Source organism: Anomaloglossus baeobatrachus, chromosome 9 (genome assembly GCF_048569485.1).
Source record: "Anomaloglossus baeobatrachus isolate aAnoBae1 chromosome 9, aAnoBae1.hap1, whole genome shotgun sequence".
Classification (NCBI taxonomy): domain Eukaryota; kingdom Metazoa; phylum Chordata; class Amphibia; order Anura; family Aromobatidae; genus Anomaloglossus; species Anomaloglossus baeobatrachus.
In genome coordinates this window covers 38,453,632-38,525,720 of record NC_134361.1, presented here as the reverse complement: position 1 = coordinate 38,525,720, position 72,089 = coordinate 38,453,632, and the positions used below count along the sequence as shown (strand labels likewise).

Sequence of the window (72,089 nt, the reverse complement as noted above, 5' to 3'; positions counted from 1 at the left end):
CTAACCAGAAATCCTTGTTGCCTCCCTCCAAGAGTCTGTTGATGCACACCAGGGGGTGGGCCAGGCGGTTGGCTCCGCCCACCAAGGAGCTCAGGACTCTGGAGGCAGGAAGTAAACCAGGCAGATAGCTCAGGGGAGAGCTGGAGAGAGGAGTTCTGTCAGGGAGGAGGAAGTCGAAGGAGTGAGGAGTAGCCCAGGCAGGGGCTAGAGTAAACAGAGAAGTGAAAGTGGTGAAAGTAAAGAAGCAACCAAAGTGACAGAAGGACAGAAAGCCTGAGAGCCCAGCTGTGTGTAGGGCTAGAACAGCAAGGTCAGCGACGGCGGTGACTGTCCGGAGTGGGACAGTTCGGAAGTTCCTGGAAGGACCCCGTTGGCTGTGTGCCCGGTGGTCTGGAGCAGTGTTCCGAAGGACAGTCAGCACCAGGGCAGGAGCCTCTCGGACCCCGGCAAGGCTAGGAGTCGCCCAATTTGCCGAATCCGTCAGTGACGGGGACGCAGATCCCCCAACAACAAAGTCCCGATTGACGGCAACAGCCCGACCATTAACGGGGAGACACCGCCACCGCCAAGGCACCAGTTTCCCCAGGGCCAGCGCCTGCGGGCAAAGTGTAGAGCTCCTCCGGCCCAGATTGCAGTCGGGGAGCGGGTAACCGGAGGGAATCCACCGATACCACCAGACCACACAGGTGCAAGGAAGAGAGAAGTCACCGCCACCTACCGGGAGTGCAGGTGCAGCCGTCTGTGGGACCGTCCTACCAGCCGTTGGTTTACCGTACAAACTGTGTCCGTGTCAGGCTGAGTGAGTACCATAGTGCCGCAAGGCACAGCGCTGCCCCCGCGTCCCTGCGCCCTCCAGGCCCTACACTTTACATCTCTTCACCGGGCCCCGGGATCACCAACCCCTACCCACGGAGGGGCAACACAACACCTGGCTGCTCCCATCACCATCCCCGGGACCCTCACACTGAGCAGCGGTGGTGCCATCACCACAACCGTGGGTGGCGTCACGAACTATAATCCCAACAAACAACCCCCTTTTCACTCACGGGCGAGGAGTGCCGCTCGAGACACCCCGGGATCCGGCCCGCAGCTCGAGCCACCAGGAGCAACTGCCGGACCCGAGCAGAAGGGGTGAGCGCGGTGTGCTGACACCCTCCTCCCCGCCCGCGACAACTTGGCGTCACGAACAGGATCTTACCGCTCTGCCGTCAGGTAGAGGTGCGCCTTGTTACCGCCGGAGGCATCCGGCAGAAAAATTTGAGAAGCCGCCATCTTTGGCACGAAAAGTTCCCGCTCGAGCGTCTTCTCGAGCAGTAGAGGCGCGAAGGCCAAAACTCCGCCCCGAGAGAGGAGGGGCCGAAAAGAGCTAGGGGGGACGCGATGGCGGCTGGCGGCATGTAGTCGCCGCTATAAAAGCAGGGACGCCAGGACCTTGCCAGAATACCGTTCCTGGAAGCAAACAGTGGAGATACCATGTGGATGCCGTCCCGAAACACCGTGGCCCCCGCACCGGGAACCGCAGCGTGGGTGGAAATCCGGACCGCGCAGCTCCACCTAAGGCTGCAGGTCAAGATGCAGCTCCTCATGGAGGAGTGGGAGACCGACATGGCGGACGTTGTGGCAGCCGTGCGGAGACGCGAGGAGGAAGCGGAGGAAGGGAGGGTGAGTGACCCACGCCCCTATGTCCCGGAGGGACCGGTCGCTGCGGCTGAGGGACCCGGTCCAAGCCCTCTCCCCCCGTTGCCTCCTTCGCCACCCGTCCCGGAGGCCGTGACCCCGCCACTAGGCCCGCTACCACCGCAACCGGTAGCGATACCCAGCCCGTCCGCCCCAGCGGACCGACCTGTAGCCGGAGCCCGAAGCCAGCCGGAGGCATTGCCATGGAAGGCCCCGAAGAGTGTGCCAGAGACAGTCCCCGAGCAGTTCCCCGAGCCGGAGCCGATGACCCGCTCCGAGCCGAAGGCCCAACTGCGGAAAGCCCCTGTGCCCATCCCCCACACCTCGGCTGAGGTGGCGCCGGGTTGTTGCTGCAAGGCAGCGCCCAAGGCCATGACACCGCGGGATACGCCGCCCACCTTTCTGACAGTGGGTAACGTACTGGATGTCCCGCGGGGCTCAACCCGTGCGCCGGAGCCATACTGGGACAGGGAGCCGACCAAGCTGGGCCTGGAAATCGCGGAGAGGGAGCGAAGAAAAGCCGAGCTGGTAGCCCGAGCCATCCGGGAAAAGGAGAACCTGCGGCAAGCGACCTTCAGTGTCCGGGGCCCGTTCTACGAGGGGCAGGTGCGGCGCTTCGATATCCGCCGGGGCTACGGGTTCATATACGAACCGGGCCTGGAGGCCGAGGTGTTTGTAGCCCGGCGGGATGTGCATGCCCATCTGCCCGAGGAGCATCCTGGCCGCAACCTAATACCAGGGGACATGGTGCGTTACACTCGGCACTGCGGAGAGAGGGGGTGGTTTGCCCTGGACGTAAAGCTGAAGGGCAGCCCGGAGAGCAAGGTGAGCTCTGCACCCCCTCCCTCGGAGGAAGCAGCAGCAGGACCGGAGTAGGGCAGCGGATGCCCGTCGCACCGTCCCCCGTTGGGACCACCACTGAGTTGTTTGTTGTTTGAAAGTTTTGAAAAATGAAAAATGATTTACCGAAGTTTACCTGATTGTCTGCAGTGATTTGCAACCGGCAGGAGCCGGCACCGTTGTCCCCGTGGGGACCGTTTAAAATGCATGGGAACTAGCCATGGACAAGCCCGTGAACTCTGCAGGGCAGCCACGGACGTTGGTGGCTTGTAAATATGTTGGGTACCGTTACCGTTTCCGCGGTACCGCCTCCGGAGAGGCAGGTTGGAGGGAGGGCCCTGAGCGGAGCAGGCCAGGGCCCAGCCACCAAAGGGACCGGTGGCTACCCTCTGGAGGGAAGGACAGATCCCGCTCGGGTGACTTGGGCTGGACTGTGGGTCAAGGGGTGCTGCCTGGGTTTTAGGGGCAGCATCAGGGCCAGGTTGCTTGGGTGGGAAAGAGCGGAAACCGTGACCGTACACCGTTGAAACGTTAAAAGTAAAATGTGCCTCCCGTCTTGGGAAGAGTTGATTAAAAATGTTATGCTTATGTTATGTTTAACCCTGTTATCCCCTTTTTACAGAAAAATAAAACCGGTGTAGGACGGCAGCCCGCGGACGGTCTGCATTTTGCTAAGGGGGAATGTGTCGCCCTGGGCAAGCCAGGGGACACAGATAACAACACCACTACACCCCACACTCCAGGTAGGCACACCTGCTAACCAGAAATCCTTGTTGCCTCCCTCCAAGAGTCTGTTGATGCACACCAGGGGGTGGGCCAGGCGGTTGGCTCCGCCCACCAAGGAGCTCAGGACTCTGGAGGCAGGAAGTAAACCAGGCAGATAGCTCAGGGGAGAGCTGGAGAGAGGAGTTCTGTCAGGGAGGAGGAAGTGGAAGGAGTGAGGAGTAGCCCAGGCAGGGGCTAGAGTAAACAGAGAAGTGAAAGTGGTGAAAGTAAAGAAGCAAGCAAAGTGACAGAAGGACAGAAAGCCTGAGAGCCCAGCTGTGTGTAGGGCTAGAACAGCAAGGTCAGCGACGGCGGTGACTGTCCGGAGTGGGACAGTTCGGAAGTTCCTGGAAGGACCCCGTTGGCTGTGTGCCCGGTGGTCTGGAGCAGTGTTCCGAAGGACAGTCAGCACCAGGGCAGGGGCCTCTCGGACCCCGGCAAGGCTAGGAGTCGCCCAATTTGCCGAATCCGTCAGTGACGGGGACGCAGATCCCCCAACAACAAAGTCCCGATTGACGGCAACAGCCCGACCATTAACGGGGAGACACCGCCACCGCCAAGGCACCAGTTTCCCCAGGGCCAGCGCCTGCGGGCAAAGTGTAGAGCTCCTCCGGCCCAGATTGCAGTCGGGGAGCGGGTAACCGGAGGGAATCCACCGATACCACCAGACCACACAGGTGCAAGGAAGAGAGAAGTCACCGCCACCTACCGGGAGTGCAGGTGCAGCCGTCTGTGGGACCGTCCTACCAGCCGTTGGTTTACCGTACAAACTGTGTCCGTGTCAGGCTGAGTGAGTACCATAGTGCCGCAAGGCACAGCGCTGCCCCCGCGTCCCTGCGCCCTCCAGGCCCTACACTTTACATCTCTTCACCGGGCCCCGGGATCACCAACCCCTACCCACGGAGGGGCAACACAACACCTGGCTGCTCCCATCACCATCCCCGGGACCCTCACACTGAGCAGCGGTGGTGCCATCACCACAACCGTGGGTGGCGTCACGAACTATAATCCCAACAAACAACCCCCTTTTCACTCACGGGCGAGGAGTGCCGCTCGAGACACCCCGGGATCCGGCCCGCAGCTCGAGCCACCAGGAGCAACTGCCGGACCCGAGCAGAAGGGGTGAGCGCGGTGTGCTGACACCCTCCTCCCCGCCCGCGACACCTGCGGCTTCCAGCATGTATTTCTGGCTGTCTGTGGCTTCCAGTATCACAGCTACCCACCTTCCTGCAGTTTCCAGAAACCTTGTTCACCTACTTGCCTGCGGTTTTTAATAACACACAAACTGTCTGCGGTTTCCAATACATCTTCCTAGCTGTCTGCAGCTTCCATGGTATTCAGACTTTTCTAGTTTCTCCAGAGTTCTGTGTGCTACCGATCTCTGGTCTTCTAGGACTTCTTCTTTGTGTCCGCCTGTAGTTTTCAGTACACCTTCCCGCTGAGTGCAGCTTCTATGGTATTAGGACTTTCTAGTTACTCCAGTGTCTTATTTGCTACCTGAACGAATAATAAATTGAGATTTTCCTAGGTAGAAAAAACTCACCAACCAGCGCTGAATAGTAAGATTAGTTGATAATTTATTAATAACAATAATAATGTAAAGATAACAATGAATGATGAAAAAATGAAAAATGAAATTACTACACAAGACTCATGAGCCAGATCAGACACCCCCATACTTTGCACTGACGAGGGGCAAGCACCCCGAAACACCGTGTCTGCAAATTGGGATTCTGATCTGGCTTATATATCCTGAGTCATATTGCAAAGGATTGTTGAAAATCCACTTGTGACTTTTAGGATCGCTACTTCCAATAGGTGGCGCTGTGCTAGAGTTTGTCTCCTTTACTGGAGAGACAATTTGAATATTTCCCAGAGGGGCATTGCAGCTATAAGTCCCCTTACCTGGCAGCCAGACTGGCTTGCAAAGTCTCCTTAAGGAGAATAGTGTTCCCCCGTGGTCCCCACATAGCTTTCTCATGAGCCAGATCAGACACCCCCATACTTTGCACTGACGAGGGGCAAGCACCCCGAAACACCGTGTCTGCAAATTGGGATTCTGATCTGGCTTATATATCCTGAGTCATATTGCAAAGGATTGTTGAAAATCCACTTGTGACTTTTAGGATCGCTACTTCCAATAGGTGGCGCTGTGCTAGAGTTTGTCTCCTTTACTGGAGAGACAATTTGAATATTTCCCAGAGGGGCATTGCAGCTATAAGTCCCCTTACCTGGCAGCCAGACTGGCTTGCAAAGTCTCCTTAAGGAGAATAGTGTTCCCCCGTGGTCCCCACATAGCTTTCTCATGAGCCAGATCAGACACCCCCATACTTTGCACTGACGAGGGGCAAGCACCCCGAAACACCGTGTCTGCAAATTGGGATTCTGATCTGGCTTATATATCCTGAGTCATATTGCAAAGGATTGTTGAAAATCCACTTGTGACTTTTAGGATCGCTACTTCCAATAGGTGGCGCTGTGCTAGAGTTTGTCTCCTTTACTGGAGAGACAATTTGAATATTTCCCAGAGGGGCATTGCAGCTATAAGTCCCCTTACCTGGCAGCCAGACTGGCTTGCAAAGTCTCCTTAAGGAGAATAGTGTTCCCCCCGTGGTCCCCACATAGCTTTCTCATGAGCCAGATCAGACACCCCCATACTTTGCACTGACGAGGGGCAAGCACCCCGAAACACCGTGTCTGCAAATTGGGATTCTGATCTGGCTTATATATCCTGAGTCATATTGCAAAGGATTGTTGAAAATCCACTTGTGACTTTTAGGATCGCTACTTCCAATAGGTGGCGCTGTGCTAGAGTTTGTCTCCTTTACTGGAGAGACAATTTGAATATTTCCCAGAGGGGCATTGCAGCTATAAGTCCCCTTACCTGGCAGCCAGACTGGCTTGCAAAGTCTCCTTAAGGAGAATAGTGTTCCCCCGTGGTCCCCACATAGCTTTCTCATGAGCCAGATCAGACACCCCCATACTTTGCACTGACGAGGGGCAAGCACCCCGAAACACCGTGTCTGCAAATTGGGATTCTGATCTGGCTTATAAATCCTGAGTCATATTGCAAAGGATTGTTGAAAATCCACTTGTGACTTTTAGGATCGCTACTTCCAATAGGTGGCGCTGTGCTAGAGTTTGTCTCCTTTACTGGAGAGACAATTTGAATATTTCCCAGAGGGGCATTGCAGCTATAAGTCCCCTTACCTGGCAGCCAGACTGGCTTGCAAAGTCTCCTTAAGGAGAATAGTGTTCCCCCGTGGTCCCCACATAGCTTTCTCATGAGCCAGATCAGACACCCCCATACTTTGCACTGACGAGGGGCAAGCACCCCGAAACACCGTGTCTGCAAATTGGGATTCTGATCTGGCTTATATATCCTGAGTCATATTGCAAAGGATTGTTGAAAATCCACTTGTGACTTTTAGGATCGCTACTTCCAATAGGTGGCGCTGTGCTAGAGTTTGTCTCCTTTACTGGAGAGACAATTTACACAAGACAGGACACAAAAGACATAATAATAAATACGCAAACAAGGGTAAATAAAATAGAAACTGTGTCCTCGTGGGGCCCCGGCCGGTGGCAACCACGAATATTACTGGGTACTAAAAGTCCAACTAAGGAAAATAACTTCCTCTGGAATGATCAACAAATGAATAAAAATTGTTGCAAAGATTTCTTTCAAGGGGGTACCACATCCGTGCTAGCCCATATGTGAGGGCAAAGATTCCTTCTAGCGGGTACTTGTGCCCAAATGAATACTTCAAAGTTGATTAGATTGTGCTAACATCCACGCTGCAAGTTTTCACGGTCCCAGATTGAGATTGAATATGCCGCGCTTCTACCAAGGAGTCTAACAGGCAGAGGGATCAGTGCACCGGGAACTCGTTACAAGTCCCAGTGTATATTACCTGACACCCGCGCTGGCAATGGGAGCTCCGTGAAGTATGGTCCTTGCGTGGGGCAATTCTCTCTCCTAGTTGGAGAGGAGGGTGTAATGCTGGATCGCAGTTTGCGAGAGTCTTTAGATCCAAACCATAGGAGGCTAGTTGAAAGTTGCTGTAGCAGGATTGCACCGTCCTAGGACATGGATTCCTCCGTGCATCTACTTAGGCGTACACCTGCCAGTGAGCCGGTAAAGTCCGTAACCGGTAGAGACAAGAAGACAGTTACGTCCACTTCACAATATTAGACTAAGCTAGATCCGACGCGCGTTTCGGGGGCGTCACCAGTCCCCCTTCCTCAAGGATAGCTCAGTCATTCCATTAGAACCTATTTATAGCAAGAAAAGGAGTAAAAAAACTGCGGATTTGAGTCTTTCAGTTTTTACAAATAAGGGAAATCCTAACATACAAAATAGACCTAGTAGAAGGGAATCAACAGACCTTGGTCATTTTGAGATTGTAGATGAAATTGAATGCACCCCTGAAAAAGAGTCTATAGAAGATCTGGACTTGTTCTCTGTGCATGAAACCTCCACAGAACAGCTAACCCAGAATTTACTGATTGAACCGTTAGGTACTCGTGATATATCAGGTACTCCTCAGAGTGATACCTGTGCCTCTAATCAAGTGGTTAACATAAGGAGTGAAACTGTTGTCCCCCAATTAGAGGTATTTGATGGCCCCAGTCATATTGAACCATCTACATCCTTGAGACGGAGGTCTAGTGTAACAGGGGAAGGTAGTGTTCTAACCAATAGAAGAACCAGACAAACACGACTACAACCCCAAAAAAATGGAAGGATAAGTGGGGGTAGTGTTAATCCCCCTAAAATAGCACGTACTATCACCACTCTGGATTTTTTTCAGGGTGGGAAAAAGAAACGCAAAAGGGGATGTAGGGGCGGGGCACTCACCAAAAAGAAAACAAATAATAATCAATCAACAGATAATCCACAAAAAATTTTTAATCTTAGCCACTACCAGTTAAAAACTAATGAGACCTCCCTACTTCAGAAAGGTTTAAAATTTGCGCCATCCACAAACTTTAATAAATTTCAGGCCTTTATAGGCGTTAAACAGTTCATGAGGAAACTAGCTTTAAAAAAATACTTTATGAAAAATCCTGTAGTTAGACAAGCAGAGATGAACTTAGGTGTGTCACCTGCTGCAACAGTACAAAATACTAATTTAAAGAATAAATCTAGTTTTCACTCACTAAGCGAATATTCTGATTCATTTTTCACTTTTCAGAAATGTGTGGTGAATGACATCAGAGTCCTAAAAAAACCTAATAAGTACCAGACTAAGAATAACTTAACGAAAAAAGAGAAACTTGCGATCAAACATTTGCAAGAGAATGAACAAATTGTAATACGACCTGCTGATAAGGGTGGGGGTATAGTCCTGATGAACTTGACAGATTATGAGAATGAATCAGCTCGACTTCTGGGCGAAAAAACCACATATGAAGTTTTGACCTCTGACCCCACCAATAGGTTTAAGGATGAGTTAAATTCCTTGGTAAGGAAAGGTCTTGATAAGGGAATTTTAAATAAAGATGAAGCCCTATATATAGGAAGCCAAACCCCTAGGCTAGCTGTATTTTACCATATACCCAAAATCCATAAGTCGCTTGTGAACCCTCCAGGGCGCCCCATTATTTCGGGGATTGGCTGCTTAACAGCCAATCTGTCTAAATATATAGATGTTCACCTTCAAAAATGTGTTCCACTTTTACCTGCTTACTTGAAAGATAGCACACAGGTACTACTACTACTACAGGAACTCAAATGGGAAAGTAACTTTATTCTTGGTTCTATTGATGTTACTTCTCTGTATACAGTTATTGAACACCAAAAAGGGTGTGAAGCCTCAAAATATTTCCTGACTAAGTCGGGACTGTACCCCCAACAACAAGTTGACTTTCTGGGGGATTGTATCCACTTTATATTGAACCATAACTATTTTCGTGATGGGGTTCAATACTTTCTTCAGCGGTGGGGCACCGCTATGGGGACCAGGTTCGCCCCGAGTTACGCAAACCTGTATATGGGTCGATGGGAGGAGCTTACCATTTACTCGGGTGGCGTGATTCGGGAGAACCTGGTCCTCTGGCGTCGCTTCATTGATGACATATTGTTTGTTTGGTCAGGTGACGAACCTTCCCTCGTTGAGTTCTTGGAAAGTTTAAATACAAATGAATTTCATTTAAAGTTCACTTACACATTTAGTACTAAAATGATTAATTTTTTAGATTTGAATATTTTTATTCAAAATGACAAAATTGAAACTAAAACTTTCCATAAACCTACGGATACCAATAGTTATATTTCTCCAACTAGCTGCCATTTACCTAGCTGGCTCCTTAATGTGCCAAAAAGCCAATACATTAGGGCCTATAGGAATTGCAGTAGGGTTACAGATTTTGAATTGGAGGCTGCTTTATTAACTAGTAAATTTGTGGAAAAGGGATATGAGGAGAAGTTTTTGGAGGGTGCATATCTACAAACTAAATCAATTATAAGAACAGATTTACTTCAGGATAAACCTATCGTATGTATGCCTCAGGAAAAAGATGAGCTAAATATACCAATAATACTACAATATACAGCACAAACAAAGATTATAAAAAATATTGTTAGAAAGTATTGGAACCTCCTTAAGGAGGATAAAATAATTGGTGATTTGTTGCCTCCTTGTCCAAAGTTTGTTTTTAGAAAGGCCAATAACCTGGGCAATTTGGTGGCACCAACTATACAAAAGGGAAAGAAAAAACCTGCTAGATATGGAGGTATATGTAACCTGAAAGGCTACTTCCCATGTAAAAAATGTATTGTGTGCAGGAATATAAAAAATACTACACGAAAAACTTTTCTGAAAGGACAGGAGGAGGTTTTTATTAATGATTTGATAACCTGTCATACTAAAGGTGTCATCTATTGTATTCAGTGCCCCTGCCAAAAGAGATATGTAGGTAGAACAATCAGACCCCTATGTAGAAGAGTGGGTGAACATATTAGAAATATTAGGAATAAATGCATTAAACACCCATTATCTAAGCATTATTTGTTGAAACATGGGGGTTCTTTTAAAGGTTCTCAAGTTTGGGGCATACAAAAGGTAACAAGGGATTGGAGGGGAGGCGATTATATTAGGAAAATGTCAAGGGCTGAAAGTCAATGGATTTTTGAGTTAAATACATTAAGACCGAATGGACTCAATAATGACATTGAACTTTTTGCCTTTGACTGAATAAGTTCTTTTTTATCTATGTGGACATACCTATGCCTGTGCATTTTTTTCCCTATATATATAAAAAATTCATCTCTACAAAAATTCATCTCTATCTATAATCGATATTACTCATTATTATTTATGATTTTTTATATATACAATCTTAAAATGAAAGAAAAAAGAAAAAAATTTTTAAAATTTTTATAGTTTTTATCCAATAAAAAAATTTTTTAAACATATTGTATGTATAGATGATTAAATAAAAACAAAAACGAATATAAAACTAAAAACAAAAAATAAAAAAATAAGTAAGATTTTTCCCTGTTAAATAAGGGAAATTCCTAGCCAAAAATTTTTTCTATATATATATTTTTTATACTTTTTTATATATTTTTATACTATATATTTTATATAAGATAATCAGATTTATATATTTTTGTATGTTTTTTCATAATTTTTGAATTGTTTTTAATATCTACATGTTACTATATACATTTTATAAAAATGTTTTATGAATTTTGGATGGGTACAGCTTAGTTTGGAAATCCTTACTTATATATTAATCCATCTGGAGGAATTTTCTTTAAAAAATCTCTGCACTAAATATATTATGTAGTGTGTTTAATATATGGTTGTTGTATGTGCTTTATTCATTTTATTTTCATCTTTATTTCTATTTCTCTGTGGTAATTTGCAGTCTTCTTATTTTTGCTATAAATAGGTTTTAACAGAATGACTGCATTAAAATATGTTTTGTAATATGATTCACACATGAATTTTTCTGTGGGATTCCGCAGTTTTTTTACTCCTTTTCTTGCTATAAATAGGTTCTAATGGAATGACTGAGCTATCCTTGAGGAAGGGGGACTGGTGACGCCCCTGAAACGCGCGTCGGATCTAGCTTAGTCTAATATTGTGAAGTGGACGTAACTGTCTTCTTGTCTCTACCGGTTACGGACTTTACCGGCTCACTGGCAGGTGTACGCCTAAGTAGATGCACGGAGGAATCCATGTCCTAGGACGGTGCAATCCTGCTACAGCAACTTTCAACTAGCCTCCTATGGTTTGGATCTAAAGACTCTCGCAAACTGCGATCCAGCATTACACCCTCCTCTCCAACTAGGAGAGAGAATTGCCCCACGCAAGGACCATACTTCACGGAGCTCCCATTGCCAGCGCGGGTGTCAGGTAATATACACTGGGACTTGTAACGAGTTCCCGGTGCACTGATCCCTCTGCCTGTTAGACTCCTTGGTAGAAGCGCGGCATATTCAATCTCAATCTGGGACCGTGAAAACTTGCAGCGTGGATGTTAGCACAATCTAATCAACTTTGAAGTATTCATTTGGGCACAAGTACCCGCTAGAAGGAATCTTTGCCCTCACATATGGGCTAGCACGGATGTGGTACCCCCTTGAAAGAAATCTTTGCAACAATTTTTATTCATTTGTTGATCATTCCAGAGGAAGTTATTTTCCTTAGTTGGACTTTTAGTACCCAGTAATATTCGTGGTTGCCACCGGCCGGGGCCCCACGAGGACACAGTTTCTATTTTATTTACCCTTGTTTGCGTATTTATTATTATGTCTTTTGTGTCCTGTCTTGTGTAGTAATTTCATTTTTCATTTTTTCATCATTCATTGTTATCTTTACATTATTATTGTTATTAATAAATTATCAACTAATCTTACTATTCAGCGCTGGTTGGTGAGTTTTTTCTACCTAGGAAAATCTCAATTTATTATTCGTTTTGTACCCAGGCAATTTTTGGGGTGTTTTTGCCTTAAACCAGCTGCAGAATTTTAAGTGAATTTTTAGGATCAAGCGCTTACCCTTGTCCTTGGACAATTTATTACCTTCTTATTTGCTACCTGTCTGTTATTTCCACAGATACCTACTTGCCTGTGCGTTCCAGTATCGCTCTACCTGCCAGCAGTAGTTGCCAGTATCATCTGTCTGCCTGTAATCTCCAGTCCCTCTGCTGTCTGTGCACTGTGTGCTTCACCCGTCTGCTGCACCGATGGCTGTGGCCCGGGTGCCCACCCGGACCTTGAGCTTAGAGGATTCACCTCACCTTGTGTTACGTCACCACCGGAGTCTGCTCCAGCGACTTCTGCTCTGATCACCAGGCGACGCCATGTTCGTGCTGTGGATGGTGCTGGTGATGGGAGAGGAGTCGATGCCAGCGGCACCGGTGGGCGCAGGCTCCGATCATCCACTGGGCTGGGTTATCTTGGGATCTGCAGCACCGCTGGCTGACTGTAGGTAGCGTGTGTCTTCCAGCTGAAGTTGCCAGCGTTCAGCTACAGCCAATGGGAAGACACCACACCCTTCTTAGTTCCCCTCCTGTCTGCTGACCTCTGCCAGAGATAGTTCTGATTTCCTGGCTCCTGGTCTGCCCTATTCTGTTTTGTGATTCCTGTGTGCTGACTTCTGCGTGTTTCCTGACTACCCTTCTGCCTGCTGTTTTTGTACCTCGCTACCCGATCCGGATTTGACCTCTGCTACGTTTTCTGATTACGTCCTTGCCTGCCGATTCTGTCCCTGTTCTGCTATTCCTGGTTTGACCCTGCCTGACGACTACTCTCATCGGACTGCAGCCCTCCACAGGTAGTGATCTCCAGGGCCCTGTGTAATTCCAAATCCCTGTATAGGGGTTAAAGGGTTTCAGGGTTCTGGGGGTCCTGCTTGGTGAGTGGCTTCCCTCTAGTCTGTCCATTACATCCCACCTGAGTCTGTGGATCCAGGCAGGCGTTACACCTTCTGAGCACCCTAACACTAACGTAACTAACTCCAGAAAGATTTGTCATCAGGGGAATCTAATATATAAAGCTGAGTGCATGTGTGTGTTTGTGTGTGTGTGTGTTTGTGTGTGTGTGTGTGTGTGTGTGTGTTTGTATGTGTGTGTATGAGTGTGTGTGTGTGTGTGTGTGTTTGTGTGTGTGTGAGTGTGTGTGTGTGAGTGTGTGTGTGTGTGTGTGTGTTTGTATGTGTGTGTATGAGTGTGTGTGTGTGTGTGTGTGTGTGTGATCCGCACCGTCACATTTACAATCACGAAATTTTACACAGACGCCTCATTTAACTCAGGGAACGTCATAGACTTTGTTTTGAGGGGAAAATCTAACCCCTCGTTTTACAGTTATTCACTAAAAAACCTGCTTACATTAAAGTCAATGAAGCTGTGAGCTACAGGTCATTAATAGGAGCTGTGATTGGTTGCTATAGGCAACGAAGGACATTCCTAGTATAAGAAGCTTATGTGTGAGGTAATATGATATCGGTGGAGAGACAGAGACAGACAGAGACACATAGAGACAGACAGACAGACAGAGACAGACAGACAGAGACAGACAGACAGAGACAGACAGACACAGACAGACAGACACAGACAGACAGACAGAGAGAGAAACAGAGACAGACAGAGAGACAGGCAGATAGATACAGACAGAGAGGAGAGTGGGAGAGAGACAGAGACACTTAGTTACTATCCCGGGCAAGACCGGTACTACAGCTAGTAAATAATAAATCCATATAGTTTCTACTTTATAGGACGTTTTTATTTATAGTAAACAATATAGAACATAAAGAAACATCACTGGGATCAATATTATCTGGACCCTGAGTATCTCTGGGGCAGATGCCATCAGATTTCTGAGAATATCGAGTTATTAAATAACCAGAATTTTTTGTCCACGATGCCAGTCAGCCACTTTTGTTGATTATTCGATCTATCTCTGCAATGTGAATGATACTGTAATAATAATAATAAAAAAAAACATAAGATTGAGTTTTGTGAAATCTCGTGTGTTGGTGGGATTGTAGAGTGATTATCAGGACGCAGGATCATAATTACACGCTTCTTATTAAGCAGTAGTTGGCATGTATGAACTTTTTGTATTGGACTGAATTGTTTTGTGAGATATCTGTATACCAGAGATGTTACTATTTTTGAAACCTAGTAGCTGCTTTTATAGGTCATTTTTGAGCATTTTTTGAAAATAGTTGTCATTTAAAAGGGAATTTGTCAGCAGATTTTTGCTATGCAACCTGACAACAGATGTAAGGACAGAGACCCTGATTTCAGGAATGTGTCACTTAGTTTACTCAGGGCAGCAGTTGTGATAGAATCACAGTTTTATTTGCTGCAGATATAGCAGAGCTCTGAATGTTGTAATCCCACCAACAAACTACTGTTTGGCAGCTTACTGTGTACAATGTATATTGACAGAAAGGTGCTAATCAGTGGTGGGGGAATTGTTGGATCGTGAAGCATCGGACACCTAGTCCTTAAGTGATATTCTCCTGCTGACAAAACAGTGATTTTATTGAAACAGCAAAATACAGTGTAGTAAGTGACATATCACTGGAATCAGAGTCTCTGCCCCTACATCATGATGCTCTCAGATTATAGCAAAAACCTGCTGACAGAATAACTTTAAAAAATCGAACTACAATTCAATCTGCAAATCTTCATTCCTTCATTCTTTTTCAGGCCTCCCAATATGCAGTTTCCAAGCTTCACATGTATTTCTTGTTGGAGTGTCTCTTTATGTAAGATAGGCTGGATGTGATATCGTTGTATATGCAGAGGGTTGAGTTTCTCAGTTGCTAAATTATCATCACTAATGATGGGCGGACCTGGACTATAAAAGTCCGGATCCGCTCAGTTTCAAAATTATCCGAGTGCAGGACCCAGGCCCGGAGTTCTCAGGGAATTCCAGCTAACGATCCGGGTCTGGCCCTCGGGTAATACAAACAAATAAAGGAAAAGCGGTGCTATACTTACCGAGTCTACCGCACCCATCATCATCCCCGCACACACAAGCACTACCGCACTCATCATCATCCCCGTACACACAAGCACTACCGCACTCATCATCATCCCCGCACACACAAGCACTACCGCACTCATCATCATCCTCGCACACACAAGCACTACCGCACTCATCATCATCCCCGCACACACAAGCACTACCGCACTCATCATCATCACCGCACACACAAGCACTACCGCACTCATCATCATCCCCGCACACACAAGCACTACCGCACTCATCATCATCCCCGCACACACAAGCACTACCGCACTCATCATCATCCCCGCACACACAAGCACTACCGCACTCATCATCATCCCCGCACACACAAGCACTACCGCACTCATCATCATCACCGCACACACAAGCACTACCGCACTCATCATCATCCCCGCACACACAAGCACTACCGCACTCATCATCATCCCCGCACACACAAGCACTACCGCACTCATCATCATCCCCGCACACACAAGCACTACCGCACTCATCATCATCCCCGCACACACAAGCACTACCGCACTCATCATCATCCCCGCACACACAAGCACTACCGCACTCATCATCATCCCCGCACACACAAGCACTACCGCACTCATCATCATCACCGCACACACAAGCACTACCGCACTCATCATCATCCCCGCACACACAAGCACTACCGCACTCATCATCATCCCCGCACACACAAGCACTACCGCACTCATCATCATCCCCGCACACACAAGCACTACCGCACTCATCATCATCCCCGCACACACAAGCACTACCGCACTCATCATCATCCCCGCACACACAAGCACTACCGCACCCATCATCATCACCGCACACACAAGCACTACCGCACTCATCATCATCACCGCACACACAAGCACTACCGCACTCATCATCATCACCCCACACACAAGCACTACCGCACTCATCATCATCCCCGCACACACAAGCACTACCGCACTCATCATCATCACCGCACACACAAGCACTACCGCACTCATCATCATCCCCGCACACACAAGCACTACCGCACCCATCATCATCACCGCACACACAAGCACTACCGCACTCATCATCATCACCGCACACACAAGCACTACCGCACTCATCATCATCCCCGCACACACAAGCACTACCGCACTCATCATCATCCCCGCACACACAAGCACTACCGCACTCATCATCATCACCGCACACACAAGCACTACCGCACTCATCATCATCCCCGCACACACAAGCACTACCGCACTCATCATCATCCCCGCACACACAAGCACTACCGCACTCATCATCATCCCCGCACACACAAGCACTACCGCACTCATCATCATCCCCGCACACACAAGCACTACCGCACCCATCATCATCACCGCACACACAAGCACTACCGCACTCATCATCATCCCCGCACACACAAGCACTACCGCACTCATCATCATACCCGCACACACAAGCACTACCGCACTCATCATCATCCCCGCACACACAAGCACTACTGCACTCATCATCATCCCCGCACACACAAGCACTACTGCACTCATCATCATCCCCGCACACACAAGCACTACCGCACTCATCATCATCCAAGCACACACAAGCACTACCGCACTCATCATCATCCCCACACACACAAGCACTACCGCACTCATCATCATCCCCGCACACACAAGCACTACCGCACTCATCATCATCCCCACACACACAAGCACTACCGCACTCATCATCATCACCCCACACACAAGCACTACCGCACTCATCATCATCCCCGCACACACAAGCACTACCGCACTCATCATCATCCCCGCACACACAAGCACTACCGCACTCATCATGATCCCCGCACACACAAGCACTACCGCACTCATCATCATCCCCGCACACACAAGCACTACCGCACTCATCATCATCCCCGCACACACAAGCACTACCACACTCATCATCATCCCCGCACACACAAGCACTACCGCACTCATCATGATCCCCGCACACACAAGCACTACCGCACTCATCATCATCCCCGCACACACAAGCACTACTGCACTCATCATCATGCCCGCACACACAAGCACTACCGCACTCATCATGATCCCCGCACACACAAGCACTACTGCACTCATCATCATCACCGCACACACAAGCACTACCGCACTCATCATCATCCCCGCACACACAAGCACTACCGCACTCATCATCATCCCCACACACACAAGCACTACCGCACTCATCATGATCCCCGCACACACAAGCACTACCGCACTCATCATCATCACCCCACACACAAGCACTACCGCACTCATCATCATCCCCGCACACACAAGCACTACCGCACTCATCATCATCCCCGCACACACAAGCACTACTGCACTCATCATCATCCCCGCACACACAAGCACTACCGCACTCATCATGATCCCCGCACACACAAGCACTACCGCACTCATCATCATCACCCCACACACAAGCACTACCGCACCCATCATCATCCCCGCACACACAAGCACTACCGCACTCATCATCATCACCGCACACACAAGCACTACCGCACTCATCATCATCCCCGCACACACAAGCACTACCGCACTCATCATCATCCCCGCACACACAAGCACTACCGCACTCATCATCATCCCCGCACACACAAGCACTACCGCACTCATCATCATCCCCGCACACACAAGCACTACCGCACTCATCATCATCACCGCACACACAAGCACTACTGCACTCATCATCATCCCCGCACACACAAGCACTACCGCACTCATCATCATCCAAGCACACACAAGCACTACCGCACTCATCATCATCCCCGCACACACAAGCACTACCGCACTCATCATCATCCCCGCACACACAAGCACTACCGCACTCATCATCATCCCCGCACACACAAGCACTACCGCACCCATCATCATCACCGCACACACAAGCACTACCGCACTCATCATCATCACCGCACACACAAGCACTACTGCACTCATCATCATCCCCGCACACACAAGCACTACCGCACTCATCATCATCCAAGCACACACAAGCACTACCGCACTCATCATCATCCCCGCACACACAAGCACTACCGCACTCATCATCATCCCCGCACACACAAGCACTACCGCACTCATCATCATCCCCGCACACACAAGCACTACCGCACCCATCATCATCACCGCACACACAAGCACTACCGCACTCATCATCATCACCGCACACACAAGCACTACCGCACTCATCATCATCCCCGCACACACAAGCACTACCGCACTCATCATCATCCCCGCACACACAAGCACTACCGCACTCATCATCATCCCCGCACACACAAGCACTACCGCACTCATCATCATCACCGCACACACAAGCACTACCGCACTCATCATCATCACCGCACACACAAGCACTACCGCACTTATCATCATCCCCGCACACACAAGCACTACCGCACTCATCATCATCCCCGCACACACAAGCACTACCGCACCCATCATCATCACCGCACACACAAGCACTACCGCACTCATCATCATCCCCGCACACACAAGCACTACCGCACTCATCATCATCACCGCACACACAAGCACTACCGCACTCATCATCATCCCCGCACACACAAGCACTACCGCACTCATCATCATCCCCGCACACACAAGCACTACCGCACTCATCATCATCCCCGCACACACAAGCACTACTGCACTCATCATCATCCCCGCACACACAAGCACTACCGCACTTATCATCATCCCCGCACACACAAGCACTACCGCACTCATCATCATCCCCGCACACACAAGCACTACCGCACTCATCATCATCCCCGCACACACAAGCACTACCGCACTCATCATCATCCCCGCACACACAAGCACTACCGCACTCATCATCATCCCCGCACACACAAACACTACTGCACTCATCATCATCCTCGCATACACAAGTGTGCCGCCCCCGTGCCAGCAGCCGACGCTGCTCGGATCCGCACCTTCTGTGGGTGGTGGCTCGAGGGACTCCGGACCCAGAGGTCTGGCAGACACGGCCATGCTCGCGGCCGGGTGAGATGTCATCGGATGGAAGCCGAGACCGGTGCCATGGTGGTGACAAAGGTAAGGCCCGGGGGGCCCAGGTCTGGGCCCCCTCCCACAGACGCTGCGGACTCCGCTATCGGTGACAGGGGTAATGGGTCGGTTGGGGCATTGATCGCGGGCATGGGCAGTGAGGGAGGTGGCGTGGTGGATGGCAGCAGGCTGCGACCCTCAGCCTGCAGGCCGGTTCCTGGGGAACATAGGGGCGTGGGTCACTGCTTACTTGCTCCTCTGAGACCACCTCCACTTCGCATGCCTGAACAGTTGCGACCAGGCCCTTCATCTCCGACGTCCACTCCGCCAGCATGGAGTGGACCTTGGCCTGGGACTTCTGGCACATCTTGCCGCTGGATCCAGGAACGTGTGTCTGCAGAGTCCTGGCGTCCCTGCACTTATCAGCCGCGGTTACATCAGCTCTTCCTGCTTCTCCTCCTTGGTCTTTTGCTGGCAGTCCTCTTTCGGGCCCGCTAGTTTCATTTTTGCGACTTCCGGCCTCCCTTTCCAGCCACGATTCCCAGGGAGCGAGGCTTTGTCTTTCGCGCCCTTTTTACGGGGAAGAAGACGCTGAGCTGTAGTTTTTTGCGCCAAAATGGCGACCAAAATGGCGACTTCTGGAAAATTGGCAACGCATCACCGCTGACTGTCCAATACAAGGCGCACTTACACAAGGTAAGTTGATGGGTAAGTATCCTGTTCGTGACACCAGGTTTCGGGGTGTGCCGCCCCCGTGCCAGCAGACGACGCTGCTCGGATCCGGATCTTATGTGGGTGGTGGCTCGAGGGACTCCGGACCCGGGGGTCTGGTGGACACGCCGAATCATGGGCGCCGGTGGGCGGGGAAAGCAGAGAATACCAGATTGAATAATGAGCAGCAGCCATTTTCAAAAGAGGAAAAGCCGCCGGAGCTTTGTGACAGCCGTGCAGCGAGGCGCCCGTGATCGGTGAATAGGAAAGAGAGAGGGATTGTGCTGGGGACGTAGGACGCATGCAGATACGCAACGTGCACACATAGCCTTACTGTGAAAAGCCACGCTTTTGGTGATCGAACCGTTATTGAACGGTAACTCGAACGGTCGAACATGAAGCAAATCGTTCGAGTTCGCCGAACGACTCGAACACCGCCCAAAATCACTCGAATTTGAAATTGGCGAACGGTTCGATTCGAACATTGCTCATCTCTAGTGATAAGTAAGAAAGTGGTGGGAAGCAGTGGCGCTGTCGTTGTTTCTAGAAAAAAGCATTACTGGTGAATAATTTAAGATTTTTCCCTTCACCACGACAGCGCCACCAGAGAGATTCTGAAGACAACAACCTTAGGGAGGTACCACAGCTTCTAGTACCCTTCTACCAAAGGTCATGTCCACCGTGGCCCACAAGTCAAAACAGTAGTGCTGAAAAAAGGTCATAGGAGAAGACCAGGTAGCCACCTTATATATGAGATCCAAGGGGACATCCGCTCTCTCGGCCCAAGAAGTCGCCACTGCTCTGGTAGAATGAGCCATAATACTTTGTGGGATGGGTCTATTCTGGGCTACATAAGCTGCCTTAATCGCCTCCCTCACACATCTAGCTATCGAACCCTTGGAAGAGGAACACCCCTGTCTAGGACCCTGAAAACACAGGAACAGAGCCTGACTTTTTCGCCAGGGCCTAGTGACCTCAATGTACTGTCTTAAGGCCCTAGACACATCCAAGGTATGTGTCGCGGGCGGGGAGGAGGGTGTCAGCACACCGCGCTCACCCCTTCTGCTCGGGTCCGGCAGCTGCTCCTGGTGGCTCGAGCTGTGGGCCGGATCCCGGGGTTTCTCGAGCGACACTCCTCGCCCGTGAGTGAAAGGGGGTGTTTGTTGGGTGTGGGAATTGTTATAGTTCGTGACGCCACCCACGGTTGTGGTGATTGCACCACCGCTGCTCAGTGTGGGGGTCCCGGGGATGGTGATGCGGAGCAGCCAGGTGTTGTGTTGCCCCTCCGTGGGTAGGGGTTGGTGATCCCGGGGCCCGGTGATGAGATGTGAAGTGTAGGGCCTGGAGGGCGCAGGGACGCGGGGGCAGCGCTGTGCCTTGCGGCACTATGGTACTCACTCAGCCTGACACACGGACACAGTTTGTACGGTAAACCAACGGCTGGCAGGACGGTCCCACAGACGGCTGCACCTGCACTCCCAGTAGGTGACGGTGATGTCTCTCTTCCTTGCACCTATGTTGACTGATGGTAGCGGTGGATTCCCTCCGGTTACCCGCTCCCCGGCTACAATCTGGGCCGGAGGAGCTCTACACTTTGCCCGCAGGCGCTGGCCCTGGGGAAACTGGTGCCCTGGCGGTGGCGGTGTCTCCCCGGTTCAGGTTGAGCTGTTGCCTTCACTCGGGACTTGGTTGTTGGGGGAGCTGCGTCCCCGTCACTGACGGATTTGGCAAATCTGGCGACTCCTAGCCTTGCCGGGGTCCGAGAGGCCCCTGCCCTGGTGCTGACTGTCCTTCGGAACACTGCTCCAGACCACCGGGCACACAGCCAACGGGGTCCTTCCAGGAACTTCCAAACGGTCCCCCTCCAGACAGTCACCGCCGTTGCTGACCTTGCTGTTCTGGCCCTGCACAAAGCTGGACCCTTCAGGCTGTCTTTCTCTTCTGTCACTTTACTTGCTTTTCCTCCTTTTCTACTTTCCTTCCTTTCCCTGCTTGTTTACTCCTTCACTTAGCTCCTCACACTTGCCCTGCCTGGGCTTTCTGCCTGGTTTCTTCCTGCCTCCAGAGTTGTGAGCTCCTCGATGGGCGGAGCCAACTGCCTGGCCCACCCCCTGGTGTGCATCATCAAGCTCTGGAGGAAGGCAACAAGGATTTGTGGTTAGCTGTGATGTGCCTACCTGGAGTGTGGGGTGTAGTGGTGTGTGACCTGCGTCCCCTGGCTTGCCCAGGGCGACACATTCCCCCTTAGCAAAATGCAGACCGTCCGCGGGCTGCCGTCCTACACCGGTTTTATTTTTCTGTAAAAAGGGGATAACAGGGTTAAGCAAAACATAAATACATTTTTAATCAAAAACTCTTCCCAAGACGGGAGGCACATTTACTTAAACGTTGCAACGGTATACGGTCACGGTTTCCGCTCTCTCCCACCCAAGCAACCTGGCCCTGATGCTGCCCCTAAAACCCAGGCAGCACCCCTTGACCCACAGTCCAGCACAAGTTACCCGAGCGGGATCTGTCCTTCCCCTCCAGAGGGTGGCCACCGGTTCCTTTGGTGGCTGGGCCCTGGCCTGCTCTGCTCAGGGCCCTCCCTCCAACCTGCCTCTCCGGAGACGGTATTGCGGAAACGGTAACGGTACCCAACATATTTACAAGCCACTTAACGTTTGTGGTGCCCTGCTAGTTCACGGGCTTGTCCATGGATAGTTCCCATGCAAATAAAACTTTAAACGGTCCCCACGGGGACAACGGTGCCGGCTCCTGCCGGTTGCTAATCACACGGTGAATCAGGTGAACTTCGGATCATTTTCACTTATCATTTGCAGAACTTTCAACTTTTTCAAACAAACAGCAAACTTCTGGTGGTCCCCACGGGGACGGTGCAACGGGCATCCGCTGCCCTACTCCGGTCCTTCAAGCGCTGGGGCTGCTGGCAAGGGGTAGAGGTCTGTACTTGCTCGGGCCTCCGGGCCCCTCCTGAGGTTAACGTCCAGCGCAAACCACCCTCGCTCCCCAAAGTGCCGGGTATAGTGCACAATATCTCCCGGCATCAGGTTACGGCCGGGATGTTCTTCGGGCAGGTGAGCGTGCACATCCCGCCGGGCTACAAACACCTCGGCCTCCAGGCCTGGCTCGTAGATGAACCCGTAGCCCCGGCGGACATCAAACCGCCTCACCTGTCCCTCGTGCAGCGGTCCCCGGTCACGGAATGTCGCTTGCCGGAGATTCTCCTTCTCCCGGATCGCTCTGGCCACCAGCTCGGCCTTCCTCCTCTCCCTCTCCGCGATCTCCAGGCCCAGCTTGGTCGGCTCCCTGTACCAGTATGGCTCCGGCGCACGGGTTGAGCCCCGCGGGACATCCAGCACGTTACCCACTGTCAGGAAGGTGGGTAGCGTATCCCGCGGTGTCATGGCCTTGGGCGCTGTCTTGCAGCGGCAACCCGGCGCTACCTCAGCCGAGGTGTGGGGGATGGGCATAGGGGCTTTCCGCTGCCGGGCCTTCGGCTCGGAACGGGTCTTCGGTTCCGGCTCGGGGAGTTTCTCAGGGGATGCCTCCGGTTCGGTCTTCGGAGTCTTCCACGGCAACACCGCTGACTGGCTGCGGGCTCCGGCTACAGGTTGGCCCGCTTGGGCGGGGACGCTGGGTACTGCTACCGGTTGCGGTGGTAGCAGGCCTAGTGGCGGGGTCACGGCCTCCGGGACGGGTGGCGAGGGAGGCAGCGAAGGGAGAGGGCTTGGACCGGGCCCCACAGCCGCGATGACCGGCCCCTCAAGGGCATCGGGACGTGGGTCACTCACCCTCCCTTTCTCCGCTTCCTCCTCGCGTCTCCGCACGGTGGCTACAACGTCCGCCATGTCGGCCTCCCACTCCTCCATGAGGAGCTGCATCTTCACCTGCAGCCGTTGGTAGAGCTGCGCGGTCCGGATCTCCACCCACGCCGCGGTTCCAGGCGCGGGGGGTACGGTGTCGCGGGACGGCATCCACATGACGGCTGGTTCGTTTGCTTCCAGGAACGGGATGTTTGCAGAGTCCTGGCGTCCCTGCTTTTATAGCCGCAGCTACATGCGGCCGGCCGCCATCGCGTCCCCCTTAGCTCTTTCCGGCCCCTCCTCTCTCGGGGCGGGGTTTTGGCCTTCGCGCCTCTACTGCTCGAGAAGACGCTCGAGCGGGAACTTTTCGCGCCAAAGATGGCGGCTTCTGAAATTTTTCTGCCGGATGCCTCCGGCGGTAACAAGGCGCACCTCTACCTGACGGCAGAGCGGTAAGATCCTGTTCGTGACGCCAAGTTGTCGCGGGCGGGGAGGAGGGTGTCAGCACACCGCGCTCACCCCTTCTGCTCGGGTCCGGCAGCTGCTCCTGGTGGCTCGAGCTGTGGGCCGGATCCCGGAGTTTCTCGAGCAACACTCCTCGCCCGTGAGTGAAAGGGGGGTGTTTGTTGGGTGTGGGGATTGTTATAGTTCGTGACGCCACCCACGGTTGTGGTGATTGCACCACCGCTGCTCAGTGTGGGGGTCCCAGGGATGGTGATGCGGAGCAGCCAGGTGTTGTGTTGCCCCTCCGTGGGTAGGGGTTGGTGATCCCGGGGCCCGGTGATGAGATGTGAAGTGTAGGGCCTGGAGGGCGCAGGGACGCGGGGGCAGCGCTGTGCCTTGCGGCACTATGGTACTCACTCAGCCTGACACACGGACACAGTTTGTACGGTAAACCAACGGCTGGCAGGACGGTCCCACAGACGGCTGCACCTGCACTCCCGGTAGGTGACGGTGATGTCTCTCTTCCTTGCACCTATGTTGACTGATGGTAGCGGTGGATTCCCTCCGGTTACCCGCTCCCCGGCTACAATCTGGGCCGGAGGAGCTCTACACTTTGCCCGCAGGCGCTGGCCCTGGGGAAACTGGTGCCCTGGCGGTGGCGGTGTCTCCCCGGTTCAGGTTGGGCTGTTGCCTTCACTCGGGACTTGGTTGTTGGGGGAGCTGCGTCCCCGTCACTGACGGATTTGGCAAATCTGGCGACTCCTAGCCTTGCCGGGGTCCGAGAGGCCCCTGCCCTGGTGCTGACTGTCCTTCGGAACACTGCTCCAGACCACCGGGCACACAGCCAACGGGGTCCTTCCAGAAACTTCCAAACGGTCCCCCTCCAGACAGTCACCGCCGTTGCTGACCTTGCTGTTCTGGCCCTGCACAAAGCTGGACCCTTCAGGCTGTCTTTCTCTTCTGTCACTTTACTTGCTTTTCCTCCTTTTCTACTTTCCTTCCTTTCCCTGCTTGTTTACTCCTTCACTTAGCTCCTCACACTTGCCCTGCCTGGGCTTTCTGCCTGGTTTCTTCCTGCCTCCAGAGTTGTGAGCTCCTCGATGGGCGGAGCCAACCGCCTGGCCCACCCCCTGGTGTGCATCATCAAGCTCTGGAGGAAGGCAACAAGGATTTGTGGTTAGCTGTGATGTGCCTACCTGGAGTGTGGGGTGTAGTGGTGTGTGACCTGCGTCCCCTGGCTTGCCCAGGGCGACACATTTGTAATCGTTCCTCCTTAGGATTCCTAGGGGCTGGACAGAAAGAAGGAAGGACAATTTGACCAGGCTGCAATGCCTCCATGCACGGCCAGATCAGATCCGGCAGCATCACCTTCTCCGGAGGAGAAGGCCCCAGCTACCCCCTTCCAGGCAGCTCGAACAGACCAGGTCATGCTGCAGGATACAGCCCTGGAAGACCCGACGACTGCCAGGAGAATCGCCGGTGACCAGGCTGAGCAGATACCCGCCGATGGAGATCCGGATGCGGACTGTTCGGGTTCGAGGAGCCTGGTGTTCGAGCCAGAGTGCGGCATGGCTATTGCTGCACAACGGGCTGTCATGGATGAAGAGGTCTATGAAGCCTGCCAGGCCACCATTCAGCAGCTGGCCCGGGAGCAGCAGGAGCGGGCAACCAGGAGAAAGCAGGTGAAGGCCCGCGATATGCAAGAGAAGCAGAGCCTGCGCTGAGCCAGCTGGGGGACCCGTGGGGTCCGGTACCAGGGCACCAAGGACAGATTTGACTAGCAGAAAGGCTGGGGCTTTATCAAGGAGCCTGGCATGGAAGCAGGAATATTTGTTTCCCACTGGGATGTATTGGACTACCTGCAGAAGGGACATCCAGACCATGACCTGCACCTGGGTAATGTGGTCACGTACACATCACACCATGAAGAGTGGGGCTGGTACGCCTTAAATGTTCAAACGATCAGAGAACTGGCAGCCCCCACTCCTCCTACATTTCCAAGCTCATTTACACTGTGGTAGCTGAACCATGCTACCCCAGTATTTGTTACTGTTTTATAAATAATGTTGGAAATGTTGAAAAATTGCATGACCCTGCATAATACCTCAAACCTTAACATAATTATGGACTACTGGTCATTGGACTGGGAATGATCCGAACTCTCACAGTGTACATATGTTGCACCAGATGAGCATCCCAGAGTATACCTTTACCTTCAGGACACTGACACCGCCACCAAGGATAGGCAGATTGGAGGAAAGGTCTGTGGTGGAGTAGGCCAAGACCTGGTCACCAAGGAAACCGGTGACCTCCCTCCTAATGGGTTCTGGGCCCAGGATCTTTGGGTGGTGGGTTGATGGGGGGAAATCCTCACTGCAACGTTCAAGAAATGCCTCACCTGCGAGGGAAGAATGTTATGTTTTTCTGCTTTCATTAAACCTTTATTTTCTTTTACAGCCCGAGGACATGCTGTGTTTCACCAAGGGGGAATGTAGCGCCTCTGAACCAGTCAGGGCACTACTAGGTACTGCATCCTCACCAGGATACAGGGCCTACCCCCAGGGACCTGGAACACTAGTGCCAGTGACATCTGCACACACCAAAATCCCAGTTTCCACTCCACACCAGGGGTAATTGGCTAGTCAGACATAAAGAGGATGGCCACCTAGAGGACGGAGCCAGTCCAGGGGACTAGACAGCCTGGTGGGAGGGGACTGTGAGAAGTCAGGAGTGGAGAGTGAAGTGTAGAGACGTGCCTAGAGCTGGATCGTGTAACGGTGACCCGGGGGAACAGGAGAGTGGTCGCCAGGGTAGGTACACCTGAGTAGCACTGGGACCACAGCACCGATGGGGCACAGGGCCCTAGGTCAGGCGAGAGCTTCACGCGGTCTGGCAAATACCTGCACAGTGAGGGGACCTTCACGGACCTCACAGACCAACAGATCCAGGGGCATCAGCAGTAGCGAGAGGATCAGAGTTCAGGACCACGGACCAGCCCAACAGGGTTCACACTGGCCTCCGTACGGATGAGGAGAATGCCAAAAGAACAGTCGGGCCCCAAATCAGCTCCAAGCTACGTGGCCCCAACCACACTGAGGGTGTCGGGGACAGAGCAACTGAGTCATCAAACTGGCAATGGAACTACAGGGACCTGAACTAGCCATCCAAGGGTCCAACTGTGAGTAAAGACTGTTAAACTGCAAACCACAGTGTGGCCTCCGTTACTCGGCAAAAGTCTCCATCATACATCTCCCGGGCTCAGCCTTACCTGCGGAGGGCCTACCACCACAGCTGCCATCACCACCAGCCCTGGGGGATAACCAACTCAGCAGCGGCGGTTCCACCATCTTAACCGCAACCCGCAGGTGGCGTCACACCAATGACTTTAACCTCCCCTGTAAATACTCCCTATTAAAAAAGCACCCAGGGCACGGGACCGAGCAACGGCCACCAAAGTGACATTCCCGAGTTATACACCGCCCCGGACCGAGTACCCCATAACCCTGGCCAACACAGAATGCAGCTGATCACTCAGCAAGGAACTGCTCTGGAAAAGCTGCAATAGCAAAACTGGCACTTAACCACTTCAGTGCCAAGAGAAATGAAACCCATTTAAATGAAGAAAGCCAGATGAGAGGCTCCAGTCCAAAGGCACAACATGCAGGAAGACGATCGTGACAGTAGTCGTTTATAATGTCTCCATGACAATGAACAAAATAGAGGTAGGAGATGAGGAATCTCTTAGGTCTCTGTGTGCTGTGCATGAGAGCCATTAGAGCTGCTCGTCTCCACCTACTAGCTCAAGACATCTGAAAACTGAAGATAAAGCCTGAAGAAGGGAAAACTTGTGTAAAATGTCAACTATAGAATGGCCAGAAATATATTGTCTTGTTCTTGTTTTTGAGCCAAAAAATGGTTCTAACAATCACCTTTTTTTTTAACCTTATTCATTTATTTATCTTGTTGTTGATTGACACAGGTTTTTCCTTATCAAGATGTTGTTGCCTAAGGCTATGTGCCCACGCTGCGGATTTCCCGAAAATCTGCAGCAGCGGCACTTCCAAGCCATTTCAATGGCATTTTGGAAATGCTGTGTCCATGCTGCGGATTTTTCCGCTGCGGATTTGCCGCGGATTTTGATGCGGAAAAATCTGCAGCATGTCAATTATTTGTTGCTGATTTTCGTGCGGATTTTGGGTATAGAATGGGGGAAAAAAAAAAAAAGGAATCCGCATAAAATCCGCGGCAAATCCGTGGTAAATCCGCGGGTGCGGATTTGCCGCGAAAGTCGCGGATTTTCATGCAGAAAAATCCGCAGGTACATTCTACCGTGGACACATAGCCTTATAGTATCTGGCATTACTATCTTTTGTGGTCGGCATTCCACAGTCTGACTGCAGTCGTTAGTATTGTCTTTGGAAGGAATAAGTCATGTGCCAGTCCTTTATATTGACCACGCATGTAGTTATACATAGAAATGAGACGTCTTTTTTCCTAAGCTAAACAAATCCAACTTTTTCAACCTGTCATCATACGGGCGGCCTCCGTTCCTTGTAATAATCTAGTTGTCGCCTTTGAACTGACTCTACCTTCGTAATATTCTTTTTATAATGTGGAGGCCAAAACTAGATCCCATATTCTAGATGTGGCCTTACGAGTGATTTATAGAGGGGTAACAATACGTTGGGGTCACGGGATCTAATCTCTCTTTTTATACACCCTAAAATCTTGTTTGCTTTTGCAGCTGCTGCTTGACATTGAGTGCTGCTGCTCAGCTTATTTGTAATGAGAATACCCAAGTCCTTCTCCTGGTCTGTAGTCCCGAGTTTACTTCCATTTAATGTATACGCAGCTATAGGATTACTCCGTCCTAGGTGCATTACTTTACATTTATCAACATTAAATCTCATTTGCCAAGTATCTGCCCATTCTGACATCTTATCCAGATCATTTTCTAATATTGTACTATCAAGGTACATTTTTAATATCCTACATAGTTTGGTGTCATCAGCAAAGACTGACACTTTACTCTCAATCCCATCTACAAGGTCATTAATAAAGAGATTAAAAAGAATTGATCCCTGTGGTCCCCACTGCTTCCAGTACAGATCCCTGCGGTCCCCATTGTTGACTATAGCCCAATTACAGAATGTACCATTTATGACTGTTTGTTTCCCATCTTTTACCCAATTCCTTACCCTCTTCTTATAGTTTCCCTGACTTTTAAATATGTCTCAAAATGTTTACCTAATGTACACCGCTGCCTTACTGGAGTCCAAACTCCATTTATTTTTCTGCAGATGAAGACTTAAGGGTACTGTACACCTTGCTACATCGCTAGTGATTTCTAGTGATGTCAAGCGCGATAGCACCCGCCCCCGTCGTACGTGCGACATTTGGTGATCGCTGCCATAGCGAACATTATCGCTACGGCAGCGTCACATGCACATACCTGCTCTGCGACGTCACTGTGACCGCCGAACAATCCCTCCTTCAAGGGGCAGGTGCGTTCGGCGTCACAGCGACGTCAACAAGTGGCCGGCCAATAGAAGCAGAGGGGCGGAGATAAGCGGGACGTAACATCTCGCCCACCTGCTTCCTTCCGCATTGCCGGTGGATGCAGGTAAGGAAATGTTTATCGTTCCTGCGGCGTCACACATAGCGATGTGTGCTGCCGCAGGAACGACAAACAACATCGTACCTGCAGCAGCAACGATAATAAGGAAATGAACAACGTGTCAACAGGCAATGATTTTTCACGTTTTTGCGCTCGTTGATCGTCGCTCATTGGTGTTACACGCTGCGATGTCGCTACCGGCGCCGGATGTGCGTCACTAACGACGTGACCTCAACGATATGTCGGTAGCGATGTCGCAACGTGTAAAGTACCCTTAATTGTCAACATTTCAAAACATGATGCAACATTTTGCTCTAAAACAGTGCAATAAAACCAAATGATTAAATAAGAGAATCTTTGGTTTTGCACAAAATTCCTCATCCCACGTGCACCATTATCAAGAATTTGGTCAAAAAAACACCACAAATACCAGAAAAAAATACAAAAGAAAAATCATTTTAAAAAATGCAAATGATAAATTGGCACCGATGAGTGCAGTAACAGAAAATATGAAGCTTTTAAAAATATTTTTCTATCTTGTTAACGAGGAATAAAAGCTATTTTATATGGTTTAGGGAAATTCCCCAGTCCGGAAACAATAGGAGTAATGTCAAGTTCTTCTAGCGGTACCGGAGACTTCAAGTCAAAGTTTTGGAGGATGACAACAAGGAAGAGGAATAACTCCATCTTGACCAAGGCTTCCCCAAGGCAAATCCTCTTTCCTACAAGAGAACAAAAACATGAAGATAGAAGACATCTGGTAACTAACTTAATTCTTGATAAAGAAAGTTTTGCTAATATATCTAATATACCCTGAGACCCCCCCAAAAGTCTATATTATAGTATTATGTGTGTGATACAAAATGGCAACCATTGCCTAGAACGAGCAGACTGTTTTCATGAACTTTGGTCTTGATAAATGGCAAGATCTTATTTGCGTACCTACCACAGAGGCTGACCACGCCACTTCTATGGCTACCATAGGTAGACTTAAGTTAAGTTCAACCTATAGCCTAGCATGTTGATCCATAGGAAAGCAAAAAACCCCATGGGGCAGACAGTAAGCTCCATATTAGGGTAAAAATTCAGTCTGGATTCCACATACAGTGTCATGGCAGTCTCTCTGCATTTAGAAAGTATACTCCGGCACTCAAATAGAAAAAAGAAAGGAGAAGTCCAATATGATGCTCAATATTGTCTTTATTTTATTGTGAAAAATAGTCCGACGTTTCAACCCATCCAGGGTTTTCCTCAGGGACTATGATAGATAAGATTACGTTTCCTTGAACGAGCACCGAAATTGTGATGAACAATTAGACACTTTGATGTCAACGGAAGGTACTCAATGGATCAATGCTGAGATCAGAACATCCAATCAGGACAGTAAGAGAAAACATAAACAACCTCCACTGATATATTGAAAGGGTTCAGTATGTGAATTCCTAGTGGGTCATGTGCCACAAGTTTCTCATGGGCGGGACCAAGTATGAGCTGGAATATCCCGGTTGCGTTTAAGTCAAATTGACCAGTACGAATGAGTAAGTGGTGCTACAATCTATGGGTATGGAAAAAAAAAAAGTTTCCATGAGTGCTCCAGCCGTTTAAAGAATCCAAACACACATAAGGTTATTAACAACGACAGGTAGACCACATGAGAGTAAGTTGTATTAGCCCATGGACCCAAGGAGGTGAGTTTATGACCTGTTCTTATGAGTATAATGATACACAAAATGTGACTAAGGCTGCCTCTGTGTTGTCGCAAGGCGGCAGTGCAGATGTGTGTGCACCGTAAATGGGAAGGAGACTGACCTAATGATGAGTGAACAAAGGGTCTAATAATGAGCAGGCCAAAGGCTCTGTGAAATACACCACCACGTGCGGGGCGCCGGACCTGCATTTAGAGACTGGTGATTGGGTCAGGTCCGGAGTCTCACAGCACTCTAAGCGTGTTTTCCTTTCCTTTGGTGTATTAAGGGTCAATGTCAGTTTTGTTGCCAGCAGTTTTCTAGCAGTCCATGTCAGGTACACTCCTCACCTTCAAACAGTGGCAATACCCATCAACCTTTTCTGTCCTGACCACCTAGGTGGAAGTTGCTGCTGGGGTTCTGACCTGGGGCAATCTGTATGCTGCCTCGAATTCTGGCTGCAGCTGTGGATTTGGTGCTTGTATCCTTGTTCCCCCTGTTTGTCATCCTTCCCTTCATGTTGTATTAGTACAACCATGAGACTAGTGTTCCTCACCGGCCATCTCAGTAGTGAGGGTGAGTACAGGGCTCTGTGAGTGCATTAGGTATTCTGCTTGTTGACATCAGGTTGAAACAACCCATATAGGGCTTGCTAGGGCATGCAGGGTACAACTGCAGGTGAGAGTAGGAGGTGTCCCATCTTCCCTTTCCCTAGCGCCAGGACCCACTATTGTTAAAGTGTCCCTGGTGTTCCCCATTTGTATTTGCTGCTTTTGTAGTGCGCCAGACATCCTTAGGTCTGATCACAACTGTCACGCTGTAGAATCAGACTTCTCCCACTCCGAGCGTGAAATGCGTCAATCAGACTATCTCCCTGGATCAGTGTTCCATCACAGAATCTAGTGCACATAACTGGTAATGTTACTTTTTTCAAGAAAGGCATCTAGGCCTCTCTTAAATTTTAGTAATACAAATTATGTGGCAGAGCGTTCCATAGTCTCACTGCTCTTACAGTAAAGAATCTGCATCTGTGATTATGAATCAGTTGTCTGACACTGGTCAGTAAAGTTAAATTTGCTGTCCACCCAAACACTCAAGACTATTTCTGTGACAATTTTTACCTGGCCTTTTTCAATTAAGTACACAATTATACATTTTATTTTCTATGCCCAAGTGCATGACCTTACATTTAGCCACATTAAACTTCAATTGCCTTTTCTTAACCCATGCCTTCAACTTAAATTATTCTGTAATCTTAAATTATCCTCCTTTGTATTGATTACCCTGCAGAGTTTAGTATCATCTGCAACTATTGAAATTTTAGTCTGAATGCCCCCTACAAGGTCATTAATAAATATGTTAAAAAGAAGAGGGTACAATACTGACCCGTGTGGTATTCCACTGAAGAGGGCCCAATTCTGATCCCTGTGGTATTCCACTGAAGAGGGTCCAATGCTGACCCTTGTGGTATTCCAGTGAAGAGGGCCCAATACTGACCCCTGTGGTATTCCACTGAAGAGGGTCCAATACTGACCCTTGTGGTATTCCAGTGAAGAGGGCCCAATACTGACCCCTGTGGTATTCCACTATTAATTGTGACCCAGTCCAAGTATGTTCCATTAATAATTATCCTTTGTTTCCTATCAAAGGGTTAAGATGACAGTGTGGAAGGCAAATGAAAGAACACTAAGGCTCAAAAGCGCAAAATAGGGTTTTATCTTGTAAATGGAATAAAAGAGAAAGAGGTACGCTCACCTTTTCAAGTTGTGTGACACAAGAAGACATGCTCTTAATAATGGAGCAGCTGCTGCAGATACACGAATGCACAGGACAGTGCAGGCAATGCAGAAAAGGGACAGAAGACATGTTTACTCCGTGCTGCTGCTGAAGACTTTCCTAAGAAAGATTCAGGACACACCAGAGGAGATAAGTGGTTTTTATTCATGCATTTCAAAGCCATTACAAGCTTCTTATTCAGGAAAGGAGCCACAGTTCTAAGGGGTACTTTGCACGCTGTAACATTGCTAACCAATGCTAGTGATGCCGAGTGCAATAGTACCCACCACCGTCGCACATGCGATATCTTGTAATAGCTGCCGTAGCGAACATTATCGCTATGGAAGCTTCACGCGCACTTACCTGCCCTGCGACGTCGCTCTGGCCAGCGACCCACCTCCTTCCTAAGGGGGCGGGTCGTGCTGCGTCACAGTGACGTCACACGGCAGGCGGCCAATAGAAGCAGAGGGGCGGAGATGAGCGGGACGTAAACATCCCGCCCACCTCCTTCTTTCCACATTGCCGGTGGAGGCAGGTAAGGAGATGTTCCTTGCTCCTGCGGCTTCACACACAGCGATGTGAGGAACTACATCGTATCTCCTATTGGTGCGACATTATGAAAATGTCCGACGCTACACAGATCACCGATTTACGATGCTTTTGCGATCGTTTATCGGCGCATCTAGGCTTTACACGTTGTGACATCGTTACCGGCGCCGGATGTGCGTCACTTTTGATTTGACCCTGACGATATCGCAGTAGCGATGTCGCAACGTGCGAAGTACCCCTAAGAGTTCTCCTGAAGAAGAAGCTTGTAATGGCTTTGAAATGTATTAACTAAAAACCACTTATCTCCTCTGATGTGTCCTGTATCTTTCCTCGGAAGGTCTTCAGCAGCAGCACGGAGTGAACACGTCTTCTGTCCTTTTTCACTAATGTGCGAGAATGTATGTATTCTCGTATATGTGGCGCTTCGTTATCCTCTAACACAATCAAAATCGTATGGAAAAAGCAGTCATGTGAATTGCAGAGTAAATAACCAAACTTTCCATCATTATTTCCTTAAAGGCTAATATAGAATTGATGGAAACACTCAGTGCATAAAAATAAAGCCATCTTGGAACAGTACTAGTATCTGTAGGACACAGAGGCACAGCACACATACACATAGAGTTTACCTGCGGCGAGAGGCATGAACGCGTCATTCTTCTTAAATTCTCCTTTCTCATTGAGGAAATTCTCGGGGTTAAATTCTGTTGGGTACTTAAAACAGGTGGGATCTTTTAGAACTGATGTCAGCATTGGGTAGATTTGGGTACCCTAAAATTTTCCAGAAATTTCACAGTGAGAATACAGGACTAAGATAAACAGAATACTTAACACTGCTGAATATAATATTACAAATATTAGATTACATGCCGGTGAGAAAAAAAATATCGCACTGTCTCTGGAATTTATTGTAATCGACTCTCAGAAAAGATAAAGACATTGTTGGATGAGTTGGAGGCAGATGTGACAGCAGCGTCATCCACGTTCTGAACACAAATGAGCAAAAACTCTCCCAATCTCCCATGGTGATTAATGGAAAGAGCTGGAGCATGCACCGCCACCTCTCAACTCACTGGTGGTCAGATACTGACCAGGACGGGGATCAGAATGGAAGATCTAGTGATCAATGCAGGTCACATCGGATTAATCGTCATTTACTGACATCCCAGAAGGAGTCTCAATGTGACAGTTTTTCCAATTTTAGATCAGGGCTCCCACCAGGAATTTCAGGGCTCCATACTGGCAAAATTTTAGGAGGGCTCCTTTGAGACTCCAAAGTAGCTCTACCTTCACCCTTCAAACCTATATATATATATACAGTATATATACTGAAAACAAGAAAGCCTGCGGAGACACCATCACATGTTTCTCAACGCTGGCAGGAAACTAGCCAGGTCTTTCACCAGGAAGGAACAACCACGGGAAGGGCAGTCTCCAGTCAAGGAGACCACCTATGCCAATATAGATACACGCCCCCTGGGCTGTCCAGATCATAGCAGAAGGAGGATATCATCGCCATCTTTGTGGAGCTCACAGCTTATGCTGTGTGCTGCACTTTCCCCCTGTCACCCATTTGGGATGTGTGAGTACTGGTGCCAGGCCTCCACCGCTCCCCCCATCACCACCCCTCCGCTCTTGTGTGCTCACCTCGGGCCTCCACTCCTGAGCTCAGCAGAGCACAGTATACTGAGGAATACAGCGGAGTATGGTATACAGATGAACAAGGAATACAGCAGGGGCGGTATAGAGCAGGGGGGCAGTATATATGGGCAGAGCATTGTGGGAATGCATTCGGCAGAGCATTGCGGGCAGGCGTGCGTGCGTCTGAGCATTGCGAGCGTGCGTACGGCAGAACATTGCAAGCGGGCATTCTTGTGGCAGAGCATTGCAGGAGGGGTGTGCGCAGCGGAGCATTGCGGGTGTACGTGCAGCAGAGCATTGCGGTCTGGGGTGCGGCAGAGCACTGCAAGTGGATATGTGTGCGGCAGAGCATTGCTGGTACAGGGTGTACAGAGCGCTATGTGGGGAGCACTATGCAGTTGTCCTTGGTGACATTTTAGACATTGGGATCACTTTGCGGTCACCAAATCACTGTGATCCTAAACTTCATTCTCTCTTATCCTTTTGGAAGACCCCAGATTGGGAGGGGGAGGTGACAACACACAGGAGGGCAGATTCTGCCCACTTTTACTGCAGCTGTAATGTGAGCTAGTTCTACAGTAGCTCTACAGCAGGTTTTCAGCAGCTGCTCCCCCCAGTGTTTAACACTAGAACTACTGAGGTAGTCATTTTGACTACTTTGCACTATGTATTTCTATATAGGTGTCACGAGTCCAGTAGTTCTAGTGTTAAGAGTGAAAAATATCAAACTTTTTAATTTTTTTTTTAGATTTTGCTCAATTAAAAACAAATAATAATATTTAAACAAAACATTAATACTTTACATTTTTTCAGTTATTGAAATTTATTTTTTTGGTGCGACACCTTCCCTTTAAGCTGTTATCTTTTATGAATGTGTAGTGAATGCGTCGAGGCCATCTAGTGGCCGGAATAGAGTATGGCATTGTATTATATTGACTAATGTACAGCTGTATGTCTTATGTGTAAAGTGCAATGTTAGATGTAGGGTTGGTAGAGAGGTTCACAGATGTAGCAGAGCTAGGAAAGTTGCTAGATAAATAGGGCTGGTGAATTTCAGTAGGGCCGAGTAGCTAAGCTGCATTGTGACAGCAAGGTGCACCAGGGGTTAATTGTAGGTTTTGGCCCTTTGGAGGAGCTTGGGAACTAGATCCTTGGTGGAAAGGAAAGGTTCAGGGAGTTGGAGTAGTGATGGGCAGTCCGGCTCTTTTTGGTGATTCGGCTCCCATGGCTCCGTTCACCAAAAAGAGCCGGCTCTTTCAGCTTGTTCTCGGCTCCTTATTAAATATGTGTTCACCCCAGGTGAACACATATTTAAAATTATAGTAACGCCGTCAAAGCCCCGCCCACCTGTGGCTAAACCCCGCCCACTTACAAGCGGCCAATTAGATTGCTGAGTAGGCAGAGTTTAGCCACGGGTGGGCGGGGTTTTGACTGCGAAAAGATCCGTTTAGTGATTTCCAGTGGCTCACACTAGTGATCCGGCTCCTCTCGTTCACAGCAGGGAGCCGGATCTTTGTGTCGGATAGTTCGCGACCGACACATCACTAAGTTGGAGGAGAGCTACGTTAGGGGCAGGGTGCAAGGTGCTGTCGGTGGCCTGGGTCCCCTACAAGCAGGTTTGTTGTCGGGGGCCTGCTGGGTAACATAGGGGATTTGCGGGACTCATTAGGCACAAAGGAAAGTTGGCTAGTAACAGAGGGCAGCCGCACGATTAGAGGCAGCAAGAGGTACTGAGAGAGGATGAAATCAGGACCACAGGTGAGATACGCGGTGAACCTTGCTGGCCGGAAATATAGCGCCGCTGAGGGAAATGTGGTAGTCAGAGAAAGTGCAGCGTAGTGCTAGAGGGCACTGGAAGAGAGCAGAGAGAAACGAAACTGAAAGTAACCATTTAAGAGAAAGTTTAAAGTGCCTTTATTTCTTGTATGTGAACTCTGCCATCTTTGAAAGTTACAGTAAAAGTGTAGCGCCCCTGAGCCACTCAGGGCACTACAGGGAACTGCATCCTCCCGGGTATGCAGGACCTACCCCCTCGATTCTGTAACACCAGTGCCAGCAACAGCAACACACACCTAAAAATCCCAGTTGCCACTCACACCAGGGCTCAAAGGGTTAGTCAGATAAGGACATGGCCACCCAGTAGGCAGAGCCATCCCATGAACTAGATCACCTGGTGGGACGGGGCAAGCCAGTCTGAGTTGGGAGAGCACAATGTGAAGTGCAGGAGGAAAGTGTGCCTGGAGCTGGGTCCGTGTAACGGTGACCCGGGGGCACGGGAGTCAGGTTGCCAGCATAGGGCAAACAAGTACCTCTGGGCCAGAGTCAAGTTCCCAGGGACGGTACGAGGGAGCATCACTGGAACCTTGGCACGCACGGGGCACAGGGCCCTAGGTCAGGCAACAGTTTCATACGGCCTGGCAATTACCTGCACGGTGAGGGCACCTCCACGGGCCTCGCTGACCTACAGATCCGGGCTCATCAGCAGTAAAGCAAGGATCAGGGTTCGGACACATACCTCCCCACAGGGTCCACACTGCCAGCTGAACGGACAAACCGCTGTATCACAGCTGGGGGACCCCCAAAGTTTCAAGCTTCGGGGTCTCAACTAAACTGAGAGTGCTGGGGACAGAGCAACCGAGTCATCAACTGGCACTGGCAATACAGGGACCGGAACCAGCCGTCCAAGTGTCCACAGTGAGTAAGGACTGTTTGATACAATCTACGGACTGGCCTCCCTTACTATTATACCATACATCTCCCAGGCCCAGCCCTACCTGCGGAGGGCCTACCACCACAGCTGCCACTACCACTAGCCCTGGGAGTACCCACATCAGCAGCGGCGGTTCCACAATCATAACCGCAACCCACAGGTGGTGTCACATGAACATTAACTCTTATCTCCCCTGTAAATAATCCCCTTTATAAAAAGCAAGCAGGGCACGGGACCGGGCGACGGCGACCAAAGTGACATTCCCAATTGTATATGTCGCGGGCGGGGAGGACGCCGTCGCTGCTGCGCTCTCGCTAGCGCTCGGGTCCGGCTCTGCTGCGGCTGCTGCTGCCGCTGCTCGGTGGCTCGAGCGATGGGCCGGATCCAGGGACTCGAGTGGCGCTCCTCGCCCGTGAGTGAAAGGGGTGGTTGGTTTGGGGGATTTAGTCCGTGACGCCACCCTCGTGTCGTGGTGAAGATGGGCACCACCGCTGCTGGTGACGGGGATCCCGGGAGCGATGGTAAGGAGCAGCTAGGATGTTGTTTTCCCCCTCCGTGGGTAGGGGTCGGTGGTCCAGGGGCCCAATGTTGAGACGGGGAGGCAGGGTCGGTGAGGTGCAGGGACAGCGCGGCGCGGTGCCGGATGGCACGGGTGTACTCAGCAAGAAAGGTACAAAGTCCTCGGTAAACCAAATGGCTGGATAGACGGGTCCCGCAGCCGGCTGCTGTGTCTCTCTCCGGACAGGTGATGGCGGCTGTCTTTCCCTGCACCTTGATGTTCTCAGTTGACTACTATGGATTCCCAACGGTAGTCCGCTCCCCGGTGTATGGGTACCGGAGGAGCCCGTTTGCCCGCAGGCGCTGGCCCTTGGGTCTCTAGCCTTAGGCGGTAGCTGTATACCCTCACGGTGTGGGCGGTTGCCTTCAATCGGGACTTTTGCTGTTATGAAACCCCTGGGGTTCCAGTCACATTCGGATCTGACTATTATCGGCGGCTCCAAGCCTGGTCGGGGTCCGATGGCCCTGCCTGTGTGTGCTGCCTTCACTCCACTCCCCGGTCGGTACCGGCGGGCCAACGCCCGACCCCGGTCCTACGGTTCCGCGTTGCTTCACCACTCCTGCAGACGGCCACCACCGTCTGCCAACCTTGCTGTCAGTGCCTGGGCCACAAACCCAGACACCCAAGTGCTTGCTCCTCACTCCTCAAACTCCAACACTAAACTCTATCTGACACTTTTCCCGCCTCCAGGCCTGTGAACTCCTCCGTGGGCGGGGCCAACCGCTTGGCTCCGCCCCACCTGGTGTGGACATCAGACACTGGAGGGAGGCAACAAGGGTTTTGTGTTTGGCTAAATTTCTCTTTATTCATATGTTCATGGCAGTAATGCAGATTCCATTTTTCACATTTTCACTCTTACATGTAGCTACTGGATTTTTCAAGTCAGTATTCACACAGCAGTTTCTGCTATTTCATGTATTCCCCTTACATAGTCACTGGTGTGCATACCTTATCTCCCCATAGTGATGTTTTTTTAGGTTTTTGCACCCAGTTCAGACTTAGAATGGTGTTCCAAACGTTATTCCTTATTGTTAGTAGTTTTTCGTTTGTGAACCCTCCCCACACACCTATTGCCAATCCATATCATACGCATATATAGCCTGGGTCTCAGCTTCCCATACACGGTAAGTTTTTTAACTGCATGAGAGGACACACACAAGCTAGGGACCCCAACGTAGAGAAATACTTTGGCGTAGTGTTGGGGCTCTATTGCATTGATCAATTCAGTAGCTAAATTTCTCTTTATTCATATGTTCATGGCAGTAATGCAGGTTCCATTTTCATATTTTCACTCTTACATGTAGCTACTGGATTTTTCAAGTCAGTATTCACACAGCAGTTTCTGCTATTTCATGTATTCCCCTTACATAGTCACTGGTGTGCATACCTTATCTCCCCATAGTGATGTTTTTTTAGGTTTTTGCACCCAGTTCAGACTTAGAATGGTGTTCCAAACGTTATTCCTTATTGTTAGTAGTTTTTCGTTTGTGAACCCTCCCCACACACCTATTGCCAATCCATATCATACGCATATATAGCCTGGGTCTCAGCTTCCCATACACGGTAAGTTTTTTAACTGCATGAGAGGACACACACAAGCTAGGGACCCCAACGTAGAGAAATACTTTGGCGTAGTGTTGGGGCTCTATTGCATTGATCAATTCAGTAGCTAAATTTCTCTTTATTCATATGTTCATGGCAGTAATGCAGGTTCCATTTTCATATTTTCACTCTTACATGTAGCTACTGGATTTTTCAAGTCAGTATTCACACAGCAGTTTCTGCTATTTCATGTATTCCCCTTACATAGTCACTGGTGTGCATACCTTATCTCCCCATAGTGATGTTTTTTTAGGTTTTTGCACCCAGTTCAGACTTAGAATGGTGTTCCAAACGTTATTCCTTATTGTTAGTAGTTTTTCGTTTGTGAACCCTCCCCACACACCTATTGCCAATCCATATCATACGCATATATAGCCTGGGTCTCAGCTTCCCATACACGGTAAGTTTTTTAACTGCATGAGAGGACACACACAAGCTAGGGACCCCAACGTAGAGAAATACTTTGGCGTAGTGTTGGGGCTCTATTGCATTGATCAATTCAGTAGCTAAATTTCTCTTTATTCATATGTTCATGGCAGTAATGCAGATTCCATTTTTCACATTTTCACTCTTACATGTAGCTACTGGATTTTTCAAGTCAGTATTCACACAGCAGTTTCTGCTATTTCATGTATTCCCCTTACATAGTCACTGGTGTTGCATACCTTATCTCCCCATATGGCTGGTATCCCTGTCTAGTGGGGGTGGGGTGTTTGGATGTTACCTGTAACGACCTGGCTAGTCCAGGGCGCTACATATATACCGCCCGGGACCGAGTACCCCATTCCCTGGGCGACAAAAGTTGTGTTTGAAAGAAAAGAAATCTACTTGTTTGATTGCAGCCGAATAAAGAAACAACAGAGTGTCCCCAGAGCGGCAAGTAAGTGAACGAAGCCCATACGTTCACGGGCCCGGTCATCTGCCTGTATTAGGGACCAAGGGTCGCACTACACACACAACCACGACTACAGCGCCCCCTGTCTGCCACCTGTTTACATTTGGCATAGTCGGCAGGATCGAGGCCATGCAGAGCGCAAGATTGCCAGAAGCGGGGAAGATGGTGTCCTTACGTGAGAAGATGACAACCGTGCCAAAGAGAAAATGGTGGTGACAAAGATAAAGATGGTGGAGCATGGCACAGAGGAAGGAGAAAGTCCCACCTTTTGTTGGTGTGACAGCTTGAAAAGAGCACCAAAATGTGCCTGGCTGAGACTTAGGGCGGCTTTGCACGTTGCGACATTGCACGTGCGATGTCGATGGGGTCAAATCGAAAGTGACGCACATCCGGCGTCGCAGTCGATATCGCAACGTGTAAAACCTTTTTGATACGATGAACGAGCGCAAAAGCGTCGTTATCGTATCATCGCTGCAGCCTCCGATATTTCCATAATGCCGATGGTGCGACAGGTACGATGTTGTTCCTCGGTCCTGCGGCAGCACACATCGCACATCGGTGTGAAGCCGCAGGAGCGAGGAACATCACCTTACCTGCGTCCCGGCTGCAATGAGAAGGACGGAGGTGGGCGGGATGTTTACATCCTGCTCATCTCCGCCTCTCCGCTTCAATTGGCCGCCTGCCGTGTGACGTCGCTGTGACGCCGCATGACCCACCCCCCTAAGGAAGGAGGCGGGTCGCCGGCCAGAGGGACGTCGCACGGCAGGTATGTGCGTGTGAAGCTGCCATAGCGATAATAATCACTACGGCAGCTTTCACTATATATCGCACGTGCGACGGGGGCGGGACTATCGCTGCAGCATCGGTAGCACATTGTTACGATGTCGCAACGTGCAAAGCCCGCCTTAGGCTGCTTTCACACTACGGTTTTTTAACATGCCTCATGAATGTTTTTTGCTGCAAAAGCGGATCCTGTTTTTGCAAAGAAAAACGCATGTGTTATTTTACAGGATCCTGTCACTTGAATTTTATGGGCGGGGGTATTGGAGTCATCTAATCGGGAGTGAGGGGAACTGAATGTGACAGACTGGAAATTCACACGCAGCTGGGGACAAAAGAGAGAGGAGAGAGGAAAAGAGAGGAGAAAGAGAGAGAGAGAGGAAAAGAGAGGAGAGAGAAAAAGAGAGGAGAGAGGAAAAGAGAGGAGAGAGGAAAAGAGAGGAGAGAGGGAAAGAGAGGAGAAGAGAGGAGAAGAGAAGAGAGGAGAAGAGAGGAGAGCAGAGAGGAGAAGAGAGGGAGAGAGGAGAGAGAACAGAGAGGAGAAAAGAGGAGAGAGAGAGTGGAAGAAGAGAATGAGAGGAGAGAGGAGAGATCAGAGGAGGGGAGAGGAGAGAGGCAAAGGGGAGATGAGAGAGGCGGAGAGTGGCAAAGAGGAGAGAGAGGAGAGGAGAGAGAAGAGGAGAGAGAGGAGAGAGAGGAGAGAGGAGAATAGAGGAGAGAGGAAGAAAGAGAAAAGAGGAGAGAGCAGAGAGGAGAAGAGAGTAGAGAGGGAGAGAGGAGAGGGAGAGAGAGAGCAGCGAGTAGAAGAGAGGAGAGAGAGAGGAGAGAGTGAGAGAGAGAGTGCAAGAAAAGAGTGAGAGACGAGAGGGGAGATGAGAGAGGAGGAGAGAGGCAAAGAGAGGAGAGAGAGAAGAGAGAAGAGGGGAGAGAGAAAAGAGGAGAGAGAAAAGAGGAGGGCGGGAGAGGAGGGAGAGAGAGAGAGAGGAGAGGAGAGAGATGAGAGAGAAAGAGACTGATCATGCCAGGCTGGTTTCTGGCCAAACAGGATCCAGTCTATCAGCATACCACCATTCACATGCGTTGGCGTGCTGTGTAGTCAGGATCCAGAGACTTGCAGTATTTGGACGCAGCTCAAAAACGCTACAAGTAGCGTTTTTGAAAAAAGTTAAAAAACTGCAAGTCGCTGGATCCTGACTAAACCGCACGCAAACGCAGGTGAACGCATGTTGACGCGAGTCCATTGCAAATGCATTGAAATGAAAACGCATTTGCACTGGACCCGTTTTTGCGTTAAAAAAACGTTCAGGACGCATGTTAAAAAAAAGTAGTGTGAGGGATCCAGAATACGGCATGTGCTGAGTAGAGCCCGCCCCCGGTAAGCGCGACTCAGCGAGCAATCCCTCCCAACCTTGTGTGCGGCTGAAGAATGGGAGGGGACCAAAAGGAAATTGGCGGTGAAATCAGAAGTGGCCACACCTCAGAGGGTGCGGCCAGAAAGAAAGCCCCACAGAACATAATGCTGTCTGGCGCCATCTTGAAAATTGATGTTGGCGGAGCGACAGCAAGTGAGTGCGGCTGCACTGAAAAGTATCGAGACCGAGAGGTGACCACGTGTTGAGACCAGCCACCATGAATGAAGAGCGGTCGCGCAGTGGGAGGAGGTGCGGCCTGGAGGCCTGCGGACCTGGAAGCCGCCTCTACCTGGGACCCCTGCGGTGTTACCGGAACAGTCAGCTGTGGAGACTGCTGCTCCCAAGCCCTGTAGCTGTGATGAGAGACAGCAATACGTTCATGGGCCCGGTCATCTGCCTGTATTAAGGACCAGGTGGTCGCACGACCACAACTACAGCACCCCCTGTCTGCCACCTGTTTACACTTCTGTAACCTTCATGGACTACAAGGGAGAGAAAGGCACGTATCTCAGTCAGTAACTAGTATATACCGTACATTTATGAGAGATATGTCCCGTACCGGTGGTAAGGTGTAACCCTTCAGCGTGACCTCTTTTGTAGTTCTCCTGGGGGCTCCCATTGGGATCAGGTCCGTGAATCTTTGCATTTCGTGGATCATTGCTTCTGTGTAGGGCATGCGGTTCCGGTCTTGTAGCGCCGGTTCGCGATTTCGGCCAATGACTTGGTCAATCTCTTTCTGGACTTTAGCTGGGGTGCAGCAAATATTAATAATAATTTGGGATTAGAAATACGGTTACCATGGACCAAGATTGCAGTGCTATATTATAGCGGCTCTGACTTAAAGGGATATGCACAAGTTTATCTCTTCTCTTACCTAAGACGTCCGGATACTTCATGAGAATGAGCAGAGAGTAGGTTGTGGTTGTGCTCATGGTCTCCACTGCGGCGAAAAAAATCTGGAGGGTGCAAGCTATTAAATTCTTCATGTTAAACTCACTGTCCGGCTTAATGTTCTCCTGGTGGTGTGAAAAAAAAATAATCAAAAACACGTAAAGGTGTCCGATTAGATCAAGTCATCACCGAACCATAGTAACTGCACTTCGTAGTCCAGCCAAGACTAAGGCCATGTTCACATGTGATGTTTTTGCAGCATTTCTTTTCTACAAATCTGCAGATTAATATTATTTTTTCACATGAAAGGTTCCCTTTAAGGATGTGTTGCAATGTAGAAAGAGAAGAATATATTGACTTTACCCATTAGGCATGTGCTTAATTTTATGAGCTGCAAAGATATCAGTCATACTTGGGTCCTGATCACCACCCAAGGAGGACCAAAAGGGGCTGTGCTACGTAAGAGGGCACTAATATTGTAAATTACACATGGTATGTGGGAGCCCTGGTACAGACTTTGCATTGAGGCCAAGTTTAGTGATGAGCAAGCACTACCATGCTCGGGTGCTCAGTAGTTCGAACTATTGATGAGTGAGCACTACCATGCTCAGGTGCTCAGTACTGGTAACTAGTGATGAGCGAGCACTACCATGCTCGGATACTCAGTACTGGTAACTAGTGATGAGCGGGCACTACCATGCTCAGGTGCTCAGTACTGGTAACTAGTGATGAGCGGGCACTACCATGCTCGGATACTCAGTACTGGTAACTAGTGATGAGCGGGCACTACCATGCTCAGGTGCTCAGTACTGGTAACTAGTGATCAGCGGGCACTACCATGCTCGGATACTCAGTACTGGTAACTAGTGATGAGCGGGCACTACCATGCTCGGGTGCTCAGTACTGGTAACTAGTGATGAGCGGGCACTACCATGCTCGGATACTCAGTACTGGTAACTAGTGATGAGCGGGGCACTACCATGCTCGGATACTCAGTACTCGTAACTAGTGATGAGCAGGCACTACCATGCTCAGGTGCTCAGTACTCGTAACTAGTGATGAGCAGGCACTACCATGCTCGGGTGCTCTGTACTCGTAACTAGTGATGAGCGGGCACTACCATGCTCAGGTGCTCTGTACTCGTAACTAGTGATGAGCAGGCACTACCATGCTCGGGTGCGCCATAATGACGAGCAGTTGGATGCTCAGATGGTTGCAACTCGAGTACCCTATTATGATGAAATAGATTATGATGGATGTCAATGGGGGACTCTAGCATTTTTTTGGGAAATCTTTCGGAAAAATGCTCAAGTCGCCCCTATCCACGCATCCAGCTGCTCGTTACGAGTACCGAGCACACAAGCATGATAGTTCTTGCTCATCACTAGTTATGAGTACAGAGCACCCGAGCATGGTAGTGCCCGCTCATCACTAGTTACGTGTACAGAGCACCCGAGCATGGTAGTGTGGCGCCCCTGACCTGGTCAGGCACCACTGAGTACTGCACCCATGCTGGGGACAGTACAAAACAGGTAATCCAGAAGGCTGACCGAGGTGTGACTACACAGGCGCATAGTGACCAGGTCTCACACATTTACCTTTGAGAGGACCCCTGGGGATCCCAGGAGGGGGCGAAGCCTCCATCTCCACTCGAGGGGTGTGGTAGAGAGCTTGGTTGCTAGGTGACGTAGGCAAGAACAGGAGAGGAGGAGCAGTGAGCCGAAGACAGTTGAGTGGTGAAGTTCAGGGAGGGCAGAAGCAGACCCTGTAGCTCTACACAATTCTGACAACGTACGCGCAGTGACTACCGACGGGGGAGAACGGTCACCTGGTAGTGCTGCCCGAAATCCACACACGGCTAAAGAGAGAGCAACGGAGTGGAAAGTAAGGAGACTGTCAGGGAGATACCAGGCCCAAACGGGTAGCAGGTCCCAGTGCAGGGATAGATTCACCTTTCCTTTGCCAAACCTGCATGAGGGGGCACTTTACACCCCCAAGACAACACCACAGAGTCCGCAGCCACGTAGCCAAAGTTAGGGCCCATAGCTCACAGGAGGCAAGCAGCCGGAGTGACCTGGTCCAGGCTACAAGCAAACGGGCCAAAAAGAAGGGGAGAGAGGCACCAGCAACTTCCCTGGGCGACCCCAGCAGGGCTTCAAGCAGGGGTTACCCCAAAACACAACGGGCTAAGGAAGGCGAGTTGGTAGCCACCCTCATAAGTCAGCATGAAGGACACCTGGTTCCAGCCAGGTTCATCCCAGCTACGCCCGGGTTACTCACCCTGCCACCATCAGTGAGTAAAATCCCTGAAAGACATCCTGCTTGTGCGTGTGAGTCATTCTGCGACTTGTAGTTCCACACACCTACACGGGACCCTGGGGCATGCCTCACTCTCAGGAGGCTATTACAACTGACTGCACCTACTATCAGCCCCAGGCACCCCTAACCTGCAGTGGCGGTCCCCACTGACCGCAATTCTGAGAGTGGCGTCACGACAATCAAAATAGAGGATTTCCTACCTGTGACGAGATCCAGCCGCGTGGAGTCCCTGAGGGTAGTGCACCGCTGCACCGACACCGAGCCTCGGGGCCCCACAGTAGTGCCCGCTCATCACTAGTTACGACTACTGAGCACCCGAGCATGGTAGTGTCCGCTCATCACTAGTTACGAGTACCGAGCACCCGAGCATGGTAGTGCCCGCTCATCACTAGTTACAAGTACTGAGCACTCGAGCATGGTAGTGCCCGCTCATCACTAGTTACGAGTACTGAGCACCCAAGTATGATAGTGCCCGCTCATCACTAGTTACCAGTACTGAGCACCCGAGCATGGTAGTGCCTGCTAATCACTAGTTATGAGTACTGAGCACCCAAGTATGATAGTTCTTGCTCATCACTAGTTACGAATACTGAGCACCCGAGCCTGGTAGTGCCCGCTCATCACTAGTTACGAGTACCGAGCACCTGAGCATGGTAGTGCCCGCTCATCACTAGTTACGAGTACAGAGCACCCGAGCCTGGTAGTGCCCGCTCATCACTAGTTACAAGTACTGAGCACCTGAGCATGGTAGTGCCCGCTCATCACTAGTTACGAGTACTGAGCACCTGAGCATGGTAGTGCTCGCTCATCACTAGTTACGAGTACAGAGCACCCGAGCATGGTAGTGCCCGCTCATCACTAGTTACGAGTACTGAGCACCCGAGCATGATAGTGCCCGCTCATCACTAGTTATGAGTACCGAGCACCTGAGCATGGTAGTGCCTGCTCATCACTAGTTACGAGTACTGAGCACCTGAGCATGGTAGTGCTCGCTCATCACTAGCCAAGTTACATCTCTTCAGGTAGACCGTTGGTGAATATTTCTCTAGGAACATGTCCAGCCTATTAGCTTGCGGCAATTAATAGTCTTAAATTAAATCTAAAAAATGGGATTTTGCAGAAAAAACCCTGAAAACAGCGCTACAACAAGTTTGTAGATTTTAATTAATTATTTTATTTCTAATAGCTGCTATCCTTGTTCTTGGTACAAAAAGTAAAATAGTATAATAATACCACATTCATAAACCACACATCGCAAAAAATACAAGAATTATAAGCATAAAAATTAATGCACATTAAAACATGAAATTGCGTTTGCGTAAACCAATAGGAGTGCCAATATAAGAATGGTAACAATGGCACGTCGCAAATAACAAGAGACCAGTGAGGTTATTATAACCGATTGTCCCGGCTAATGGTAGAACTTTCTAGGTTGCCGTTAAAATATGTTAGTTACATGCCAAGGTTGCTGTGATTAGAAATACTGCACCTCTCCTCTTTAACCTCCACGAAGATGTAATAATGCAGGATTCCACAATAGTTGCAGCCGAGATGAGCAGAACAAAGCCGGCACTTAATAAGGTTAAGCTCCAATCAGAGCATGGGGCGCCTACCAGCGCTTGCAGTGGAGATGAGGCAGAGCCGAACGACCATACAACACGGCTGATTTCGTTAGGGGTTAGTTCACATAGAGGTTACGGTTTCTCCACCTCATCAGAAGACCAACCTGTAGTGGATGGTTTCCTCCACGGGGGTGTATAGTGGATGCAAGAGCCCCTCAATAGTTACAGCCGAGATGAGCAGAGCAGAGCCGGCACTTGGCAAAGTTGTGCTCCAGTCAATCCACGTGGCGCCTGGCAGCGCTAACAACGCAGATGATGTAGAGCCGACAGATCACCAAATTCGGATGGTTCCAATAGGAGGTACTTCTTGTAAGAGTTGCGGTTACTCCACCTCGTCAAAGGATAGCCTCGGCAATTGGACTGCTAGGCTGAGTAAATCCGTACAAGGGAGAAGTCGTTTGCTGAGGTATCGCTACACAAGTAGACTAAGCTGAGTGAATATCCGACGCGCGTTTCGGGGGCGTCAACGGTCCCCTTCCTCAAGGATAACCCAGCTGTTGCCTAAGGCACCATTTATACAAGAATTTAATTGGAATGCAAATTACATAGAAAACGCCTTCACATTATCTCAGTCATTACTTATGGGATCCATTGCTGATACTACAATGTCCCTGCATTGTAGCACACATAAACATGAATAAAAAGATTAATACACTAAAAACTAATACATTATATTATAAAATATATTACAAAACCGGTGCAAAGGTTTGGCCAGACGGTATTCTAATTAGCCCAACGGCAACTACTGCAATAATACCATTGCATAAGGGGACCAATATAGATTATGTCAACTTATTATGATAGCTGAGGGCATGAATATGTGCCCAGCACAAAATTGATAAAAACGTGCTATATTGTATACACATATATATGACTTAAAATACAACACAACGTAATAGAGGCCCTACATTCTTAAGAGGTTGATTAGATTATGCTTATATAATGTTCACTTTTTTTTTTTTTTTTTTTTTTTTTTTTTTTTTTCCCTCTTCCTCCCCTTTGCATTTCAAATGCTTTTAAATTTAAATAAGCTATAATTTAATTAAAGGCGAACAATTCAATGTCATTATTAAGTCCGTAGGGCTTCAGTGTATTCAGTTCAAAGATCCATTTGCTTTCTATGCGTGACATTTTTCTAATAAAATCACCACCTCTCCAATCTTTTGTCACTTTTTGTACGCCCCATACTTGGGACCCTTTAAAGGACCCTCCATGTTTTAGCACATAATGTTTTGACAGGGGGTGTTTCATACATTTATTGTTGATACTTCTAATATGTTCACCCACTCTCTTCCAAAGGGGTCTAATAGTTCTCCCAATGTATCTTTTCTGGCAGGGGCATTGTATACAGTATATGACTCCTTTTGATCGACAAGTGATTAAGTCTTTTATACTTATTAGTTCTTGCCCTTGCAAAAAAGATTTCCGTGTAACATTTTTTATATTTTTACAAATAGTACAATTCTTACATGGGAAATAGCCTTTCAGGCCAAAAAGTCCTCCACTATCAACAGGCACTTTAGTATTCCGTATGGTTGGTGCTACTAGATTGCCAATATTGTTGGCCTTCCTGTAAATAAAACTGGGATTCATAGGTAAAAGGTCCCCTATTGTTTTATCTTCTTTTAAGAGATTCCAATACTTTTTGATAATATTTTTTAAAGACTTCACTTGTGTGGTATATTGAAGAATTATAGGAATATTAAATTCATTAATTTCATTAAGTAAGGAGGATATGGGTTTATGTTGTTTATTCTGGAGTAGAGTCTTTCTTTCGATTTGTTTTACCTGTACACAAACATTCTCCAGAAACCCCTCTCCATAGCCTTTTTGCACAAATTTTTTCGTTAATAAGCCCACTTCCAAATCGAAATCTTCTTGCTTACTGCAATTCCTATAAGCTCTAATATACTGGCTTTTTGGAACATTGAAAAGCCAGCTAGGTAAGTGGCAGCTTTTCAAGGAGATATAACTATTGGTGTCAGTGGGCTTATGATAAGTCTTCGTGAAAACATTGCCATTTTCAATGAAAATATTTAAGTCAAGAAAATTTATCATAGTAGTGCTAGTAGTGTGGGTAAACTTCAGATGGTACTCGTTATTATTTAAACTTTCTAAAAATTCGTGCATAAGGCTTTCCTCACCTGCCCATATGAAAAGAACATCATCAATGAAGCGACGCCAGAGGACCAGGTTTTCCCGAAGCACGCCCCCAGGGTATATGGCTAGCTCCTCCCACCTGCCCATATATAGGTTGGCGTAACTTGGGGCGAACCTGGTCCCCATGGCTGTTCCCCATTTTTGTAAGAAGTATTGGACCCCATACCGAAAAAAATTATGATTTAAAATAAACTGAATACACTCCCCTAGGTAGTCAACCTGTAGTTGGGGAATAAAACCCGATTTCGATAGAAAATATTTAGATGCTTCACAACCCTTTTGATGCTCAATGATAGTGTACAGTGAAGTGACATCAATTGATCCTAAAATATAGTTGCTCTGCCATTTTACTTCTTGTAGAAGCTGTAACACTTGAGTGCTATCTTTTAAATACGCAGGTAATAAAGGGACACACTTTTGGAGATGAGTATCTATATACTTAGATAGGTTGGCTGTCAAACAGCCTATTCCCGAGATAATGGGACGTCCTGGGGGATTTACTATAGTTTTATGGATTTTTGGTACATGGTAGAAGACTGCCAATCTGGGATTATGATTCTTAATAAATGTTGCTTCATTCTTATTCAATATTCCTTTATTAAGACCTCTCTCAACCAGGGAATTTAATTCCTTCATATAAACATTTGTAGGGTCACAGGCTAATATTTCATAAGTAGTCTTATCTCCTAATAGACGGGCTGATTCTTTTTCATAATCTGCCACATCCATAATGACTATGCCCCCACCCTTGTCTGCTGGGCGTATTATTATATTGGCATTATCTTGCAGCTTCCTTACTGCCAATATTTCCTTCGTTGTTAAATTATTGAACCCATGTTGTTTTGGGGCTTTCAAACGCCTAATGTCATTCACTACACACTTTTGGAATGTTAAAAGAGATTCTGAATATTCATTTAGTGGATGAAAGTTGGATTGACATTTTAGACCAGTAGTTTGAATAATTGGATTAACTGGGTTCAGGGGGTTCATAGTATGTTGTTTAGCCACAGGATTTTTCAAAAAATGTTTTTTTAAAACTAATTTCCTCATGAATTGTTTCACCCCAACAAAAGCTTGGAATCTATTAAAACCCACTGAAGGAGCAAATTTTAACCCTTTTTGTAGTAGGGAAGTTTCATTAGTAGTTAATCGATAATGGCTAAGGTAAAAAATTTTTTGGGATTGGAGGTCCTCTAACCCTTGATGGTTTATTTTCTTTTTGGTGCGTTTCCCTCCCCTACACCCCCTTTGGTGTTTCTTTTTCCTACCCTGAAAAAATCCAAAGTAGTAGTATTCCGTGATGTATTAGGTCGAGCAGTAGTAGGTCCAGTATTTTTCCTAGTATGCCTTTGGGGTTGGGGTTGCGTAGGTCTAGTTCTAGCATTATTAGGTGTATTATTAGTACCTCCTATAAGAGTGGACCTCCCACTTCGAGAGGTAGAAGGTACATTATTGCTGATTACAGGGTCCATATTTATTTCAGATTGAGGGGTATCAATTGAGCTTCTATTACTCGTTGGTTGATCATGCAGGCCATTAATGGCTTGAGGGGTATTATTAGCATTCGGTATGTTAGTAGATTCCAATAGCAAATTCTGGGTCAAATGATCTATGGAAGTTTCATGGACTGAAAATACTTCCTCCTCCTCTGTGAAATCTTCATTAACAGTACAATCAATTTGATCCAGAATCTCGAACTGGCTGAGTTCTAATGGATCCCTTTCATGATAATTATTGGGTTGGGTGGGAGTTACAGCAAAGTTTCTCCCACCTGAATGCACTGTCAAACCCAAATCCCTCCCATATTTCCTCTCTTTCTTCTCAATAATTTCTTTTTCTTTACTTTGTATACGTTTTAATATATTTTTGGACAAATTGGCAATTTCAGTATTACTTTTAAAGGGTTTTATTTCATCAAATAAATGATGAATTCGGTTTTTATTCAATATCAATTGTTTTTTCCTTTTATCAATAATAAATTGAACTGCCTGTCTGGAAAAATCTTTAAAAAGTTCATCCCATTCTATTAGAGTTTGCCTGTCCCCTATATCCCCTGATAGGGCTTTGGTTACTGTTAGGCCTTTAGGTATAATATCAGCTTCCAAATATCTCTCAAGGGTTGCTACTTCCCATAAGTCTCGCATTTCTTTTAGGAGTAGTTGTTCTAATTCCCTAAGCTTCTTTTTGATAGCTGAAAAATTTGGGCCATTTGCATTAGTTGGATTGGATTTCTCCGCATAACCAAAAAACCTTTGCACCTTAATTATTCTATCCTTACGGTTCTCCCACAGGTCCCCCATCTGGAGTTGTGGGAGAAGGTAATTAGTTAGCACCTGAACAAGGGTAGCACGTATATGAGGGTTTAGCAGCTGAACACAAGGGGTTAAAATAATTAAAATAAAAATGCCTACAAGCAGAGGTCAGCGCTTTAACCCGACAAACTTAATCCAGCAGCTATGTTTATTGGCAAAGAATCCCCTTTACTTTGCCTAGTGAGGTAAAGGTTAAAAAATGGGATTTTGCAGAAAAAACCCTGAAAACAGCGCTACAACAAGTTTGTAGATTTTAATTAATTATTTTATTTCTAATAGCTGCTATCCTTGTTCTTGGTACAAAAAGTAAAATAGTATAACAATACCACATTCATAAACCACACATCGCAAAAAATACAAGAATTATAAGCATAAAAATTAATGCACATTAAAACATGAAATTGCGTTTGCGTAAACCAATAGGAGTGCCAATATAAGAATGGTAACAATGGCACGTCGCAAATAACAAGAGACCAGTGAGGTTATTATAACCGATTGTCCCGGCTAATGGTAGAACTTTCTAGGTTGCCGTTAAAATATGTTAGTTACATGCCAAGGTTGCTGTGATTAGAAATACTGCACCTCTCCTCTTTAACCTCCACGAAGATGTAATAATGCAGGATTCCACAATAGTTGCAGCCGAGATGAGCAGAACAAAGTCGGCACTTAATAAGGTTAAGCTCCAATCAGAGCATGGGGCGCCTACCAGCGCTTGCAGTGGAGATGAGGCAGAGCCGAACGACCATACAACACGGCTGATTTCGTTAGGGGTTAGTTCACATAGAGGTTACGGTTTCTCCACCTCATCAGAAGACCAACCTGTAGTGGATGGTTTCCTCCACGGGGGTGTATAGTGGATGCAAGAGCCCCTCAATAGTTACAGCCGAGATGAGCAGAGCAGAGCCGGCACTTGGCAAAGTTGTGCTCCAGTCAATCCACGTGGCGCCTGGCAGCGCTAACAACGCAGATGATGTAGAGCCGACAGATCACCAAATTCGGATGGTTCCAATAGGAGGTACTTCTTGTAAGAGTTGCGGTTACTCCACCTCGTCAAAGGATAGCCTCGGCAATTGGACTGCTAGGCTGAGTAAATCCGTACAAGGGAGAAGTCGTTTGCTGAGGTATCGCTACACAAGTAGACTAAGCTGAGTGAATATCCACTACGGACTTAATAATGACATTGAATTGTTCGCCTTTAATTAAATTATAGCTTATTTAAATTTAAAAGCATTTGAAATGCAAAGGGGAGGAAGAGGGAAAAAAAAAAAAAAAAAAAAAAAAAAAAAAAAGTGAACATTATATAAGCATAATCTAATCAACCTCTTAAGAATGTAGGGCCTCTATTACGTTGTGTTGTATTTTAAGTCATATATATGTGTATACAATATAGCACGTTTTTATCAATTTTGTGCTGGGCACATATTCATGCCCTCAGCTATCATAATAAGTTGACATAATCTATATTGGTCCCCTTATGCAATGGTATTATTGCAGTAGTTGCCGTTGGGCTAATTAGAATACCGTCTGGCCAAACCTTTGCACCGGTTTTGTAATATATTTTATAATATAATGTATTAGTTTTTAGTGTATTAATCTTTTTATTCATGTTTATGTGTGCTACAATGCAGGGACATTGTAATATCAGCAATGGATCCCATAAGTAATGACTGAGATAATGTGAAGGCGTTTTCTATGTAATTTGCATTCCAATTAAATTCTTGTATAAATGGTGCCTTAGGCAACAGCTGGGTTATCCTTGAGGAAGGGGACCGTTGACGCCCCCGAAACGCGCGTCGGATATTCACTCAGCTTAGTCTACTTGTGTAGCGATACCTCAGCAAACGACTTCTCCCTTGTACGGATTTACTCAGCCTAGCAGTCCAATTGCCGAGGCTATCCTTTGACGAGGTGGAGTAACCGCAACTCTTACAAGAAGTACCTCCTATTGGAACCATCCGAATTTGGTGATCTGTCGGCTCTACATCATCTGCGTTGTTAGCGCTGCCAGGCGCCACGTGGATTGACTGGAGCACAACTTTGCCAAGTGCCGGCTCTGCTCTGCTCATCTCGGCTGTAACTATTGAGGGGCTCTTGCATCCACTATACACCCCCGTGGAGGAAACCATCCACTACAGGTTGGTCTTCTGATGAGGTGGAGAAACCGTAACCTCTATGTGAACTAACCCCTAACGAAATCAGCCGTGTTGTATGGTCGTTCGGCTCTGCCTCATCTCCACTGCAAGCGCTGGTAGGCGCCCCATGCTCTGATTGGAGCTTAACCTTATTAAGTGCCGGCTTTGTTCTGCTCATCTCGGCTGCAACTATTGTGGAATCCTGCATTATTACATCTTCGTGGAGGTTAAAGAGGAGAGGTGCAGTATTTCTAATCACAGCAACCTTGGCATGTAACTAACATATTTTAACGGCAACCTAGAAAGTTCTACCATTAGCCGGGACAATCGGTTATAATAACCTCACTGGTCTCTTGTTATTTGCGACGTGCCATTGTTACCATTCTTATATTGGCACTCCTATTGGTTTACGCAAACGCAATTTCATGTTTTAATGTGCATTAATTTTTATGCTTATAATTCTTGTATTTTTTGCGATGTGTGGTTTATGAATGTGGTATTATTATACTATTTTACTTTTTGTACCAAGAACAAGGATAGCAGCTATTAGAAATAAAATAATTAATTAAAATCTACAAACTTGTTGTAGCGCTGTTTTCAGGGTTTTTTCTGCAAAATCCCATTTTTTAACCTTTACCTCACTAGGCAAAGTAAAGGGGATTCTTTGCCAATAAACATAGCTGCTGGATTAAGTTTGTCGGGTTAAAGCGCTGACCTCTGCTTGTAGGCATTTTTATTTTAAATTAAATCTATTTTATTCTCTTACTGATGAGAAGCTTTAGATAATAGACGGCCAAGCTCAGAGAAGTAAGATGTGTTTGGTGACTTGGCTTTCCAACTTGTCTTTCAGTTAATGTAAGGTCTCCTGGTTCAAAGTTTGCTTCACAAAATAAAAGAACCCAATAATAATAATAAGGCTGGTTTCACACTACGTCTTTTTAACATCCGTTGAAAACGTTTTTTTAGCGGAAGTACGGATCCTGCTTTTACAGCAAATAACGTATGCAAACGCATATGTTATTTTGCAGGATCCTGCACTGGATATTTAGGGGCGGGCATTGGAGTCATGTGATCGGGAGTGAGGGGAACTAGACTGGGAGGAGGCTTCTGACAGCTGCAGACGCTGGTAACCAAGGTAAACATCGGCCTTGGATACCCGATATTTATCTTGGTTACGAGTGTCTGCAGCTGCTAGGAGCAGGGCTGCCTGCACGCGTAACCAACGTAAACATCGGGTAACTAAGATAAGTGGTTACGCGATATTTACCTTGGTTACGAGTGTCCGCAGCTCTCAGGTGGGAGAGAGAGGAAGGGGAGGAAGGGGGAAAGACAGAGATAGAGAGAGAGAGGGTGAGGGAGGGAGGAGGAGAGAGAGACAGATCACGCGAGACTGGTTCTGGGCATGCTCAGTACTTTCTGGGCATGCTCAGTACAAAAGCAGGATCCTGTCTATCAGCACGCCAGCGTTCACCTGCGTTTGCGTGCGTTATAGTCAGGATCCAGCAATTTGCAGTATTTGGACGGAGCTCAAAAACGCTACAAGTAGCGTTTTTGAAACATGTTAAAAAACTGCAAGTCACCGGATCCGCACTATAACGCAGGCAAACGCAGGTGAACGGATGTTAACGCAAGTCCATTGCAAATGCATTGAAATGAAAACGCATTTGCACTGGATCCGCTTGTCCGCTAAAATAACGTTAAGGACGGATGTTAAATAAACGTAGTGTGAAACCAGCCTAATACTGATATAAGATATGGTATGTACTTTTACCAACTTACCTTTTCCATTTTGATGAGAAAAGCATCAACATAGTCTCGTGGATTATTAGGGTCTAACGTCTTCTGATTTATTTTCACCCTACTATCGACATACTTGGAAAGTTTTCCTAGAAGTTTCTTTATGTTCTGATGAGGCCCCGGCAAATAATTCATTATGGATGGAAACAACTCAAATAGCTGAGATTAAAAGAAATAATAAGTAGTAGTAGTGAGTAGATATAATAAGAATACACTGGTACAGCTGAGAAAAATGTCTATTTGTAAGAGGGTTGAAACGTAGTCCACCTCTAGAAATGTAAGGACTCAAAACAGTTGTAGAGATGCCACCATGTTACTTAAAGGGAATCTGTTAGAAGGTTTTCACTAACACATCTGAGAGCAGCATAATGTAGGGGCTAGGACCCTGTGATTCCAGTGTTCAGTCACTTATGCCTATCCATTAGTCAATTCTTAGTTGAAATCATCCCACAAGTATTACCCCTTTTGCCATCTCACCAGGTCACTCATGAAGAGCTTGCCAACGTGCTAGAATTGGCGCATCTAATGGATGTGCTACTTCTGGGGTGGATGCCGATCTGATATTTTTAAAATGGGAAGTGACAAATAACCATAGGCCCTTCTATCTTTATAATACCAGCCGCCAGCTGTCTGCTTTACCCTGTCTGGCAATCAAAAATAGGGCAGAGCCCACGCCTTTTTTCAAATGAATTGTTTAAAAAATCCAGGATGGGATTGCCTTTATTTTTGATAACCAGTCAAGGTAAAGCTGAAAGCTGAGGGTTGCAGTTTGCAGCTGTCTGATTTACCTTTACTGGTTATCTAAATAGGTGGAAGCCTACATCACTTATTTTTCTTTATTGTTCACAGCAGAGTACAGGCATCATCTGCATGCAATAAATCTTATAGATGTGTTTCTAGTAATGAGACATATATAGAAGTATAAAAGAGTAATAAAGTAATCCCAATAGTGGGGAAAAAATAAATACCATATATGTGACAGAATAGTAATACCAGTTAAGACTAATCAGTAAAAACAGACAAGAACGGGGGGCTTCAAAGGCAGAACCAAGAAAGAAGGTGACACTGTCACTGAAACGTGCGTCAGTGCTTAGGCACCACATACTCCTTACCACAGGCTCCTTACAGGTATCTCATATTATTATCTTTTCATTGCATATGTGTGCCTGATAGTGTCAAGGGAGAAATTTAGTTGAAGATAGCTAATGGTATCTTCGTTTAGGATATTCAGAGACCTGTGCTGTATTAGCTGTATATCAGTGCCGATATTAATGAATCAGACAATGATCACGCAAGACGTGTTCTCTTTGAGCCAGCGTAACCAACTGAAACTCGTGTATTGGATGGATTCAATTATACAGAATGCATCATTGACCTTGGGACTAGAACAGGAAGTTTAGGGAGTATTCCACTCCCCAATCTTTCCCAGTATGCTGTAAAATACATCTCTGTTCGTTATACATTCTTTCTGTGTGAAACTACTGATAAGCCCTTTGCTCATCATTAAGAAGACTTTCATTGTTTATACATCTGTTCACTCATCCTTGGTAACCCCTTCATGACTATACAGCTTAAAATCATATTATAAGTCAGTGCAATTGCTATACAGACACACAGATAATTATGCTACTACATCCATATTTTGATTTTTTACATACACATATAATCTTATTATGTTGGAACAAACAAGCTATAGCTCAGGCCACCTCCACAATAGAACCCCACATGGGGTCAGGAGCATGATGGCCATATGATTAGCACATACACTATGAATTGATTTAATTTATATATTCCCCTCTTTTGAATGCTTTTCCTTACATTATGTCTTGCGTTAGGTTTCTGCTTATGTGATAAGCAGAATATTGGTTAATTGACCAGCATATATTATTAGATATTGTTACTGTACTTATATATATCATAGCCTTCTGGACATTTCTTACATCCTCTCTTGTGCAGTGGTCTATTGTTATTGCTTAATTTGCACAAAAAAAATTTCACTTTTTGGTTTTGCACTCAACACTTTTTATCAAATATATATGAAGTCATAAAGTTCTCCATATTGGTTTTCTATATAACTTTGATTTATACTGTATATGTAGACATTTTTTGTCGAGTCCAAGATCTGAACACTCGTTGTTAGTTACGGCACTCAAATGTTACAGCTCGGATTCGCCCATCCCTGGTAAAGTGCATTAAGTAGCTAGAGACATGGTTGATTCAGAAAGAAGCTTGGGGTTTTAATTAGCATGTCCCTGGTAGCATCGTAGAAACTTTAAGCCAGCAAGCACATCACAGAAATCATGTTCTCTCGCTCTGCATCATCCTGCAGTCAAAACCTGTTGATGGATTACATTTAAATGCCAGGACTTTCTCAGCAGGAGAGGTCATATGCATGTAGTTTGCACAGTTACACAGGTAGCTAGCAAGTAGGAGTGAGTAGCACTTGCTTTTAAGGTACACTACCTCAAATCATGAATTGGACACAGAGTGGTTTGTCCAACCAAAAAGAGCACCCTAATTAAAAGAACAAAGTACTTCAAAGCTGAAGGACCTATGGAATTTATTCATGACTTTGAAGATTTTATTGACCAGAAAGCCAGGGATTAGGCGCCACTGAGAGGTTACGAGAAAGTTTGTAAGTAGCGATGAGCGAATATATTCAGCACTGTTCATGACGTTGGCATAGTGGAGTCCTGGTGACCCCTTAACTGCTACCATACCCCCACCCCCAATACTTAGCCCCTTATTGAAATGACCACAGACACATAATTGGATAAAATGGCCACAGCAGCCTTTTATTTAACATAACTTATAATAACATTTATAAAACAGGGGGTTGTGGTCCTCGAAGCTCAAACAATCTGGTGATCACCCAATACTCCAATCCTACCTTCCCCCTCAACCCCATTACTCCCAGCCGCAACCACAAACTCGGGAGCACCAAACAAATATGAGGGGGAAGGGTTAAACCACCAAGCACGGGAACCGACCCCACCAAGCCGATGTTCCCCCATGATCACCAGACCACTCCCCAAACCAGTAATTAACGGGGGGGGGATTCCACCTCCATTGGGACCCCCCAATCCAATTTTCACCAACTTCGAGGACCCCACCGGTTCCAGCCGGGCACTTTACTCGCACAAATATTAATTTATTTGGGGTTTTCGTTATTCGTATTTTGGTATTTGCTTTGTGAGTTTTGAGTCCCTTCCGCCATGTTTGGTGCCTCATTTTCTGCCTTGAAATATTGCCTGCCAATCACAGTAATGCCATAGCCATTTTTGCTACTGACATTACTGTGGTGATTGGCAGGCACAGTGAAAAATAATAAAATGACGTGCAGTCCCCTGCCTATTTGTGATAACCAGTGCAGGTAAAGGAGGCAGCTGGGGACTGGTATTCTCAGGCTGGGAAGGTCCATGGTTATTAGGCACTTCCCAGCCTAAAAATAGCAGACCGCAGCTGCCCCACAATTGGCACATTTTTTAGATGCGCCAATTGTGACGCTTTACCTGGCTCACGCTGATTGCCCTGATATGGTGGCAATAAGGGTAATATATGGGGTTGATGTCAGCCGTGATTAGTCAAAAATCACAGCTGCCATCAAGCCCTATTTTGGTAATGCAGAAGTCTCTATGAGACCCCCCATTACCAACCCTATAAGTAAACAGAAAAAAAACAGAAACACACAAAAATCCTTTTCTTTTAATAGTAATAATAAAAAAAACACACCCTCTTTCACCTCTTTTTATGAATCTGATCCGACGTAATCCACATGATATGCCACGACGATCCCGACTCTGCTAAATCCAGAAGCTGTAGTGATGGAAAGCACGACCAATCACTGCAGCTCCTGGGACACAATGAGAGCAGCAGGGGACCCGGCTGTGAGAAACGGTGACATCAGTCAGGTGACTGGAGTTCACAGCCAGGTTCCCATGGTACCAAGTGTGACCACTGGTGAGCCTGCTGCCGGATTGCCGGACTGCTGGATTGCTGGACATGAGGCACAGCAGTCAGGTCACCGGAGTTCACACTCAGTGGCTCCCCCTCTGCCATTACTGAACTCAGTTGAACACGCCATCAGATTGCTGGACTGATGTGCCTTGTCCCACAATCCAACAGTCCAGTAGTGGGGGAATCCTCGACCAGACAGTTGGACTGTTGGATTTTGGGACATGGCCACACAGTAATCCGGCAGTCAGGTCACCGGAGCTCACACTCTGGGGCTCCTCTGATGCCTTCAGTGAACTCAGTTAACCCTGCTGTCGACAGTCCGGCACCGGGTTCAACTAAGTTCACTGAGAGCAGAGGGGGCACTAGAGGACTAGTTGTCTTGTGCCATGTAGTTCTTCTACTCTGTATGACCTCACCCGCACCACTAATTGGCAGCTTTCTGCCAATGCACAGTCTACATAGAAAGCTGCCAATCAGTGGTGTGGGCAGGGTTATACAAAGAACTGGTAGAGCTGCAGCAGATAAAACAGTAATTGAACCAAAATGACAACATATAGACCGGTCAGTGATACAATGGTGGGATCTGGGTCTCGGTCCTTATATCATGCATTCTTTAAAAACAATTTTGTTGTAGTTATTGATTACTAAATTTGTGAAAGTTCAAAATCTATCTTTGAACTAAAATGATAGTCAAGTCTTTTGTCCATTTAAATTGCCATTAAAGGGATGGTTATAGAGATGACTAGATCTATTCACAGGATTCCGGTCCAGTGTCCAATGTGGTAGCATCTGTCGGCTAGTTGGAAAGCCTGCAAATCCCTTGCTTTCTGTGGGTTTTGAAGATAATAGGTAAGACATTTACAACTTCCCACTTAGTCACCTGGTACTACTGACCTGGACTCTGGTCCTCAGTCCCACCATGAATCAATCTGCTAATCTCTGGTTCTTAGCATTCCAAAAACTATGACTCCAATACAAGATCGAACACCACCCGACAGTCATCAAACGCCAATCATCACTGTCGCTTTCTTACCTGTCCCCAGGATGAGCTGATAGTCGTAAATACTTGATAAATATAAGTCATATTAGTAACCATTTCCTTATCCTCATAGTCATGCCGGTGTCCAAACATCATGGAGAAGATAACGTTGTAAAAGGCTTTGCTGAGATTCAGTCGTGGATCAATAAATGACTCTAGGAAGGATATTAAACAATAGAAAAGTACATTATTTCTAATTATTTATATGCTTCTAGAAAATGTCAAGGGGTTGGTCTCATACATCTGCTGCTCCAGATTTTGTTAATGCTGCAGCAATGACATCGCATCGACAGCTCTGTAGCCAATGACTGAGTTTAGTGAAGGGATGTCAAGATCAAATATACAGAGGGACAAAGTTACAAACTTGGACAGAGTTGTGAGCAACCTAGATGGGGGCCGCAAATAGTCCTCCATACAGAATAATGGACACCACATAGTCCTCCATACAGAATAACGGACACCACATAGTCCTCCATACAGAATAATGGACACCACATAGTCCTCCATACAGAATAATGGGCCCCACATAGCCCTCCATACATAATAATGGACCCCACATAGCCCTCCATACAGAATAATGGACACCACATAGTCCTCCATACTGTATAATGGGCCCCACATAGTCCTCCATACAGAATAGTGTGCCCCACATAGCCCTCTATATAAAATAACAGGCCCAACATAGTCCTTGATAAAGAATAATGGGCCCCACATATTCCTCCATACAGAATAATGGGACTCACATAGCCCTCCATACAGAATAATGAGCCCACATAGCCGTCCATACAGAATAATGGGTCCCACATAGCCCTCCATACAGAATAATGAGCCCACATAGCCCTCCATACAGAATAATGAGCCCACATAGCCCTCCATACAGAATAATGAGCCCACATAGCCCTCCATACAGAATAATGAGCCCACAAAGTCCTCCATACAGAATAATGGGCCCCATATAGTCCTCCATACAGAATAATGGGCCCCACATAGCCCTCCATACAGAATAATGGGCCCCACATAGTCCTCCATACAGAATAATGGGCTCCACATAGTCCTCCATACAGAATAATGGGCCCCACATAGCCCTCCATACAGAATAATGGGCCCCACATAGTCCTCCATACAGAATAATGGGCCCCACATAGTCCTCCATACTGAATAATGGGCCCCACATAGTCCTCCATACTGAATAATGGGTACCACATAGTCTTCCATACTGAATAATGGGCCCCATATTGTCCTCCATACAGAATAATGGCCTCACATAGCCCTCCATACAGAATAACAGGCCATACATATTCCTCCATACAAAATAATGTGTCCCACATAGTCCTCCATACAGAGTAATTGGCCCCACATAGTCCTCAATACAGAAATACAGAATAATGGGCCCCACATAGGCCTCCATACAGAATAATGCAGAATAATGGGCACCACATAGTCCTTGATACAGAATAATGTGCCCCACATAGTCCGCCATACAGAATAATGGGCCCCACGTAGCCCTCCATACAGAATAATGGATACCACATAGCCCTCCATACAGAATAATGGACACCACATAGCCCTCCATACAGAATAATGGGACCCATATAGCCCTCCATACAGAATAATGGCCCCACATAGTCCTTCTTACAGAATAATGGCCCCACATAGTCCTCCATACAGAATAATGGGCCCCACATAGCCCTCCATACAGAATAATGGGCCCCACATAGTCCTTCTTACAGAATAATGCCCCCACATAGCCCTCCATACAGAATAATGGGCCCCACATAGCTCTCCATACAGAATAATGGGCCCCACATAGTCCTCCATACAGAATAATGGCCCCACATAGCCCTCCATACAGAATAATGGGCCCCACATAGTAATCAATACAGAAATACAGAATAATGGACCCCACATAGGCCTCCATACAGATAATGGGCCCCACATAGTCCTCCATACAGAATAATGCAGAATAATGGGCACCACATAGCCCTCCATACAGAATAATGGACACCACATAGCCCTCCATACAGAATAATGGGCCCCATATAGCCCTCCATACAGAATAATGGACCCCACATAGCCCTCCATACAGAATTATGGCCCCACATAGCCCTCCATACAGAATAATGAGCCCCACCTTGTCCTCCATAAAAAATGGGCACCTGACATTGTGGGCCAGAGTCTGACATATGAGGCTTAGTGGCCAGTGACGTCTACATGGCGTGCCTATGTCTACAAAGTACGAGACCTATATGGACCGCGTACTTTGGCCACTCTCTGCTGTGTACAAGATGATGTATTATCACACTCCTATTACAGATTCTCTCGTCTCTGGATATTACAGACTTGGCCCTATCTTGGATCTGTTCATTCCTAGCATACTGAACTTACAGCGTTTCCCACTCTCACACCACTTCCTCATGTCGCCCCCTATCTGTTGGTGTTCCCCAAGGTTCTGTTCTTGAATACATCAACAAGAGAAAAGAATGTGCGAAATAAGTGGGATCACCACAATAGATAAATATACAAAAATATCTTTATTATAGAAAAGGCACAAGTACCAACAACCAATTAAAATCAATTAAAAAAGCAAAACAGCTTATAGGAAACACACATACTAAGAGTGCCAATGGTATGACACCCAAAGAATACCTCACACCCTCGAAGAGCCCCAACCCCACAAACATATAATAATGCAATGATTTCCCCTGAGGAAGCTACACCTTGTTTGTAGCGATACGCGTGGGACCTATACCTCACCCCTCTACTCCTTGCCTGCACCCCTTAGTGTGTCCATCCGTAGGTGGTATTGTATGTGCTATTTTTGCTTCAAATCATGCTTATTGGTGGCGATATTGCTGCACTGCCAACCCACCATGGTATTTACTGGGACTCTGATCTGTTTGATTCATTTTGCATTTTCCATCTGCTCCCTTGGTGGTCCCAGTCTATGGACACTGTGTTTAAAATCATTGCATTATTATATGTTTGTGGGGTTGGGGCTCTTCGAGGGTGTGAGGTATTCTTTGGGTGTCATACCATTGGCACTCTTAGTATGTGTGTTTCCTATAAGCTGTTTTGCTTTTATAATTGATTTTAATTGGTTGTTGGTACTTGTGCCTAATCTATAATAAAGATATTTTTGTATATTTATCTATTGTGGTGATCCCACTTATTTCGCACATTCTTTTCTCTTGTTGATGTATTCCAGTTCCCTAATGTGCTAAGTGGCTTTGATCCCTTTATATTGTTCATTAATCTTTTTTGGTGCCCTCCCCTCCCACTATTTTACAAGGTTCTGTTCTTGGACCCCTCCTCTTTTGCATCTACACCTTCGGCCTGGGACAGCTCATAGAGTCCCACGGCTTCCAGTATCATCTCTATGCTGATGATACGCAGATCTACCTCTCTGAACCTCACTTCTCCTCTCAACTAACCAAAATCCCACAATGTCTGTCTGCTATTTCATCCTTCTTCTATGCCCAATTTCTAAAGCTTAACATGGACAAAACTGAATTCATTATCTTTCCTCCTCCCTCCTCAACAAGCCTACTCATCAAAGTTGATGGCTGCTCACTTTCCCCAGTCTCGCAAGCTCGTTGCCTCGAAATAACCCTTGACTCTGCTCTAACCTTCAAGCCACACATCCAAGCCCTCTTCACCTCATGCCGATTACAACTCAAAAATATCTCCCGGATTTGTACATTCCTTAACAAAGAAATAGCAAAAACACTAGTGAATGCCCTCATTATCTCCCGTCTCGACTACGGCAACTTCCTGCTCTGTAGCCCCCTTTCTAACACTCTTGCATCCCTACAATCTAAGCTACAGCCCGATTAATCCACCTCTCCCCTTGCTATTCCCCAGCCTCTCCACTCTGCCAATCCCTTCATTGGTTTCCCATTGCCCAAAGACTCCAATTCAAAACACTAACCATGACCTACAAACCCATGCACAACCTGTCTCCTCCTTACATCTGTGACCTAGTCTCCCGGTACCTACCTGCACGCAACCTCAGATCCTCACATGATCTCCTTCTCTACTCTCCTTGCATCTCCTCTTCCCACAATCGCATACAAGATTTCTCCTCTCCCATACTCTGGAACGCTCTACCTCAACACATCAGACTCTTAGCTACCATGGAAAGCTTCAAAAGGAAGCTGAAGACCAACCTCTTCCCGACAAGCCTACAACCTGCAATAACCCTCAGACCACTACACGACTGCGCAATCAGCTCTGTCCCCATCTACTGTACTCTCACCCATCCTCTGTTGACTGTGAGCCCTCACGGGCAGGGTCCTCTCTCCTCCTGTACCTGTCTGTGCCTTGTATTGTTCATGATTATTGTACTTGTTTTTATGTATTCCCCTTTTCAACTGTAAAGCGCCATGGAATAAATGATGCTATAATAATAAATAATAATAATATTATCATGCTGGTTATTTTCTTCTTCAAATATTTTTTCACATGTTTTCCTTTCTCTTCATCTTTGCTGGTTTGGGATTTTCTATACTCACGGTTATGTTTTTTTAGAGATTCTACTAAGTGGTTGGTTTCCTCAATAATTAGATCTTCATTGCTCCTTCTACCAAAACCGAAGTCTCGCAGGGTCGAGAGAGAAAAGCGTCTGAGATCCCTCCACCTCTTCATATTGAAAGTAAAAATTAAACCTGTGTTAAAAATTGAAAAGGAACCAATGAAAGAACATAACAATAGAAATAATTTTATCACTATCAGAAAAAAACAAAACAAAACTTTGAAAGTTCCCAATGTGGACTGGTTGTTACTTACCATCGCCCTTGTAGAAGGAATCGAAGGCCGGCATTTCTCCTCTGTTTAAGTATTCATCCCCTTTGTCAAGGTAGATTTCTTTGACGAGCTTGTACCCAGTGACCACCACGATTGGACGGGCGCCCATGTAGACTGTGAACACATCTCCGTACTTTTCACTGAGCTGAAAAGGAGAATGGTGGAACCTTAAGCAACTCTATAAAAATTCCCCAAACCAATTCCCTTCGATTCTCATTACTAGTCTTCCTCCAGCATCTTCCATTCCTGAGTGCAAGTGAGAAATGTTATAACCAAAACATGAGGTTCAAATTCAAGTATCGCCACCTGACGGTCACACGTGTGATCACATATTCCACTAAGGCTTTGTGTCTTTTTCACACTCTAATTTACTAATGTGTCACTGTTCACCTTTAACGTTAGACTAATTTAGATAAGGACAGACGAGACTGATAATCTGCCCTGTTGGGCGGATTCCTAATGAGCCAGTGTGATGGCTTGGCCGGGCCAGGTAGTCACAAATAGGGCCCCGCATTACACCTTTCCCTCACAGGTAACACACAGCCAATCATTTAAAACCTAGTCACCTCCCCTGGGGCTTGATTGACACACCAGGGGGCAGAACCAGGTGGTTGGAAGACGCCCACCTAGGACTTTGAGACAGCCCGGGGCGGACAAGTAAACACAACACTGTCAGAGTTCAAGTTGGAGAGGAGTGTGGGCTGGAGTTGTGTGCAGCTCCAGCAGAGGCGAGAAACCCAAATTGAACAGGTGCCAGGGTAGGAGCCCTGGTGCCTTTGGCTAGGAAGCAGACGGTGGTCTCCGTCTGCAGGAGCCGGGAAGATGGCTCGGTGGAACCAAGGTGGACCGGGGCAGGGTAGTGGCCCACTGGTACCGACCCGGGGAACCGTCTCGGAAACTGGAGCACAAAGGGGGGTACTCAGACCCTGAAGCTAGGTCCAGAAACTACTGGGGACTAGTTCATTAACTGATTTAGGCCAGGACTAGAGGTCCTGTCCCACCCAAAGTCCCGACTGAAGGCAACAGCCCACCGAGGGGGATAAAAGGCCACCGCCATGGCTCAGAGATCCCACGGGACAGCGTCTGCGGGCACAGGGCTCCTTAGGCGATCACAAGCCGGGAGTGGATTCCTGGAGTTGCATGCACAGGCAGTCCACCGTTCTAAAATAGGTGCAGGGGAAAGACAGAGACCACCAGCCGGGTGGGGGAACCAGAACGAGCACGGGGCGGTACACCTGCACTCAAAATGCCAGACCTACATTACAGGGCAGTGTGTGAGGTACGAAGATGTGACCCATAGTAACATCATGACCATTATTAAATAGCCATGAGTCTATGGGTCCTGTTTCCTGTGGAGGCTACAGAAGAGCTGAGTAGGAGGAGGTAAAATGCTGGAGAACTTTCACTACATTCTTCCTTCCATCTCCAGTATGAGCTGCAACATTTTCTGCCAGTCTTGGTGGGGTACTAGTAGTCTGGAAGGATGGAAAAATGGTGCTTCCAGTGGTGGATGGGTTGTGGTATATATCTTGTGCTACCTGGGCGTTATGTTGTGCTGCACTCTGGTATATGTGACGCCCTGGACTATTCGGGTCGTCACAGGGTACTGCACGCTCTTTCTCTCTAGTGCAGGACTCAACCCCCATAGTTCTGGGTCCCAATCCTGCAATACTGCCACCATTAGCATTCACAAATCCTAGCCACACCTCGCATCACACCCTGTCAGGCAAACCAGTGGGCTGCTTTCACACATCAGTTTTTTTTGCATCAGGCACAATCCGGCTCAAAAACCTATGCAACGGATGCGGCGAAAAAAACAGATCCGTTGCATATGTTTTTCCATGCGGCCCGTCCGTTTTTTGATGGATCCGGTTTGATACTGAGCATGCGCAGTTCAAAAAACCGCATCCGGCGGCTGGATGCGGTTTTTGCCGCAGGATGCCACATCCAGCATCCATAGGCTTGCATTATATATCACGCCGCATCGCGCCGGCTGCGGGGCTGGACCGGATGGTACCGGTGTACTCACAGTCTAGATTAAAGTCACACAGAGTCCAGATAGTAAACCAACTGTCGGCAACCGGTAGCCTCTGGAGGAGTGTGCTCGGGTCCCGCACACAAGTAGTCAGCCATATGCCCTTCCTCCTGCACTTTCTCTCTGTCTCTCGTGTCTGGACTAGTCCACTTGAAATGGCCTCCGGACCGGATTCCCTCTCTTGGCACCGGCGGGCTACAACCCTGCCCCGGTCTACCTCAGGTTCTCCGGGTCCGAATCTCCGTCACCTGTGGCCCTCACTGTCATCTGCCACCTAATCAGCTCAGCTAGTCCAGTCGTCCGGTGGTCCGGGGCTCCAACCCCGACTACCACCCTCTTCAGGGAGCTCCAAGTCTCGCCTGTCAGCTCTCCACTTACTACAGCTCAAACTGAAACTAAACTCTTCTCTGTCACTTCCTAAGCTCTTCTCCTCAATCCCTCCCATTGTCCTGGGGAGGGTGACTAGGGCCTGATTGGCTGGTGTGTATCTGTGTGGGGACTGTGTTGGTGCCAAGGAGGAAGATGGCCTTCACTTTGGTGGATTTGTGCAGGCTCTGTAACAACCTGGTTTTGTGGAAGTGTCCTGGTGTGCTAGTGTGTGTGTGCTGACTGGCATAGTCATATAGGACCTGAGCTGTTACCTTGTTTTTGTGACACCTGGTTACCGCAGGGGCGTCACGTGATGTCCCATACAGGAGGGATGAGTGATGAAGAGCAGCTACTGTATAACTCAATTACAAGTGTTCTGAAGATACTACACATGTACTGGACACCTTAACTTTATAGTGTATGAGTGTGGGGACAGTAGAAAAAAATGAATCTCCCTGGAGCACCCATGTAACTCATCTTCAAATACATTAACCCAGGAGGAAAAGTAAAGAAGGACACTTTTGTATAATGAAAAACTGAAAGCTACTGTTAATTTAAAGCTAAAATAAAAGGTTATTTCCTAGCTCATGGGAGTCTATTAATAAGTAAATAGATCACAAGGTATTGATGGGAGGTGTGGCTAGACAAAATTTCCTGCAGAGAAATATGCAGTAAAATTCCTACATGTGCTGCTAGGGGGAGCACAAGAGCTCACAACATTAATATTTATACAGCACCCATAGAAGTTACTAGAAGCTGCACAAATGGGCGAGTGGCAAACTCCCCCTAGTGATGGATACAGGAAAACGGAATTCTATCCCAGTCAATAGAGATAGATAGATAGATAGATAGATAGATAGATAGATAGATAGATAGATAGATAGATAGATAGAGGGATAGATAGATAGATAGATAGATAGATATGGATGGACAGACGGATGGATAGAGAGATGGTTGGATGGATGGATGGATGGATGGAGACAGGTAGACAGATAGATATAGATCGAGGGATGGGTGGAGAGAGAGATGGATGGATGGGTGGAGAGCTAGACAGAGAGAGATAGAGATGGATGGATAGATGAATGGATGAATGGATGGACGGATGGACGAACGTACAGACTGGTGGATAGAGAGAGATGGATGGATGGAGAAATGGAGAGAAAGAGAGATATAGAGATGGATGGATTGATGGAGAGATAGACAGGTAGATAGATAGATAGATAGAGATCGAGGGATGGATGGAGATAGAGATGGATGGATGGGTGGCTGGATGGATGGAGAGATAGACAGGCAGACAGACAGAGACAGATGGATGGATGGATGGATGGATGGACGGACGAACAGACTGGTGGATAGAGAGAGATGGATGGATGGAGAGATGGAGAGAGAGATATAGAGATGGATGGACGGAAGGATTGATGGAGAGATAGGTAGAGAGGTAGACAGATAGATAGATATAGATCGAGGGATGGGTGGAGAGAGAGTTGGATGGATGGATGGATGGATGAAGAGAGACAGGTAGACAGATAGATTGATAGATAGATATAGATCGAGGGATGGGTGGAGAGAGAGATGGATGGATGGGTGGATGGATGGAGAGATAGACAGGTAGACAGACAGATAGAGACAGATGGATGGATGGACGGACGGACGAACAGACGGGTGGATAGAGAGAGATGGATGGATGGAGAAATGGAGAGATGGATGGATTGATGGAGAGATAGACAGGTAGATAGATAGATAGATAGATAGATAGAGATCGAGGGATGGATGGAGATAGAGATGGATGGATGGGTGGAGAGCTGGACAGAGAGAGATAGAGATGGATGGATGGCTGGATGGATGGAGAGATAGACAGGCAGACAGACAGAGACAGATGGATGGATGGATGGACGGACGGACGGACGAACAGACTGGTGGATAGAGAGAGATGGATGGACGGAGAGAGAGAGATATAGAGATGGATGGACGGAAGGATTGATGGAGAGATAGATAGGTAGAGAGGTAGACAGATAGATAGATATAGATCGAGGGATGGGTGGAGGGGGAGATGGATGGATGGATGGATGGATGGGTGGAAAGCTAGACAGAGAGAGAGAGAGAGATAGATAGATGGATGGATGGATGGATGGAGAGATAGACAGGTAGACAGACAGATAGAGACAGATGAATGGACGAACAGACTGGTGGATAGAGAGAGATGGATAGAGAGAGAGATATAGAGATGGATGGATGGATTGATGGAGAGATAGACAGGTAGATAGATACGGTAGATAGAGAGAGAGATGGATTGATGGTGAGAGAGCGAGGGATAATGGATAGAGCAATAGATATCACTATAGAAATGTATGTATGCATGGATATACTGTATTTATATAATGTGTGGGTTCCTTGATCTGGTAACATAAAAGTATCACGTCATTCTCCAGGTGCCATTATGGTATTTAGCAATTTGGGTTACTGTCCAGAAGACAACTATGATTCATTATATCAATGTAATTAGCTAAATATCAGCAATTATTATGAGGAAAAGGTAATTAGTATCTCATTAAGCTGTAATGCAATTATTTCTTCCTTGTTTATAAATCTACGTTCCCAGCTTTTATATTCAGTGGATACCGGTAATAATCTTCTGTGGCGCCGCTGCCCCCTAAAACCTCGGAGCCACTGACCTTCATTAGAGAATTCACCGCATCCGCTCCCACATCCAGGGCATTGCCCAGCAATGGCAGAGGCGTTGGCCCGGGGGGCAATTTTCCACGACTCCAAAAAGTTTTTAAACTCGAAAATAAGATGATGCATGAGACAAACAAAGCGAGAATAAGCGTCAGATCCTGAAATAAATCCATTCTTCATAGAAAAAACCCAAATGGTGGCAGCGTCATTGGTTATCCTTTATATATCCCAACGACTGGGACGCAGACCAAGTAGGCGGAGGCCGGCAATCATTGACAGCAAACACTGGGTAGGCTGATAGTGGAACGTTGAAATGATGAAGAATATTACATTTGTTTGTCTTTATTCAAAGGTTAAACACTTTCTACTAATGTAAAAAAGAGGGTGAAAAAAAAATCAATGAAATCAGCAAAATGCATCAATCTCCTATTTCCCCAACAAGTGTCTATAGTAAAGGAATA

At 47.6% G+C, this 72,089-nt stretch overlaps 1 protein-coding gene across 2 annotated transcripts; it reads right to left on the bottom strand.

The window, feature by feature from the left end:
• Positions 1–30,412: 30,412 nt before the first annotated feature.
• LOC142251070 (cytochrome P450 2A5-like) lies at positions 30,413–71,801 on the bottom strand. Of its 2 annotated transcripts, none has more exons than XM_075323574.1 (9): positions 71,625–71,801; positions 66,531–66,693; positions 66,257–66,409; positions 61,740–61,900; positions 56,732–56,908; positions 44,391–44,532; positions 44,076–44,263; positions 34,547–34,688; positions 30,413–30,629 (listed from the first exon to the last, which is right to left on the bottom strand). In XM_075323574.1, exons 1-9 carry the CDS (start codon positions 71,799–71,801, stop codon positions 30,448–30,450), a joined length of 1,485 nt encoding a protein of 494 aa, XP_075179689.1. In that variant the 3' UTR covers positions 30,413–30,447. The 2 variants fall into 2 exon arrangements, with proteins under 2 accessions (XP_075179689.1, XP_075179690.1); XM_075323575.1 differs by lacking the exon at positions 30,413–30,629 and adding an exon at positions 33,161–33,223.
• Positions 71,802–72,089: the final 288 nt, after the last annotated feature.

Coding starts and splice junctions, on each gene's coding strand:
- LOC142251070 (XM_075323574.1), bottom strand. CDS start 71,801: ATGGATTTATTTCAGGATCTGACGCTTATTCTCGCTTTGTTTGTCTCA. Junction 66,410..66,530: donor TTCCTTCTACAAGGGCGATG/GTAAGTAACAAC, acceptor TTTTTAACACAG/GTTTAATTTTTACTTTCAAT. Junction 61,901..66,256: donor ATCTCTAAAAAAACATAACC/GTGAGTATAGAA, acceptor TATCCTTCCTAG/AGTCATTTATTGATCCACGA.